Below are 72,089 nucleotides of genomic sequence, written 5' to 3'. Positions count from 1 at the left end.
TTTATTATGCTGAAGTTGAAGAATCGGCCCTTGATCCTCAACCTGCACATTCTTTCGTCGATCGGCCACCAACCGATCACGCGCCTCTGCATATCACCCATCACGATGAAAGCTGTTCCCAGCTCGCATGTGTTGCCGCAGCTCCGGTAGATGGTATGATTACCTCTAAACGTTCGCACCATGGATCCTGTCCAACACACCTCCTGCAGCGCTACGGTGCCGAACCCGCGGTCCTTCGGTTGTATTATTCTGTTGCTGATTTTCCGTTACAGTGGTTTTTTACGGCTGGCTCGTAGGGCCTGACACCAACCCCCTACTTTCCGGAGGACCATAGTGCACAGTTGAGCTTAGAGTCCTTCCCTGGCACTCGGACGTAGATCAACCGCCCCTAACATGGGGATCAGACGCTGTTGTGGGCCGCTCCTCCTGGAGAACAGACGCTCAGGTTTACCGAAGCAAACCCCCCCCTTCCCTGTCAGCCTACGACCAAAGTTCCCAACGGGGTTGGTTACCCGATCTTCCCTAAGGTTGCTCATAGTTTCCGGCCGGTACCGCGTGGAGGTAGGGATAGGAGTTGCTGGGCAGAGGCTAGCGGATCACAATGGGATCTGAATCGCGCAGCATCCCAGCCTTTACCGTGCCAACCAACTGGGATCTCTTTACCGATTTGGTTGCAGCCAAATTTCATGGAGTGAACAATCTTCGTTTGCCAAATGGCGATTTCACTTACTTTGATGAAGAAGTTTTAGAATGTTTATTCAGTACAGACTTCCCCGGGTATCATGTTGTCACAGACAAACATTCGTAAAACTTTCAAAATTTCCATCGACCACGCTTTTAACGATCATTTTAAATTTTCATAATTGTGGCTTTCACAACCAGAGGCGCACGCATCGCTTTTCTATGCGTTTGACGTTTCACACTAGTGTCTTCTGTTGACGATATTGCACAACACAGTGATTCGTGCAACTTTTCCACCAGGTGATGGTAGTTTGAACTGGGCGATGGATTTCCATGAAAATCGTTCAAGGTGTTACGTCTGTTTGTCTGTGATGTTGTCTTTTCTTGCAGTTATGACTATCTAGCTCCAACTCGGAGTGTCATAACTTTAGTATCGATTGAGTGGGCACTAAATAGCTCTGCTTCTTTTAAATCTCCTGGGGTAGAAGGGATTTATCCTACTTTGCTTCAGATGGGATTTGATTGTTTCAAACGTGTTTTGAAAAAAAAAAAACTACTTGTTAGCAGTTTTGCTGCAGGGTATCCTGGCGAGATATAACTGTAAAATTTATTCCGAAAGTGGGTCGTGCGTCATATGAAGAAACAAAGAGTTTCAGATCTATCAGTCTGAGCTCTTTTCGTCTGCAATGCTTAGAACGCATTGTCAATCATCACATCCGTGATGTTCATCTGGCCACCGTGACTTTTAATGTGAACCATCATACCTGCCAATCAGATAACTCACTGTTACTCTTTTACACAAGGTTGTTAACGATATCGCGACATCAAGAGTTTATGAGATTTTTCTTCTTCCTGTTACTACAAATTCTTATTCCTAAAGATCCAAAAATTTTATCAAAACACCTTGAAACACATTTTTTTGCATAACTCTGTCACAGCATAACGAAATCGTTCCAATTGTTATTGACGAGTAACTGACCTGATTATGTGTCGAACCCATACAGATTTGTTTAGGTCCTTAACTCGTGTGCAGAGAAAAACCCCAAGCGAACTTTTGCCCCGCATTACTCTATGGGATTCCCATATAACATGGGACAATTGTGCGTAGATCGGCAGTGTACATATTGCTGGATACCTGCGCTTTCATCAGTTGGACTAAATTAATCCTAGATACAAGTTAAAAACAATTTGTTTTCAAGTTTGTAAAATTATTGTCGTTCAGTCGATACATATTGAATAAATTAATAACATAAACCGAGCTCACCAATTAATTTGCATCCCGCCTTTGCCCCGGTACTGTCTGGACGCGGCATTCAAACAAGAATCACATTCTGTCTAACACACTGGCCCAAGCCACTTTCTAAGGCTAAGGAAGACCCAACATTTCAATAACGAAGATGGTTTAATTTGTTGGCATTTTTTCAGTTATTAATTGTCTTTTGCACATATTCCTTCACCTGCATTGCATTGTAAATAGCAGGAATAAGCACTCGGCAATTTGAAACAAAGAACAGAAACGGAAATGAAATATAAAAATGCCCCATGGGAAGTCTGTACACCACTTTCATTTTCTTTTGTCCAGGCAGTTGATATAGAGCTGAGAAGTGCACCAGAATGCATGATGTTATTTTTTCTCGTGATCTTCAAGTGTTGCACTCGACGGCCGTCTTCGTCGTGCCTCGTTGATCAGTACCTATGGCATTCCTCCGAAGCGTTATCTGTAGGTATGTAAGGAGTGTATCGGAAAGTAGTTGAAAATGTTCAGGATGCTCTATCTCGAAGCTGGGTTGGTCTTTTCGTTTCGGTTCTTCTATGAAATCTTCACAATATAGTTAAGTTAAGATCAGCATGGAAACATTTGGAAAATGTTTAGTATTATTGAAAATATAGTTTAATGAATATACCTCACAAAATAAAAATCTGCACAAAATGCAGTTTCGTTAAGATTTTTCAGCATTTCAAAAATCTGTAACGAATAAAATTTGTACGATAAAAAATCTGGAAAATAGTGATGCTTGTTAACAGTTATGTACACATAACATATCATTCAACACCGACTTTCAAAATTCATATTTTCGATAGAAAAATTTGCTATATCTACAAAATGGTCCACTCCAAAAAACGTCTATTTTTTGGTAAAACTTTGAAGTTCTGCTTCTAATATCTTGAAAGGTTATAAAATTCTATTTTTTGCTCTAACTTACTTGTACATAAATTCAAAAACATACCCTATTTAAAAAAATGCGAATTTTCCATTTTATGTATTTTTTATTTGCGTAAACATGATTTGGAGGAGCATAGAAAAAAGAGTTCCCAAAAAATGGCCTTTTTTCATTTTTAAGAATTGCACTTAAATTCAGTGGAGATTTTTCTTGAAAAAAATAATTTGCCTATATCATGGGGATTCTGGAGCTTATTATATTTGCACAAAAAAGTTGACAATTTTCGAATATTATCGAACTTTTTTCGCAATTTCATTTTTTTAGAAGGTGTGCAAAAATTAAAAAACATGCGTTCAGTAATCTAGGTTAAAAACCTAGTTAAAAGAACATTTTTAGAAAATGTTCAAAGCTATTTTTTTTTTCATGGATTTATACAGTATCTCCAAAAATAAAATTACTTAAAAGTTGTATTAAACTATATTTGATGCTATTGAAAACATTTTCAACTACTTTACTGCCGTGAATCGCAAGTCAGTCCCATCTGCATTTTGGGCAAAATTGAGTTAATGGCAGTTTTCGATCTTTCTTCGGGTGATCTTTCAGCTGCGTGAATAAAAATATATAGTTTGTTCAGTAAAATCAAAAAACAACACCAAGTCAGATTGTCCCATAATGAAAAGTAATCGCAAGTCAGTCCCATTATCAGTTTGTGTACCCTGCAGTACAAAACCGAACTCTGATTTATTTAGTTTAATATTTTTCTCAGTAACGTTTTCACATTTGAAACATTTTGTGAAAGTTTCATGATGATCACAGAAGTTTTCAAATCATGACGATTTTTTAAAGTTTTACAAGGTTCATCATAGAAGTCGAATTTGAAAACTTCAGAGTCCATTTTCTCAATGCCTACTTTTTACATATGGGACTGACTTGCGATTCACGGCAGTTTACGATACACTCCTTACTCGCTATACGCGCGTAGCTTATGCATTCCTATGGTCGAATGTCACGATCTTGATTGTGTTTAATTTAGCGGAGGTTTGCTCCTGTTGTGGACCCTCTTCATCTTCATTATTCGTTCACTAACAACCATGGGCAAGCACAGGAAAGGAAACGATTCTGAGGATACCATTTTGCCCATTGCTGCACGAGTTTCGTCAATGTTTTACCAATATCTCGGCAAAGAATTGGCAAGACTTGGGCAGCGATTATTTAAACTATGGGCTTAAACAACCGTTTATCAAGAAATACCGGGTTTTGTTTATTTTATTACTAGCCTTTCTGTGAAAAAAGATCAGGTATAGGTATCATCTTTTGCCCCGCCTTACTTGAAATCATAGCATCCAAACACGCCTATGTATTCAGCTGGCCCCAATGATGCTGCCCAACTGTTTGACTCTCTTCTAATTCGAAACAACGAGCACTAACTCAAAAGTAGTTTACTAATTTATGAGAATTTATCTTTACACGACGCCACTCTATAATTAGACCGAACCGCGTAGTTTGTCCAACTCGGTCTCGCATCGCTCGCAGATTTGCCACTGAACTTTGTGTGAATGAAAACAACCTTTTTTCTCGCCTTGCTTGGTACATTTGCCTGGCTGCAGCAATTTCCTGCAAATTAACCTCCGACAGAAAGTGAATTTTCGGGCCCCTACCGGGCCAAAAATCTTCGATTCGAAAAAAAGAAAAGAAATTATAATGGTATGGAAACGCCCCAACGGTGCTGGCTGTGGCCGCGCGTGGAGATAAGATCCGCGGGGAGCGCGCGCATCAGCCGGCCCCAGCAGTCAGCAGTCAGCAACATGTGTGTGCCCGCGTAACTTTTTACGCGTCGATGATTGGACGTGTTTAATTTTAGAAATGCGATCATATGCTCGATTGAAGGGGGCACCTCGATCGCGCGCCGTTCGTTGTTGTTTCGTCAGGAAGAAAAACAAATTGTGCTGAGCGAAAATGAAAATTCACGAAAAACAAGGCCGCGGCCAATATGGGTGCAGCAGCAGCGCATTATGGATGATGCTGGCTGTCGGTCGGGCAAGGGAGGGATGGCCTGGTGAGTGCATTTGTTCGATGGAGAAAACGTTGAATAACCACTGAAAGTTGGTTGTAATTGCGCATATTGCAACATTTTTTTTTTTCGGCTGGAATTGTGATGATTGATTAGAAACCAAATGAGTCCCAAAAGGTGAGATTGTTTGTTAGCCCGTTGTATGACATGGCATGTTTTCAAATGGATTTCTACAAACCAAACGATTTGAAATTGAATGTTTTTACTTTTTACTTCTTACTACTTTGTTAACAGTAAGGTACCCCGGGGCAAGTGAGAATCCGGGGCAAGTGAGACCTACAGCCATATCTTTTTTTTATTTGTTAGTTTTAAGGCAAACATTCTTCATAGAAAACATAGGTATCACACCAACGGATACTTGGAATTCAAACATTTTTATTGTTCTCACCATAAAGAGACCATATATGTTATTGTTGTTCATATGTAATTTTCAATTCACTAAGTGAGATTAACGTACTGTACTACATTCGTCGTTCAAAAATAGAATAACAAATAAAGTGAAACTTTTTCGGTTTCAGGATAATATTTGGAGTGCTTACAAGTTATTTTGAACGAAAAAGCTGTAATTTATTTTCATTTATTACCTTTTGTTAACTGCTCTCACTTGCCCCAGTGCATTTCAGCATCTGGGGCAAGTGAGACCTATGAGAGTAAACAAACACAATTTCATAGTTTGATCTCGCTTTCTTCAGCTCAAGTTGAAATTTACACAAAAGTGAAGCGAAAATCGGCGGTTCAAATAATCAATCGTTGAATTATAATTGATTACTTCTATTCTGATGATGAAACTATTGTTTAATACGATAAAGGTTTTGGTAGAACATATTTTTTTCGAAATCATCTTTTTTCCATATTTTCGTTCACGAAATTTCTATTATTTTTTCGTTTTTCGTTGCATAATAATGTTCTGAATGTTAGGAAGCCGGCCATAAAGTATGAAAAAATTAGAAAACGACTCATTCGAAGCTCATGATTTAAAAATCTTTATTTATTAATCGTAAAATTATGTAAGGGAAAGCATAACATCTGTAAATCTTGAAAAACCTTTTGGCGAGACTCATCAACTACGTAATATGAAAAGTAAGTTTGGAAATCTTTCGGAATTTAACCTTAGGGCGCTTTTTGTATAAATAAAATCAATTTGTTTTGCACCAGCTGCTAGAGTTGAATCATTTTTTTTTCTCAGTGATTCGTTATTATGTGTGTTACGTAATTTATGCACGATACCACAAATTTTTCCCAACATAAATCGCTAAACATAGTTATTCGCATAAGATATGTATAATTTATGCTACCTTACATGTATGCAGCAACTGTATTAAGCCATTTGTACAAAAAATCCGAATAGGTCCCACTTGCCCCGTGATACGCTGTAAATGAAGATCTGCTCCACTTTTCATTATATGCATAATATAAAGAATTTAATAATTTTGAAACAGTTTTAATGCCCGTTAATAAGAAGAAATATACCAACAATGTCTGTTAGAACCATTGGAATTATAAAATTATTTATGTTTAGAATTTTTTGGCTTGACAAAACCAAACTAGCATTTTTTTAGGTCCCACTTGCCCCGGGGTACCTTACATCAGTAGGCATATAGTTTCATATTTTCTATCAACTTCTCCTTTCTTAACTACATACGAAATCGTTCGTGTTATTATCTGAGTTAGACATCTAGATAAAGCCTGTATCCGCAATAATCGGGATTTTTTTTCCTCATCTGTAGAGCCTTTTAACCACTGCGTCCATTCTTTAGGAATATTGTGGTATGACCCATATTTAATTTGGTGCTAGTCAAGTATCCTGTCACAATTGAGCTGTGATGGACAATGGTTGATGTAACACCTGATCCCAACTAGGCACAACTCGTTTTATAAAGTTTATTACCCTGTTGGGATTACTTCTCCAAATTTCCAAGGGCTCTAGAAACCCTTTACCAAATATCGCCAATCTGTGATGGTACAGCACTCCGCAGTTGCAGAGTAAATGCTCGGCTGTTTCGTTTTCCGTTTGACAGAAACGACACTCGTAGGATTGGATTTTTCCAATCTTACTTAGATGATATTTACTCGGGCAGTCATCAGATTAGTAATTACAGTAGAATAACTAGCCACAGAAGTCCAATGTCGGGGCTGTTCGTGTGACTAACATCTAGTTTGCCACGCCCTTACAGCGTCATTAGCGGTACTAGAAGTGTCGAATAAATTTTGTTTACCAAAACAAAATATACTTTACAAGATGAATACTTAAAAACGATGATTAATTACAATTAGAGTTATCAATTTAATTAAATAGGAAAAGTGACAACAGCGCCATTGGAGTTCTAGTGTATTTCTATTGTAATTACCCTGAGATCTCTTTTGTTTAGATTCAGTATGGACCTGGCTTTTTCTGCACTGGGTTTCATGAACCTTTTTGCTTGCTTGGATGTATCCGTGGCATTCCAATTAGATTCTACCGTGGACATTTCCCAAGTTTTTAGTTTCATCCGAAGAGCACACTCAGGAACTCCCTACAAAGCTTGATGCCGCACCTTGTCTGGCTAAATTGTCGGCATTTTCATTTCCCAGAATTCCACAATGATCGGGCACCCACTCCAGTATAAAGTTACCTCGTTCCTATTGGCCAATTGCTTCAGAGAAATAATGCATTCCCATACTAGCTTTGATTGACACGTGAAAGCTTTTAGCGCATTTAGAGCCGCCTGACTGTCCGAAAAAATACAGATCTTGGCAAACCTATAATTTCTTTTCAGACAAATGTTGGCACACTCTAGAATGGCTTGAACTTCCGCTTGAAATATAGTGGGACTGCATCCCATTGGGCCATTGGTATACCTTTACTGATACCGGGGCCAAAAACACCAGCTCTAGTATTTTCCCCCAACTTGGACCCATCAGTATAAAATACAATAGAACCTGGACGTAAACTTGGCCCACCAGCATCCCACACATAGCGACATGGTTTCACCACTTTGAAGGGAACATCATAGTTGGTCTTCGTTATCATCCAATCTTCTACTGTTTTTATGTCCATGTTTAATTTGAAGTCTTTGATGATCCTCAATTGTCCAGCAAGATCCCCGTCTAGAACTTTATTGTAATGTATAAACTGCTGGGCACTTTTTGCCGCTTGTAGTTTAACAAATTGATGCAATGGCAGTAAATTGAGAAGGGCATCCAAAGCAACTGATGGAGTGCTTTTCATTGCTCCTGTCATAAATATACAAGCAAGTCTTTGTAGCTTACTTAGCTTATTTTGACAGGTTACCTCATTTGTTTTGGGCCACCAAACAAGTGAAGCATCTTAGGCCGGACTATAGCAGGATAGATCCAGTGAATCATGTTAGGTCTAAGACCCCAGGTTTTTTCTAAGGCTTTGCTGCAGACCCAAAGGGCATTGGTACCCTTGGTTAAAACATTGTTTAAATGAGAATTCCGATTCAGTCTTTTGTCCAAAGTTACCTCAAGATGTTAAACTTCTTCTGAGAACTGAATTTGAACTCCATCTAAAGAAGGTTCAGTAAGATTTATTTTTAACCTTCTAGTAAAAGGTACAATTACAGTTTTTGAAGGGTTTACGTTTAATCCCTCCTCTCGGCACCATTTGATGGTAACATTGAACGCAGATTGTAGCCGGCTAGATATCGTGTCGTCATATTTTCCACGTATCAGAATAGCTACATCATCTGCGTATCCAATAACCTCAAAGCCTTGATTGATGAGTATTTTTAAGGAGCTCGTCCACTACCAAAGACCACAATAAGGGCGATAACACTCCTCCTCGAGGACAGCCGTTCACAGATCTTACTGATAGTTGCGCACCTCCAAGAACGGAAGAGATCTCTCGATCTCTAAGCATCGATATTATCCATTCAATAATGCATTTATCCAAGCCCCTTGCTTCCATTGCAGAAAGCATTGAGCTGTAGGATGCGTTATCGAATGCTCCTTCAATATCGAGAAAAGCAACCACGGCTATTTCCTTGGCTTGAAACGATTTCTCAATTTTGCTAACTAGCGACTGTAGCGCTGTTATAGTAGATTTGCCTGTTTGATAAGCAAATTGAAATTTGCTTAGAGGCATTTCTACTAAGCTGGTAGACTTGACAAAGTCATCCACTATTTCCGCCATGGTCTTTGACAGAACACAAGAAAGGCTTATGGGTCTGAAGGCTTTTGGAGTTGTTTTGTCCCATTTTTTCCCAGCTTTTGGGATAGAAACAACACGAACCTTCCGCCACGCCTTAGGTATGTAAGCTAAAGTAATACTGGCTCCGAATATTTCGGTTAAGAGCGGACAAATCGCCTCTTTTCCATGTTGAAGTAAAGCTGGGAAAATTTCATCTTCCCCGGCAGATTTGAAAGGTTGAAAGGAGCTCAATGCCCATTCGACCCTCGACGGTGTGAAGATTTCACAAGCTTTTTGATAGGCATTGGTCGACCACGCATGTCTTGCCTTATCCGAGTCCTGTTCTTCATCCGAATAAGGAATCGATCCTGGGAAGTGAGTTCTCATCATCACTTCCAATATTTCAGAAGAATCAACAGTAAAACTGCCGTCTTTCTTTTTAAGACTTCCAAGACCATTTGAATGGTTTTTCGAAAGGACTTTATGAAGCCTTTCAGCCGTAGGAGCGTTATTGATGTCTTCACATACCCGTCTCCAGTCCTTCCGTTTGGCTAGTCTCAATTCTCTGTTGTATTCTGTAAGGGCTTGTTTATACTGAACCCAATCAGATGTAACTTTTGCCCTATTGAACAACCGTCTAAATTTCTTCCTCAGATCTGCCAGCTTATCATTCCACCAAGGGACATCCCTGTTGGATGACCTCTGTCGGATTGGGCAGCTAGCATGATATGATGAAATCATTTTATCAATAGTCTCATCAGAGGCATTTTCCAACAGTGAAACAGACAAGATCTGCTCACCCTTATATGAATTTCCATTCATTAAATAAAAGCTGTAGAGGTCCCAGTTAGTTTTCTTTGGGTTTCTATAGCTTTCAATTAAATTTAATCCGGCTTTATAATCGAACCTGATATGTTTGTGATCTGACAATGATTCCTCATCAGAAACATGCCAGTTCGCGATCTTATCTGATAGCAGATAGCTACAATGCGTAAGATCTAAAACTTCCTGTCGAATAGCATTAACAAAAGTTGGAGAATTCCCTTTATTGCATATGTCTATGTTATTAGACGAAATGTAATTCAGGAGATCCTCACCTCTTTTATTAATATCTGTACTGCTCCATATGGTATGATGGGCATTTACATCGCATCCTATTACAAATTGGGCGTTTATTTTTTTGCAATAATTAACAAAACTTACGACCAAAGATGGAGGCACATCATCAACATCTCCAGGAAAACATGCAGAAGCAATGCATACCTCAGTATTTCCCTGGATTGTTGGGACCTCCATTTTAATCGCAACAATGTCTCTTGTAATAAACTCAGTAATGGGGCACGTTCGGTGTAGTACTAGATTTGTAGTAATGAGCTGAATTTTAGTATGGTGAGAAGGTCAATTCTCCGTTTCTGCTATGAAGTGGTGCAAAAAGCGTGGGTATTATGATTCTTTGCCTAATTTGATGATGTTTGAGCAAAACTTTGAATAACTATGTTGTTTATGTTGCAAGAAATAGAGAAAACAACAACAACATTGCCCAAAGTTTTGCTCAAACAGTATCAAATTAGGCAAGGAATCATAATACCCACGCTTTTTGTACCATTTCCTTGCAGAAACGGAGAATTTACCTTCTCACCATACTAAAATTCAGCTCATTACTACAGATCTAGTACTTCACCGATCTGTCCTATTGGGACAAATTTTGTTCTCCTGCTTACTAAAATGGCTGTTCTTGGATTAGACTGACTTTCGTCGTACAAAATACTACAATTCTGCGAAGAGCAACCCATTACCCTTCCACTATTTACCCAGGGCTCTTGAATTAAGCCCACGTCTAACTGTTCTCTAATAAATCTTCTGCTGAGCAGAATAATCGGGATACAGAAATACAGCTGTAATTCTGCAACAGATACATTAAAATTGCTCAAATTTGGTCTAATAGTATCTTAAGATGGGTTTAAAAATTTCCTGTGAATCGGTGCAGTACTTTTTGTTGTAGCAATGAAAGAGTAGAATGTGCGCCATTGAATTTTGTACAGCCCCTAGTTTTTCTTGTCAACGCTGTAACTTTTGAATTTGGCAAAGTAAATGGCTGAATTTTTTAACACAAACATCTCAATCTACATTTGTTGCATTGGCAAAATTTCAATGAAATCGATTCACTATCAACAATTCTACAGTCGAAACATGTGTTGGGACTGAACGTAATTTTAGCCCCTCAGACAGCAATTAGTCAGCACCTTTTATTGTTTCGATTGTACTATTGAAGGTACTATACCAATATTCATCAAATTTTGCAGGTATAATATACACATAATCAACTAGCTTTTGTGAAAATTTCATAAAAATTGGCAGAGAAATTCAAATGTTATGAATAGGCAAACATTGCACATAAAAAACACGAGACATTTTCACTAACACTCACCCCTATCAACACCAGTAGCTTTCAAACCAATTGATCAAAGTTGATGAAATTTTGCAAAAAAGTGTCTCTATAAGTATCATAAGCGCTAACGAAATTTAATAATTATTATGACAGAACTTTGAACTGTAGCGTAAAAGAACCATCTATTATGCGAATGAAAATTGGTCATGATTGTACAAAATGCTAAAAACCACGTCTGTTTGTTTTTCATCCACAGTTTTTAAAGCAATGAAATTTAACACAAATAATAAACATACACCAAAGCGTTCTCAGTCAATTATTTGACCATTTTTACCGATCCATTACAGAGCTATAGCCGTACTTCTGTGTCCCGATTATTATGGATACAGACTTTATGGTAAACTGGGATAATGTGCCTCTCTTTTAATTCCCCTAAGATGTTAGGCTAGGCGCACCACAATGGCGCAGTGTTCGTTCAGCGAGCCTGTCTGGGTCATATTGACCCGAACATCCTACTAGGGTTTAAGAATAACATAAATATGTTTGTGCTCATCACTGCTTTTTTTCTCAAAAACTGCATTTATTGATTGAGTAAAGTGTTACTAAACTAACTAAATGTTTCTATGACAAATGCCCATGTGTAGTGACGTAGTACTAAAAAACGTACATAGTACTAAAACAACGAGGTTTTATGCCTCTACTGAGTGCATCCGACCCGGACAAACTATCCATCACCGGTCCAGTTGTTGAAACCGGAGGTCCATGATTGAACCTGAGTTAGCACCGGAAATAAGTGTTCCCAAATGCATAGTTTAGGTGATATCTACAGCTGTTCTTGGCATTGTTTTCAATAAATAGCTGATTCTTGGTAGATAATTTGAAGTAGAATCTAGATCTGGCCTTTAATTTCTTATCGAAACGTGTTTTTTTTTTTAATTAAAATCAATTGTGTAAATTGAGACAGAAACCGCTATAAACCGATAAACGCTTAAAAGTATGCAATGATCTTGTAATAATTCGTTGGCTAAAAGTTTGACCCCATGTTACAGTTCTAGGTGGATTAATCACATGAGTAATACTTTTGAAAGAAAGGCTATAGTATACCTAACAAATCCTTCATAGACACTTTCTTTCTTCTTGGCGTAACGTCCTCATTGGGACAAAGCGTGCTTCTCAGCTTAGTGTTCTATGAGCACTTCCACAGTTATTAACTGAGAGCTTCCTCTGCCAATGACCATTTTGCATGCGTCTATCGTGTGGCAGGCACGAAGATACTCTATGCCCAAGGAAGTCAAGGAAATTTCCTTTACGAAAAGATCCTGGACCGACCGGGAATCGAACCCGTCACCCTCAGCATGGTCATGCTGAATACCCGTGCGTTTACCGCCTCGGCTATATGGGCCCTCATAGACACTAAACTTCTAAAATCACCTTTTCAGGTCCAAAATGATTATGTTCACGAAATTGGGTCTTAGGGAACAGTGTGCCCCGAGTCCTACCGCATGGGGGCAACTCATGCTAGAAAACAACCTCTGCATAGTAATCTTGCTTTGGCCAGCCATTTCAAGTTATTAAAGAGTTCAGAATAATTATAAAACGCCAGATTTGAGCTTGAGCTTGAGCTTGATTGACCGCCCGCAGTAGCAACTCCAGTATCGCCAGATCAGCTACACTCACACAAGGAACCAATGAGATATCTGCTTGGGATCAACAGGCATCTTCAGTGTGTGAGCGTTGGTGGTCTTGTATTATTAGGCACCCTACACACCACTCAAACCGTTTGACCAACATTGCCACCGCCCCCTGGTTCGTCGAACCAGCTTATGTTTCTGCAACCGTATGACGAACTGCCAAATCGTGTTGCACCAACATGTCACTGAAATCGCACTATGTTTGTGCAACAACACTACACACGGTTCGATTGGTTCGTCAAACATTGGCTCCGCCCACCGTTGGTTTGAGTAAAATCAAACTGGTTTGATTTTTGCCGACCAAACCGTCAACCGTCAAATCGGTTTGACGAACTGCCAAATCGGTTCGTCAAACAGCATCACACACGGTCAAACACAGCACCAACTCAACCACCAACCTGGGGGCGGAGTCAATGTTGGTCAAACCGTTTGAGTAGTGTGTAGGGTGCCTTAGGCGACAATGGCGCCTGCTGCGTCAGGTTGCAGGTCAATGGGGGAGGGGAGGAAAGTGATGATTGCAATCGCTTTCCCACATCAGGCCGTTGAATCCTCTGCGCCTGCACAAGGTCATGCAGATGTTGGTGTGTTGGTGGTAAATGTTTTTATTTTTGGCACATGGATCATGCATTGGTGCAAGGATGCCAGGCGTAAAGCGATAGATTGTGTGAAGATTACTGTGAAGCGGCACAGTCCGCTTGGTTGCATAACTTGTAGGCGTTATATGATAGATTGACACTGTGCTGTGATGAAAGTTGGAAGGAAGAGAAACGGCTTTTTTTTTCAATCCGTTCCTGGTTCTAGCGATCATACGAATATACATGAGATGTATATGTAGGAGAGAGAGAATGAGAGAGGAAGGAGATAGAAAGATACAAAGTAGGAGGAGAGGGACGAGCCAAGGATTGAACCCAGGACCTTCTGCATATGAATCAGAAGCGGTAGTCACTAGACCACCAAGCTCATCGATAATTATAAAACGCCAGATTTATAGATTAATTGCCAAAACATTGCACCAGGGAACAATTAAATCCGTTTCAAAAACTTGGGTGTTGCGAATATAAACGGTTTTATTTTTCAAGCTAGCCAACACACACCTACACACTCCCGACACACAGCTTGTAAACACACACGAGTGTCAATTTTCTTGCAACCACCTCTCTCAGCGCGGTTGCCAAACACGCCGTCGCGACGCTGTTCGGAAATGGTAAACATGATCAATCCACCATTATTCCAATTTTGTTCTCGTGTTCAAAGTTTAATATTTTCCATTCGCGATGGAAACTTTTACGAATAGTTGTTACAAAATTAGCTAAAATAGGCTCAAAACAATGTTTATCCATCTCCTCGCTATCCAACGGCTTGACAGCGGCAAATGGAGATATCGTGACAACAGTTTTGATTATATCCACAGCACCTAGATAACAATACTCTTCAATCAATCACACAGGTTCAACAATGTTTAACATAACCTCCATCTTCAATGTTTGGCTCCCTATGTTTGGCTCCCGCTGAGAGAGCATATTGTTCGTGCAGTTGAAAATCGGAATTTTTGACACGCGAAAATCGATAATTCTCCTAAACAGTGTGTAGGACGTACGTTGGGCATAGTGCGATGGATAGAGGACCAGGTCCGCTGTCCAGCGCACTACGTCGGACGTTAGGTTTCACGTATGGATTTTGGAGAAAAATCGATTGTCGGGTAGTATGGGACAAACATCAAATTCTCGCTCCAGTCGACTTTTTCGATTCCATTTAGGTCCCATATGAACTGTACAAAATTTCAGCGCAATCGGTGAAACTATAATTTAGCGCAAGCGGTTCAAAGTTTTCATAGGATTTACTATGGGAAAAGTTACACTTTCAGATAAAAAATCTCAGAGGTCGCCCCTTGTCCCCTTAATTCAAATCGATCAATGCTTCTTGTAGAAAAATCATTTATGAAACTTTCCTTCGAAGACCGCAAAACGATTGGATGCTTGTGGAAAAAGTTATAGATTTATTACCGATTAGTGATCGAACGAACGGCTTTTTGTTTTGTTTTATTAGCAGCACTGTAGCTGCTGCCTTGGCTGCTGCTGTTTCTGGGGGTGGTGATGCCTCCCGCCACCCCATGCAACAACGGCAGCAGCAGTGCTGCTGATAAAACAAAACAAAAAGCCGTTCGTTGGATTACTAATCGGTAATAAATCAATAACTTTTTCCACAAGCATCCAATCGTTTTACGGTCTTCGAAGGAAAGTTTCGTAAATGTTGTTTCTACAAGAAGCATTGATCGATTTGAATTAAGGAGACAAAGGGCGACCTCTGGGATTTTTTATCTGAAAGTGTAACTTTTCCCATAGTAAATCCTATGCAAACTTTGAACCGCTTGCGCTAAATTATAGTTTCACCGATTGCGCTGAAATTTTGTACAGTTCATATGGGGCCTAAATGGGATCTGAAAAGTCGACTGGAGCGAGGATTTATTTTTTTCATACAAGCGTGTCCCACACTATTGTCGGGTGTGGGGAAACTTCGGGTTTCAACCGCGACGACAATATTGAGTCAGTCCGCGACACTCAGGTTTGAACTCCCGGTATGACAAGTATCCTTACATGAAGACAACTCTTCCCATCGAGCATAACTTGTTTTCATATTTTACAGTTCCTGAGTATCAGCTGATTAAAAATAAAAAGTTTGTCCTGAGGTATTGAGGGTTAATGGAGTGATTTCTTTCCTGAGTTTCCATTACATCGAGTTGAACTTTCACATTACAGTAGACGTTCGACAACTGCAACATGTTTACGTTTCACTTACCGAATGAAATTCGATAACTGCAACAACTGATAGACGTCACATAACTGTCAGTTGCTGCAGAATGCAACCAATGTGCATTCGAAAAACATCGCATTGCAACAAAAGTGCATGTGATCGATCTGCTATTTTTGTATTGATTCGTAATTTGTCTTTCTAATATCCGTAGTCTTTATTTCTAAGCGGTGCTGAATATGTCATTTTGACATTCAATCAGATATATGGAGGTAAGCCCATCTCCGGTTAACACCAATCGTGACAACTTCTCAGACTTCGACAGTTCCTCTGCGGATATTGATCTCTCTATGAAGGATCTCATCTCGAGATCATCGGTATACCAGAATCTTTTCGTTCCCTAGGTATTCCACAAATGTTTGCACGTAAGTTCGTTGTTGCAGACAGTTCTTCACAGATGGTTCAAAAACCGATGATTCGACTGGTTTCGGTGTCTACAATGAATTTCATAGTGCCACCTTCATACTTCAAAAACCCTGTTCTGTATACGTTGTGGAGCTAGTGGCTATATATTACACCTTAGAGTACATTAGCACTATTCCACCTGAGCACTACTTCATTTTTACCGGCAGTCTAAGTTCTCTGCTAGAGGCTGTTCGGTCAACGAAACTGATGAAGCACTCAGCGTACTTCCTGAATAGAATATGCCAAGTGCCTTGGCTCATACACCATCACCATAGCTTCCGTATTGGGCTCTCGGAAAGCAATCTCTGTGTCTGCGGCATGGCTTACCAGGATATCTAGCATGTCGTATGGGGATACGATGAGTATCGTGAGGTCAGATCTGAGCTGCATGGAATTTTCCGGGTCCGAGGAACACAACAGAAACCCGTTAGAGAAGTGTTGGCAGGCCTAGATTTGGAATACATGAATTTGATTTATCAGTTTTTATTATGTTTCCAGTTCAAAACCGAATTAGCGACATTTTTTCTTTTACTTCCGCTGCTTTTGCCTTGCGTTAAACACAATGTCGGAAGTGGGGCGCTGTATTGTACACCTGGTACTCTATACAGCGCACCACTTCCGACATAGTGTTTAACGCAATGCAAACGCAGCGGAAGTAAAAGAAAAAATGTCGCTAATTCGGTTTTGAACTGGAAACATAATAAAACGTGTTGATCTCAGAGTTTGATGTAGTACGTTCCTTGTTTTTGTTGTTCGCCCCTGTCTGTCGCCGCCCCCTTCCATTTGTCCTATTCTTGTCGTTGTCTACCGATAAAGTCCTTTCCTTTTGGTTCCGTTACAGATCTGGACAATTTTTCCCATATTTTTTTTTAGTATAATTTAGCAAATAATTTAGTTTTAAACCCATGAATCCCTCTTTCCCATTTATTTTCTTTAATCCTTAACCTCAAAACAGCCGCGAGTACTTCGGCTTCCCAAACTAACATAGTATTAAGGCAGTAATAAATTGTAAAATGTATAAACAATGTAAAACAAATGATTTCGGCTCAGTTATGCCCATGTGAAGCCCAAGCCTTCCAAATAAACGAAAAAGTAAAAAAAAACGTGCCCGAGCACATAAACAGTGCTTAAAAAATCCATCTTTAAAAGCAACTAGCAATAATGGGAATGATTTTAGCAGTCGATTAAAAAGTTACAAGCAAGAATTTTTTTCATGCAAAACAAACATCTATGTATGCCCAAAGTCATCCTATTTTTTATTTTGTGTCAACTTATTCTATTCTTTAGAAAACGAAATTGAAAAAGTTAATAGTAAACTTCTGTTTTTTTTTCGTGGAGGAAAATGTTTTCCATTTTTTCAACAATCATTTTCTAGTGAAATTTTGTTAAAAAATGGTTTTTGGAAAAACGCAATAACGTTTTCCACCAGGAAAAAAAAATTTAGGAGATACCTTGATCCATACTCCATACATTTGTACGAAAACCGATTTTGAAATTATTGCTTCGTTATTTCATAAAAAATCAAAAACCAAAAAATGAGGAAATGATTCAAGTTTCGCCTTAAGTCTGTCCGGCTATAAATGAATTCCACATCCCAAGAAACAGATCTTGAAGGAAATGGAGGAAAACTAGCTAAACTAATAAGTATGAGATCATTTCACATCATTCAATGTACTTTTACGAGATGGGCTGGATAAATGAATAGAAAGCTGTATAACATATCAAAAATTCACATCATATCACATTTACACATTGGACAACATGCAAACGGTTTGTTGAATTGACACGGTTTTATGAAACAGAAAAAAAAGATTTTTTTTCGAAATTTTAATACATAAATGTGAAATGTAGTTACGGGAAAAGGCTGCCACAAAAAAAAACAAGTCACTATCCTCATTTTTTTTTTCTTATTGTTGTTTGAGTGTGCAGATGCAAAAGGCAGACATTCACCTTAAAAGAAGTTTCCTTTTTTGAGGACGTTTGTCGCTCGGGGTATCTAGGATGCAGGGCGGATATGTATTTATTAACACCAGCTTGCAGAAAAAAAAAACTTAAAATAATTTTCAATACTAGGTATAAATATAATATAAATAAAATATATTTTTACATACAAAAATACAGTACAAACAATAGTACAAACAAATACAGTAAGCGTTCGATAACTGCAACATGTTGACGTTTCACTTACCGAATGAAAATCGATAACTGCAACAACTGACAGACGTCAAAGAGCTGTCAGTTTCTGGAGAATGCCACCAATGTGCATTTGAAAAACATCACAATGTAGCAAAAGTGCATGCGAAAAACATCACATCGCTGTTGACATTTCATTTCGACGGATAGCGGTGAGATAACTGCAAAATTGTTGCACTTAGTGAACTTGCAGTTAAAGTGTTTGCACCAAGCGAACGACTTCTGTGATTCTTCATGTAATAAACACTTTTGCAATGCACTCTATGCATTCAGAATTTTAAGATGATATTCAAGCTAAATATCTTTCAATTCGTTATTTTAATACACCTAGCGCCATCTGCTGGGCTAATTTAGATTCAATTTATTTATCATAAGATTGTCCTTGGTCGCCCGGTTCAACTTTGACATCGCAGATGTCATGAAGAATTGTGTTAAATAAAAACACATTCAAATATGCACCTTTCGATAACTAAACGACCAAAACTACTAAAAAGGCAACTTCTTCGAGCTTTTTTCACTAAAAAGCATGAGCTTGAGTTTGATTGACCGCCCGTAGATGCTAGTTCAGTATCGCCAGACCAGCTACACTCACACAAGGAACTAATGAGATAATGGGCGACAATGGCGCCTGCCACGTCAGATTGCAGGTCAATGTGGGGAAGTGGAAGGAAGTAATGATTGCAATCGTTTGTATCCACATCAGACCGAATATGCCTCTGCGAGTGCACAAATTCATGCGGATGTCGGAGTGTTGGAGGGGATGTGGTTGGCAGAGGGTTCACACATTGGTGCGTGGATGCAAGGCGTAAGGTGATAGAGGTGTGTTTTATTATTCTGAAGATGTGCGGCACAGTTCGCTTGGTTGCATAACTATTAGGCGTTATCTGATAGATAGATTGACACTGAGCTGTGAAAGTTTGAAAGGAAGGGAATCGCCTTTTTCAACCCGATTCTGTTCTAGCGATGGCTATGAACATGTGAATATACATGAATTGCATTTGTAGAGAGGAGGGCGAAATAATATAGAAAGATACAAAGTGGAAGGAAAGGGGCGGGCCAGGGATTGAACTCAGGACTTTCTGCATACAAATCAGAAGCGGTGGTCACTAGACCACCAAGTCCGCATTTTATTCGTTAAAAACTATGCAATGTTGGAAATCTGGTCTCGACATGTTCACAAAAGTTGTGTATTTCATGGACAGAAACATTTTGTCTAAAAAAAGCATGAAGATATTTTAATAATTTGCAAGAAATAATCGTATAACATCATTTTCATACCAAAAACCTTTCTAGAACAAAACTCCTGGTTTGGTTTGCAAGTTTTTACAGGTACTATCAGAAACCGTAGTCGAAAATGAGTGTACTTTTCATTACCTCAAAAATGTTGCAAAGTGTAATAAAAGAAGCAGATCCAATGTTTTCAATTGAAATGACTTTCATAAACGACAGAAAAAAAATCCCAAAAATGCTTCCAAACAATCATCTATAGATCCTCAACTTCTCCAGGTATGATCACTATTTGAACGCAATGCGAATATTGCCTTCGAGATCATCACTACTGAATCCATTTATCGAATCGTTGCTCAATTGGTTGCTTCTGTGTGTGCAGTGCACCCAATCCAGGAGCACTACCATGTTCATTGTTCATCCATTTGTTGCTTTGTATAGTGGTAATCACGTTCAAATGTATGCGTGTCTCTTTTGTAGGTGTAGTTGTGAAACTTGAGGGAAAATATATGCACTCTTACCCCGGTTGTTAGTTTTATCATTATTTAGCCGTTTTACCCAAATCAATTGGGTAATATTTTCATATGCAATCTGAATAGCCTTTGTATTGGCGTGCATTTTTGTGTATGGAAAAAAATCAAGCTAGTGTACGTGTGTTGAAATGTCACTTATCTCTATTAACGTTATCATTTCACGCTTCAGCAAACGTAGAAAACTTCGAATGTTTTCCGCCAACCAACCTCCCTCCACCCCATGCGCAACCCGAACAAGTAGGAACCCAATTGCACAAGCAGAAATAAGGTGAACCATTTATGGGAAATGGACTTCTGCCTGGTTGTTTATAGCGTACATTGGCTCGAGTAGAGTATGATAACCTTAGAATCGGTACTTTTACGAGCGGGGCTTCATAGTCTTGAGGGTTACATTTGTACGCTTTGTAAGCGTAGGGTCATAGGTTCAATTTCCAGCCCCACCATCTGTTCGCTACCGACAAGTACGCTCCGGTCGCAAATGTGCCCCACTTTCCCCTATCACGCAAGAGAAGATGGAAAACGTCAAACGCGGGAGCACCATCATCAGCAGCAAGTTGCTCACCCGCCGCCAGCACCACCATCATCGCCACTCATCGATGTAAACACGCGCTCGTGAGTGAACGCGCGCGTGCCGCCACCGCCACCGTCGGGAACTCAGCGTCATCATCATCATCGCCGTCATCGCGCGCGGAGAGAGCCGACCGCGTGTGTTGCAGTGACACCAGATTTCCGGATTGTTCTGGAGTTTTCGAATTCTTGTCGTGCAACATTTTTGAGCGCTATATAAGCAGACGCGTTCCAGCGTACTGCGAAACAGTTTTTTCTGACCCGGCAAACGGTCAAGTGTTAAGTGTACTTATAAGCGTTGGCGTGGCTTAGACAACGCCAAGTGAAGTTAATAAAGTGGTTTAAGTTAAAACCAGTGCGTTTTCTTTCCGAGGAAAGAAATTCCCCGTTTGAGGCACTGCGGAGCCCCAAACATTTTGGTCCGTCCGAACCGGATTCAGTGCCCGTGGAGTGGAACCGGCCTACAGTCCCCGGTTCACCATCGACTCCTGCTGGTCATCGAGGCGACCAGTCGAGGAATCCCTGCCGGTCTGTGGACGATCGGCACCAACGGTGTCTTCTTTGCCGCCGGCAAAGACACCATCCCATCGGAGGACATCTACCGATCGACGAGTCGGTCGGTATCACCGAAGCTTTCTGCTGGTCGAGGAGCGATCAGTGGAAACGAGACCCTTCCCCTGAAGGATTTTCTGCCGGTCAGCGAGGAGATCGGCACAAGTGCGTCGTTCCTCTGGTCAACAAGGAGACCAGCCGAGGATCCCCGTCGGTCAGAGGAGATCGGCACTGTCGGTGACAACCTGCGAGGACACCGAAGAGGAGAACTTCGACTAACCGTCGGTCGTAACCCCCCACCCAAACGAAGTACGTGTGACGAAGAGAAATGTCGCCTCTGAATCACACACCGAAGTTGGAGAGTAAGAAAAAGGGCAAGAAGGAGGAAGAGATGGATGACGTCAAGACCCTCATCTATCACCGTGGCCAAATCAAGAGGAAGGTCACAATGATCAACCAAACCCTGGAGGAAGCAGAGGACGATCCGACGAAGATTACGCCTTCACTTCTGAAGGTCTTCGCGAAGAGGCTGGAGCTGCACTACCAGGAGTACGAAGCAGCTCACCGAGAAGTGCTGGATGCTACACCGCCGTCCAAATTCGAGGAACAGGGCGAAATGCAGATGGCTTTCGACATGCTGCATATCGAAGCGACGGATCGACTCGAGCGGCTCTCCACGAAGCTGACTGCCGGTGGTGCCCCTGCAATGGCAACCGGCAACCCACAGGTCATCATCCAGCAACAACCGTTGCGAGCTCCGATTCCCAGCTTCGATGGGAAAGTGGAGAATTGGCCGAAGTTCCGAGCAATGTTTGAGGACATCGTCGTGCGCAGCAATGAATCTGACGCCATGAAGCTGCACCATCTGGACAAGGCCCTGATAAGCGAAGCGTCCGGATGGATTACTGCAAAGATGATCCAGGAGAATAACTTCCAGCAGACCTGGAAGCAGCTTCAAGACCAGTTCGAAAATCCTCGGGTGATCGTTGACACCCATCTGGCGGGTCTCTTGGAGCTGAAGCCGATTTCGAAGAGGAACCACAAGGACCTGCTGGAGCTGGTCAAGGCGGTCAACCGGCACATCGGAGGACTAGAGTACCAAGGCGTAAAGGTCGACGCGATGTCTGGTCTGTTGCTGACAAAGATCGTCACGGCCCGACTGGATGACCAGACACTTCAGCTGTGGGAGAGGACTCAGGAGCACGGTAAGCTGCCTGACTTCGACAAGACGATGAAATTCCTGCAGAACGAGTGTCAGGTGTTGGAGCGATTCCAGAACCGTCAACACCAAGCATCTCCAACGATGGAAGGAAGCTTCAGGCCATCCAACACGAAGTCTACAAGCCAGAAAGTACACGCTGCAACCCCGACGAGCAAGCCGCAGCGTTGTCTTCTGTGTAACGAGGATCATCGCCACTTCGAGTGCCCTTTGTTCAACAAGTGGACAACAACGCAACGTACAGAGAAGGTAAAGGAGTTGAATCTATGCTTTAACTGCCTAAGTCCAGGACATCGATCCGCCAAGTGCCCATCCAGGAAGACTTGTGCGGAGTGCCAGCGAAAGCACCACACGCTTCTGCATGAGATCCCAAGGCCATCACCAGAGAAGCTCGCTCAACCGGTACAGCAGGCAAGCACAGCTCCAGTGAACCAACCGGCGTCGCCATCGCAGTTACCTTCTCGATCATCGTCAAACACGGCTGTTCCGAACAACCAACCGTTGGAACAGAAGACGGTGATGCTCATGACAGCTCTGGTGAATTTGCGAGACCTCTGCAACAGGAAGGTACCCTGTCGTGTGCTTCTTGATTCTGGATCGCAGATGAGCTTCATTTCACGGAGTATGGCAGATCGTCTGGCGGTACACCGGGCTCCAACGCTTGTACCAATTACGGGAGTAGGTGCAGCCAGGACTTGCGCTCATGAGAAGTTGACAGTGGCAGTCGAATCCAGGTACACTGACTTCTCAACGATGGTCGAATGCTTGGTGATTCCCAAGGTGACAGGAGCCATCCCCACAACCCAACTGGATATCTCGAAGTGGCCGATTCCGACATCCGTGTTTCTGGCTGATCCCGAGTTCAATACGCCTGGCCAAATCGATATGCTGCTTGGCGTATCCCATTTCCTCCGACTGCTCAAATTGGGAAGAATCCAGCTGCGAGAGGACTTGCCCGACCTCCAGGAGACGCAATTTGGATGGGTGGTCGCTGGTGACGTCGAGGAAGAACAGAACGATCAGCAGTGCTATGTATCCTCAGCCAGCACACTCTCCGAGACCATGAAAAGGTTTTGGGAAGTCGAAGAAGTCAACGATGCTGATCAACCTACGGACCAGGAGGAATGCGAAAAGAAGTTTCTGGATACCCACTATCGAGACGTGGACGGCAGATATGTTGTGTCGCTGCCTTTCCGAGAATATCCTCCCCAGCTGAAGGACAACCGAGAGTTAGCCCTGCGTCGCTTCTTTTCCCTTGAAAGGCGGATGAAGAAGGATCCTGCTCTCAAACTCCAGTACAGCAAGTTCATCGACGACTATGAAGCCCTGGGACACTGCCGAAAGATCATCGAGGATTGCGATGCACCGAGTCAACCCCGGTACTACATGCCCCATCATGCGGTACTGCGTCCATCGAGCTCCAGTACAAAGCTTCGTGTGGTGTTCGATGCATCAGCCAAGGCTTCGCCATCTGACGTTGCTCTCAATCAAGCTCTTCTGGTGGGAGCAACAGTGCAGAACGACATCTTCGTGATCCTCGTTCGCTTCCGGAAGCACTTCGTTGTGTTCACGGCTGATATTTCGAAGATGTATCGGCAGATTAAGGTAGTTCCAGCCCATTCGTGCTTCCAAAGGATCTTCTGGCGAGATGATCCTGCGCAACCTCTTCGGGTACTGGAGTTGACAACGGTGACGTATGGAACAGCGTGCGCTCCATTCCTCGCGACAAGGTGTTTGTTGCAGCTGAGTATCGACGAGGCCGACTCCTTTCCCATCGCTGCGAACATCATCCGAGAAGATTGCTACGTCGACGACATCTTATCTGGAGCTGATACCGTAGCCGAAGCCATCGAATGCCAGACCCAGCTTATTGGAATGCTGAAATCCGCTGGGTTCCCTGTCCATAAGTGGAGCTCCAACTCTCCGAAGCTACTTGAATGCATCCCTGAATCAGATCGTGAGGAGTTGGTGAATCTGACAGACGGCTGCGAAGGAGTCATGAAAACTCTAGGTTTGACCTGGAGTCCGCAGCGGGATGAGTTTGCATTCGTCGCTAACCATCTTGCTAACGAATCCAAACCACCGACCAAGCGATCTGTCCTTTCCGAAATCAGCAAGCTGTTTGATCCGATTGGTCTTCTATCCCCGGTAATCATTATCGCCAAACTCATCATGCAGAGGATTTGGCTAGCAGGAGTTCCGTGGGATGCGAAACTGGAGGGCGACTTGTTACAAGAATGGTTGCAATTTCGAACTTCTCTTCAGCAAGTAAGTAGCATCAGAATTCCTCGGTGTGTCGTAACACCGAACTACATCGCTGTTGAGGTGCATGGCTTCTCGGATGCATCGAAACTGGCATATGGAGCAGCGGTGTATCTGCGCAGCATTTTCCCTGACGGATCCGCAAGTCTAAGCTTGCTGTGCAGCAAATCGAAGGTGGCTCCTACAAAGCAAGTCACCATTCCCCGTATGGAGCTGCTGGGAGCGTTTCTCCTGGCTCGACTGGTTTCCAAGGTCCTCGGATCGCTCGACTTGAAGGTGGACAATACCATTCTCTGGACGGACAGCCAGATAGTCCTCGCTTGGCTGAAGAAACCACTGACATCCCTTCAAGTGTTCGTTCGGAATCGTATCGGGAAAATACAGGAGCTCGCCGGCCCGCTGAGTGCGCAATGGAAGTACATCTCAACGAAAGAAAATCCGGCAGACATCGTGTCACGAGGACAACTACCAGAAGCATTGCGTACCAACGATCTGTGGTGGACGGGACCCAAGTTTCTGCAGAGTGTAGAGTACGAGGCGGAGATCCCAGCAGATCTGCCTGACGATGTCATCCCGGAGATTAGAGCAACACCGATCATCGCAGCGTTGGCCATCAACCAAGATGAACTGCCTGTGTTTTCGAAGTACAGCTCATTTCGGAAACTACAGCGCGTGACTGCTCTAGTTCAGCGATTTATTCGGAACTGCCGAATAAAGAACGCCTCACAGCGCGTTACCAGTCATCGTCCAACGATTCCAGAGTTACGAGAGTCTCTGGAACTCATCGTGAAGGTTATCCAGCATGAGACGCTAGCGGATGAAATTCATCGCATGGACGCCAACGAGCCGTGCAAGCGGATCTACGCGCTGCATCCCATCTACTGCAACGGAGTTCTACGAGTCGGAGGGAGACTTCAGCATTCGAACCTTCCATTCGCCAGCAAACATCAGTTCGTGTTACCAAAGCATCCGATCACCGATCTCATCATCAAGGCCTACCACGAGGAGCTAATGCACATCGGTCCCTCTGGTCTACTGGCGGCCCTTCGTTTGAAGTTTTGGCTGCTAGACGGACGATCATCCGTACGGAAGATTACGAGATCCTGCGTCCACTGTTTTCGTTCCAGACCAAAGGGTTCCAGCCAACTAATGGGAAGCCTGCCGTCCTGCCGAGTGACCCAAGCACATCCATTCGAAAGGACTGGCGTAGACTACGCAGGCCCGGTACTGGTCAAGGAGGGCCGGTACAAACCACGACTTGTGAAGGCCTACATTGCCGTATTTGTTTGCATGGCAACAAAGGCGGTTCATCTGGAGTTGGTCTCCGACATGACCAGCGAGGCCTTCTTAGCAGCATTCCACCGGTTTACCAGTCGGCGTGGCTTGAGCAAGGAAGTATATTCCGATAATGGGAGTAACTTCAAGGGTGCCAAATCGGAACTGCGCGAGCTGTATCAACTCTTCCGAAACCGCGAAGCTGTTAACCACATCGAGGAGTATTGTCAACCGAAGGAAATCGCCTGGCATTTCATCCCTCCCGAAGCACCGAATTTCGGCGGCCTTTGGGAGGCTGCGGTGAAAAGTGCCAAGTACCATCTGAAGCGAACTTTGAGAGATGCCAAGCTGACTTTTGAGGAATACGCTACGGTATTAACGCAGGTGGAGGCGATCCTCAATTCTCGACCTCTTTTCTCCATGTCTGCCGACCCGTCCGATCCAGAAGTGATAACTCCTGGTCACTTTCTCGTTGGACGTCCTCTCATCGCCACCCCAGAGCCTACCTACGACGATGTACCATTGAATCGATTGTCCCGATGGCAATATTTGCAGCATCTTCGCGAGCAATTTTGGAGACAGTGGAGAAAGGATTACCTACTGAGTCTGCAACCTCGAACGAAGAACCAACAAACGAGTCCGAATATTCGTCCTGGAATGATCGTTTTGGTTGAGGAGAAAGATCTGCCATCTCAAAGCTGGAGACTTGGTAGAATAACCAACGTGTACCCTGGATCGGACAATCTTGTGCGAGCTGTCGACGTGAGGATTGGCGGAACAACATACCGACGAGCCATTTCCAAACTCTCCATTCTGCCGATCGAAGACAACTGCAATCCACATTGCAGTGCTTCAGATGACTTCCAGCCCGGGGGTGCATGTTCGCTACCGACAAGTACGCTCCGGTCGCAAATGTGCCCCACTTTCCCCTATCACGCAAGAGAAGATGGAAAACGTCAAACGCGGGAGCACCATCATCAGCAGCAAGTTGCTCACCCGCCGCCAGCACCACCATCATCGCCACTCATCGATGTAAACACGCGCTCGTGAGTGAACGCGCGCGTGCCGCCACCGCCACCGTCGGGAACTCAGCGTCATCATCATCATCGCCGTCATCGCGCGCGGAGAGAGCCGACCGCGTGTGTTGCAGTGACACCAGATTTCCGGATTGTTCTGGAGTTTTCGAATTCTTGTCGTGCAACATTTTTGAGCGCTATATAAGCAGACGCGTTCCAGCGTACTGCGAAACAGTTTTTTCTGACCCGGCAAACGGTCAAGTGTTAAGTGTACTTATAAGCGTTGGCGTGGCTTAGACAACGCCAAGTGAAGTTAATAAAGTGGTTTAAGTTAAAACCAGTGCGTTTTCTTTCCGAGGAAAGAAATTCCCCGTTTGAGGCACTGCGGAGCCCCAAACACCATCAACAACTTTTCGTAATGCCAGCAACGATTCTTGGATCTTGGATAAGTGGAATGATCCGAGCAGCATCTCATATCTTTTCTGAAACTGATTTATCTCGGCATATCTGTTTGTGAGTCCAACATGCTGAATTTAGCAGTCGGTTATTCTTTCCTATTCGGGCTCTTTTCAGTATCGCGCCAGACACTCTGATTGATGCACTCGATCAACTAACCAGATTGGCAACATGTAGACTATTAGCGATTCTCGGCCAACAAAAACAACAGCAACGATGATTCCACCGCATATAGGAACACACCTGTGTGATGGAGATCATGATCAAGTCTTGGATCAGTGCATTATGAGTTTATGAAAATCACACCTGTGCGCGCGCGCAGTCAGTTGGTATAAACGGGCTATCAAGTTACCAACCTACCTACATGTTTTGTAGATCAGCTTGACGAGGGTGAGAGTGGGAAGACGAGAGAGGAAAACGCTTATCGACGTGCCTACTGGGCGATGTAAATGAAGCGATTACCTTTTGATGGATGTAAGAAAATTTATGCGTGATTGCCTTTCTGCAACATTAGGATTAGACAAGTAGGAATCTGTAAGGTATGCTTATGCTTTTGTGGTTGAAATTGTAAAGATTATTTATATGAGCCCATTACAAACTCGATAATTGAATAGTACATTATATTATATACACCTGTTTCTTATTTGTGTTCCTGTTGTTTTGTGGAATTGCTACTTCTACTGTTTTTTTTTTATATCGGGAACTATGCTATTTTGTTATCAAAATAACTCAAACTATAAACACACAGCTAATGAGTCAATTCAAAAAAATCCACTCTGATATTATTAAGGTACACCGGGGCAAGTTGAAACGGGTGGGGCAAGATGACACGCAAAGTTTTGGAATAGATTTCAATATAGGGTCTGGGACCATTTGGGCAGGAGCACTTATTTTGGGCACTTGCTGCCATAACTCAGCCAATTTCAAACCAATTGGCTTGAATTTTTGAACAAAGCTAGATACTGATCGTGTCTCAAAAATCAAGTTAATCGGTTCAGAATTGACTAAGTTATAACAGCAAGTGCCCAAAATAGGTGCTCCTGCCCAAATGGTTCCAGACCCTAATTTGGAAATGTTTCTTTCGCCAAAAGATTGTTTTAATCAAAACTATGTATTATGGTATTCAAGTTGTTTATCACCATCATTGGATAACGCCATGTTAACCCGCTGTTTCATCTTTCCCCACCCATTTCAACTTGCCCCGGTGTACCTTATATTACTGACTTGCATTTTCTTTATCACTTGTTAGAGCTTAAAACGAGTGACACAGTAGTAACATGGTAGTAATTCAACATAAAATAACTCCATTTCTGGAAATTTTAGGACAGATTTTTTGCTCAGCATATTTATATTGAAATTCCTGTCAAATTAGTGATAGTTTTTTTTTCTGGTGAATTCCTAACGAGAACATTAGTAAAGTTTTGAGTACATCCCAAAGTAACCAGGACGCACTATTATTCGCCTCGCATGCTAATACTGTGCTGTTATAGAATGGGCATGCTTCATATTGGCCGAGTAATAGCTCTATAAGTCCAATAAGAGCTAAATATACTGCTAAGCTGAGTGTCGCGGACTGACTCAATATGCTCTCTCAGCGGGAGCCAAACAATGAAGATGGAAGTTATGAGGCTTTCCACGAAGCAGCACGAAAAAAATCCATTTTTTTTTAAATTTTGAATTTTTGATTTGCATAAAATTTTGCACAGCTGTTCTAATCAATATAAATAACCATTTTTTCATATTAAAACTTTTTATTGAGTCTAGACTAACTTTCAAATAGGGCCTAGATGAAAAAATGGAACACATGCAAATGAAAAATCATATCTCTGAAACTGCTTGTTTGATCGGAAAACTGTCTTCGGCAAAGTTGTAGATTAATAAATGGTGGCTCTCAGAAAAATACACACTGAAAAATTTAATTAGTTTTTCTTCTAAAAAAACTGAATTTCGTTACTAAAAATTAAATATCTCAAAAAGCTATTTTTTTACCTTCGTGATATTTTGTGAGAATAAAGTCCATTCTGTTAGCTACCATCTATAGAAATTTCATAATGGTAAAAAAATGTACAAAAAAGTTATGGCACTTTGAACATTTTCGGTTGTGTGTTTTTTAGAGTGTATGACGAATTCACGCAAACTCGCCGTAGGGGTTTGGCAAAACTGTCTCAGAATCCGATGGAATTTCTTAGCTTTAAAGACTATGTATTTTAAAGCAAGATTGCATACGTTGTTTTTTTATTTATCTAGACTAATATTTGAAAAGGGCTAAAGTATTTGACCGTTTTTTACTCAATATAACTTAAAATGACATTACCTACAAAAAAGGTATGTATGGGTGACTTTTAGATAATCATGTGAACTTTCATAACATTGAAAAATGTCAATACGCTTCAAAAGTCAAAAAAATGCAAATAAGAAAAATTATTTCAATTTGCAAAACATGACATTTTTGTAATTATGTATTGAAAATTTTACCATATATCGCAAGATGGGCACTTTTGAAGAAAAGCATTTCTGAGGTACCGTGATTTCGGATAAAATTGATCAGTGAGGTGAAATTGATCGACGTGATGGTCATTTTCAATTATTAAAAATATTGCTTTAAACTTAAAAGAATTTGTAGAAAATGATAATCATCCGGCTAAAGGATTATTGAATGATGAGTTACATGTTTTACAGTCAATTAGTCACATATTTCTGTATTAAATTCAATATATTCCGTAATTGCGTGTTTGGCGAATCTCAAATACCCTTTTAAACTTTTGTTACCGCGGCTGTATCGCACATGTAATGAATATTCGAATGGATGCTTTTAGCTGCCAAGTATTTGCTAAACACGATTTCATAATCAAAAATTTTATAAATATTCAAATTTATACATAAAATTGCACTTTTCCGGAAGTAATCACTTTTTCAGTATGAAAAGTGCATACTTTAAGGCGTTTTCATGAAATTTATTAAATTTAAAACTTGAATAATTAAAAATTGAGAAAACTCGTTAAAGTTTTGCGCAGCATTTCGCATTCTGGGGTTGTTAATTCAGGTGGAAAACATATTTTTGGCACATGCAAAGGTATTTCATTTACTGATCAATTTCATCCCGAAATCAAAATTATTATTATTATTATTATTATTATTATTATTATTATTATTATTGTCTTTATTAATGAGGTTTTCAACCCTTGGTTGATTCGCCTCAAAGCAAAATTATTGATTTTTTTTATTTTAAATGATTTTTACCTATTGCAATAAAATGATTTGTAGTAAAAGTTTCAATCTCGTTGACTGATGAGAATCGTGGTCGTACTTGTTTATTGCTTTGAGTTTGACTTTGTTTGGGTGATCGACTGTACGTTGGATGATATCTTTAATTGGCATTTCAGTCTAATTTGGTCAATCAAAAAGAACTATATGTTTTCTTAACCCGACGTTTCGGTCCTTATCGGACCTTTTTCAAGGATTCTGTAATGTTTGAGTTTGACCATATCGCTGCATTCGAAATCACGGTAGCATTAGTAGAAAATTTTTGACAGCTCCTCCCCTCTTAAAGTATATTCTCCCATACCTAATAGAAGGCTCCTAGCAATATCATAAACTTCCCCTAAAATGCTACGTCTTTAATGGACGGTTCCTAACAACAAATACTTCATGTCATCATTTTGCGTGTTTCTCTTCGGTAGAAAAAAAAAGTTTTTATCCAGGACGTTTTTTGCAGATATTTTCATATATTAAATTAAACATAGCTCCATATGTTTAATTCACAAGTCTATCTAATGCAAAGTATTTATTTTATTCTTTTATGAATAAAGAAAACTTTTAAGTTGAAATTCGACTTCTGGTTGATGTTCTGAATTTCTGTGTAACAGATCTGGTGTTCTGATTCAAAAGAGAATCCTAAATTATATTCTTTGTATTGGATAGATTTATAATTGAAACATGTAAAGCTATGTTCAATATCAATATGTGAAAATCCACGTATAAAAATACCCAAAACTTGGTTTGACTCAAAAAAAAAAAACATTTTGTGTTGGGTTAGATTTAGATAATAGCAATTTAATTACTTTGATTCATTTTGAATTCTATTCTTAATGGTTGGTGTGGGGTTTGGTTCTCCGAAATAGGATTAATTTAATTTCGCAAATGGGCATGTATTCCAAATTGACTTCAATTTATTTTTTAACTTTTTTTAGCGTGATCGTTTTTCAATATTTTAATTTTTTACTTGAAAGTTCACACAAATTCCATAAAGTCACACATACCACACTTTTTTGTAGGTCATGTTATTTTTAAGTTATATTGGTATAAAAAATAGTCAAAAACTTAAGCCCTTTTCAAATATTAGTGTAGATAAATTAAAAAAAAACAACAAAGTATGCAACGTTGCTTTAAAGTACATAGTCTTCATACCTACACAATTCCATTGAAACCTGAGAGGGTGCTGCAAACCCCAAAATCTAGTTTGCGGGAAATTCGTCATGCACTCTAAAAATAAACACGCAACCAAAAATGTTCAAAGCGCCGTTACTTTTTTGTACATTTTTTTTACCACTTTAAAATTTTTACAGATGATAGCTTACAGAATGAACTTTATTCTCACAAAAAACACGAAGGTAAAAAAATAGCTTTTTGAGATATTTAATTTTTAGTAACAAAATTCAGTTTTTTCAGAAGAAAAACTAAATAAATTTTTCAGTGTGTATTTTTCTGAGAGCCGCCATATATTATTCTACAACTTTGCTGAAGACACCTTTCCGATCGAACAAGCCGTTTCCGTGTTATAATTTTTTATTTGCTTGTGTTCCATTTTTTCATAGGCCCTATTTGAAAGTTAGTCGAGACAAAATATGAACTTTTGATATGAAAAAAGGGTTTCTCACATGAAAAGGAATAGTATACAAAAATATCAAGTAGATTAAAAACATCGATTAAAATGGATTCGTGCTGGTCCGTGGAAAGCCTCTTGTTGAACCTGTGTGATTGATTGAAGAGTATTGTTATCTAGGTGCTGCGGATATAATCAAAACTGTTGTCACGATATCTCCATTTGCCGCTGTCAAGCCGTTGGAAAGCGAGGAAGGGCAAATATTGTTTTGAGCCTATTTTAGCGAATTTTGTAACAACTAAATTTTCATTCCGAATGGAGAATAATAAACTTTGATCACGAGAACAAAATTGGAATAATGGTGGATTGATTATGTTTACCATTTCCGAACAGCGTCGCGACGGCGTGTTTGAGAACCGCGCTGAGAGAGAGGTGGTTTCAAGAAAGTTGATCGCTCGTGCGTGTTTACAAGCTATGTGCTGGGAGTGTGTAGGTGTGTGTTGACTAGCTTGAAAAATAAAACCGTTTCTATTAATTCGCAGCACCCAGCTGCTAATGGTTACCCAAGTAACATTTTTAGTTTTTTAATTACCTATAGGCTGTTGTTACAATCAAACCATTAAAACTTGTTTTAAAGCTTAGTCATCTTAACAGCTTTAATAAACCCGTGATAAAACCCTATAAAACCCGAAAGGGCCCACCCTACAGGAAGTTGTTAAAGCCTTTCCTTAAAGCGATATATATGCTACTTGGTTTTGTGACATATTCTTGTAGTTTACTATACAGCATAGATAGGATCTGTTTCGTAGGTCTCAAAAATACCAACTAGCCGTTTTAAAGCTTCAAAAGCATCTTAATTGATCTATTAAAACCTTATTTAACTCTTTCAATCTGACTTCAAAATCAACGCATGAAGTGGCAGTAAATTGCAATTTATTGATAATGAAAAAAAAGATAATTATGTTGATCATCCATGTTAATAATATTTAGTTGCAAATTTTCATGGACAAAAACTCGTTTGCTATTACAAAGAAATTCATGCCAAAAAAAGTTTACCGATATAATGTGGTAAATTGTTTGTAAATAAGACAAAGCGCCACGTCATTTCGAAGTTTTTGGCGTATAAAAAATAACAATTTTAGTCTTACTGGCAAAATCTATCATTGAAATGCCAACCAAGCATCAACATGGCGTACACTATTTGCAAGCAGGAATCGTTCATCGCGATGAAAAATGTGGATGCCGTCAGGCTAAATCCTCCTGGTTTTGTTTGAGGTTGTTAAAGATCAGTTAGCGTAAGCACAACATGTTCTAGAGTAGCTGCTCTTTATAAATACGGTGCTAATACTAACAATCACCCACTTATTCTTAATGCGTAATTATGTGCGCTACTCAAACACTGTTAGGCTTTTATGAAATGTGGGTTAAGACTGAATGCTCTTAAGAACTCGTTGCTGGGACAATAGCCGTCAAAAAAGTAAACAAACCGAACTGTTTGTATTTTCCTTAGTTCATTAGATGCGAGATTGTTTTATCTACTGTTTGGTAAGTAATATTCATTATAAATCAGGATCTTACTTCTTCGGCTGGGGTTGTATGTGAATACAATTCATTCGCTGCGCTGTGCGTTTCTGTGATGCCGGAGCAAGAACCAGCGGATAGCCACCATCACCCACCACCAATGAAGTGCTTCGGAATCCGGGCACGGCAAAGAAAACTTATTTTGCTCGCTTAGTTAGGAAAATTATGCCCGCCGGAGTTTTTTACGTCCAATTACGTTAACTTCAAATGAAATGAAGAATAACCTGGTTGATATTTATTTTGTTAGCATATTAAATCTGTAAACCAAACGATGATGGCATTGCAGTAAGGATTTTATGCTGTTTTTAATGCATGCAGTGGTAATTCCAAAAAGGTTAATTATAACTTTATCACGACTTTATGCAATCTATCAGGTTTTAAGACCGATGAGATATGACATGTATACGGCTTTGAAAGAAATTCTAAGATCAAGATTTAATACGTACTTAACAGCTCGCTTACAATAACAATATTGCTTGACAAAAAGTCAAATAGATAAGTTTTGTTCGATGGACTTCTAGGTATCTACAAAAGGTTTTAAAGTTGCTTGCATCGTTAAAGCTGCTTTACAATATAGACTGCTTCATTATACCTAAATGGATTTACCAAATCCATGACAAAACCTTAATAAATAATGTCTAAGAGCAGAAAGCATAGAAATTGTTACTTGGGTACCCAACTCGAGTAAGAGTCCCAGCCACTACAACAGCTGCTTTTATACAGTACGTTTTGTAATGTTGCCAAAACACAAAACAACAGCGCTTCGTAGCCGTTTAAAGAACACTCTGTCAGCTAGAAGCTGTGAAGAAGAATCTGTTGGCGCAACCACACAGCTTGTTCAATGTAAACATTATTGCGTTTGACGTTTCACAAGCTTTTACAGCAAGATGAAGTTGAGTAAGGTTTCTTGTGGCACAATTATGAAGCCTTGTCTGGAGTAAAACAAAACGGGCTATTTTCTATGTTATTTATATATAGCAGTGTGGCAGCGAGGACATCATCGGGGCCAGTGGATACGGAGATCGGGAGTTCGATTCCAAGTAGCGGCAAGTACTTTAATTATTCAATTTTAAAAGTGATAATTCCAGTTCCACATGTATTGCGTCACGGTATCCATAAACTAATTATATTTATTCGTTTAGTTTGGGGATGCCGTAAAACAATTACTTAACAACTGCGAAAAGGCTGAAAAAGCGCCTTCTCAAGATGTTATTCAGTTAGTGGTTACATAGGAGCCGAGAAAAGAGCTATGACTAGGTGGCATAGAAGCTGATCGCACAGCATGTACAAGCTGATTAAGTTCGCCAGATTCATTGGTACAACACAGTAACTCAGCATCAAGCCGTATTAAGGACGCTTTGTTGACGTTTACATTCACAATAAATGTTAGTTGGGTACATGGGTCCCAAAATGGGTCCTGGATGATGTGTAGTATTATTTCTGATAGGCGTTTTCACAAGGCCATTACTGCAATGAGAGTCTAATAGAGATGGGGAAGAAGATACTTCGTGTGCGTGAGATCCGTGTCTGGTGCAAAACATGTCACTTACAAGCAAAGCGAGCTCTCATAAGAACACGTGTCAAATGGTGACGTCACTATTTGTGTTTACATTTTTCTTTCCTTACTAAAACATAGCCATCTCTTCTTCTTCCCCACCTGTAATATACTCTTATTGCCATTACTGGATTTCTGAAGATATCTATGGTCCACTGCACGAATTTATACTGGTCTGCTTACTCTCACGGAAAATTTGACGTTTAAGCGATGCCGACACCTCTCAAACGTTAAATTTCGTGTGAGAGTAAGCAGGCCAGTATAAATTCGTGCAGTGATCCATGAGATAATCCATGCAAGGTCTTTGCAAGCTTCAGTTTTTAAAGCATAGAGATTAGAGATATTACTGGAAATATTTTGGAAACAAGAGGGGAAGAATATTCCTTTGAAAAACACAAACATTCCTTCTTCTTCTTCTTATTCTTCTTCTTGGCGCAACGTATGCACTGTGACAAATCATACACCTCAGCAGTCATCCCAAGACCAAATTCCCTAAACTTGACAACCCAGTACAAAGCAACGGCGACAAACAAGTATCGGCACCTCTTCCTGAAGAAAGTCCGAACCAAGAAGGTCGAAACGTTCTTATAATATCAATTTTCAGCCAAAAACTTGTTAGTGGCATGAAACAAAATTTCGAAGCAAGCTAGCAAAACCCCAAAATTGTTTTGCAAATTTTCATAGGTACTTTCAGAAACTGAACTCGAAATTGATTATACTTTTTATGTGTTGCACGGTGCAATTTAAAGTTCTGCTATTATGTATGAAATTGCAATAGATGTTGGACATTTCGTGAGAAAATGTTTGGCCAATTAGGATTAGTTTTCCTAATCAAAATTAAGCTATGAACACAGAACAATAACTGTTAACAAGAATGCAATCAGGCATACAAAACACAAACTCCAGGATGACTGATGGACCTAGAACAAATATGAAACCTCGTCATCCTGTGATCGTAAATTGTTGCCCATTAGGGTAGCAGGCCAAATTTTATATTTAGTGTTGTATTGTATCAAATTTTTGTTTTATGTTTGTGTCATTTTGTGACGTCGTGTCTTATTGTACATTTGTAGTGTTCTGTTTTATTTTTCGCGGCTGGGCGCCAGGTGAAAAAAATATAGCAATTTTAGGGTTCCATGTCATTTCACATCGCCCAACTGAAAAACCCACTGTGCTGTCCTTATAGTAACACAGGTATTGAAGATGCGATTGCTTATTTATAGATTCTTTTAGGTTAGTTAGATAGTCTCTTGATGATTTGTCACCTTAATTGGTGTGGCTTGAGCTTCTTTATTATTTTGATGCAGCTACCGTACCGTTACCGTTAGGTAAGCATAAGTTAGTTTTTATCATTTTTATTGATATTTTTCGGTGAGCCAAATTAAATGCTTAAAGAACAATTAAGCATAAGTTAGGTTAAGTTAGGCTAAAAGTTAATCAGCCTTTCCAATACCTAATACCTACATACAGCCTTATGAAATTTTTGTGGATGCTTTGCAATCATAAACAAACATTTCGTTTTCCGTTGGTGAAAGTTGTATTACCAGTTTCATTTTTCTGTTGCATGTTCAATTTTAACTTGTGAATATTCTCAATTTTAATGTGCATTTATAGGGTTCTTCCATACCTCAGGTAAAAAACGAATCTAGTTTTGTGTTTTCATTTAAGTTATAAACATACTAAGAAAAATGAATCATTTTTACCCAGTTCAAAATTATTTTGAGCCATTCGCTACAAACCTAAAAAAATCCAAACTCACCAGAATCTTTAGCGCGCTGTATCACCGAGTCCAGGTCACGGATGTACTTTTTGTTGGTCAGATTGGCGCCAACGTCTACGACGATTAGATTCTCGTAGCAGTGTTTCATCTCATCCTCGATAATATCAGCCATTCTGTAAATCGCTAAGCCTTTTCTGTTTGCCTACGAAAAGCGAATGTAGGTGCTGTCGTGCTCAGGCTACTAGATCTAGTCGCTTCCAGCTACACCGTCAGTACGGTACAGAACCAAACCAACAGCAGCGCAAGGTCGATTATGCGGTTACGCGAAGTCAGCGAGCTACTTTGATCGCGCACACCGGGTTAAAGTGACTACCTAGACAAAGCACCAAACCGCGAGTCTCGTTGGTATCGCTGAACGCATGGAAGAGTGCAAGTCGTGTGTTTACTTTCGACTTCGTGCGCTCTTCTTCAATGTCGTATTTTACGCTTCTACTTTTTATTTATTGCAATGTAGTTGAGGCGTTTTGCGTTCTGCGGCTTTCCTATAGCTTTTTATGTGTTGTATTTTGCACCAGAGAATAAAATTATTTTCCTTTCTTTTCGATGGTTTACTTACACACAAATATACGGGGGTGGACGGAAAGGAAAATTTATTTGCAATGTACGCATGTATTGCAGATGCAATATTTCGAGATTTGAGATTTACGAAACACCGTATTCTGCTGTCTCCCCAAGGGCAGAACGTTTGCGTGGGCGTTGAACGATGATTCAAAATTTTAGCCAGACGTGGTGCACCTACACGTCCAGAGTCGCAGCGCGCTGAGCATGCACGCAGTTCGAAGTTGATTAGAGTGATGTTCGTCCCAGAGTAGACTACGTATGTTAGCTAGAAGTTCGGCGTGTTCGCGGTTGTCGTTCCGAACTACACATTCATAAATCAATTAGAATTTTTATTCCACCTTTGCCAACTACATATGACGACTACGACGGTGACCTCGGTTACCACGGTAATAAAGCGATGATATTTTTTGGAAGCTGTTAGAGCAGGCCACGAGTAATAACCACTACCACAACACTAGCGAGAACCTCAGCAGCGCATTCTTTGATCCAAATTGACACTGAGTTCAGTATATCATATCAGTCGCAGATGTTGTACAAAATTGATTTTTTCCGCACAACGCGCACCGAAAGCTTCGTTATATCGCTTTCAATCGAATTGGTTCACTTGCACTGAACGATCTTGCTACTGTGAACTTATCTCATTTGACGATCTTAGCCTCGCTGCACCTTCTAAAACTAATCACTCGACATTTGACTTAACACTCACTCACTCGGATTTTCTCAGGCAAAAAAGCCTCAACTCGTTTTGATAACAGAAATTCCGTGTAACCAATCACGCTTCTATCATCGCGCGGCGGGTTGATAACAGTGCAGTTCTACGTTCTAGATCTACAAACTATTGCACTAATGCTCTAATGGTTAGTGGTATATCAATGCACTGAGATATGTATATACTAGAGTGGGTCAACGTTGTATGGAGAAACTTTAAATTTGATCGTATCAACCCAGAACAAAGCTATTTCAATCTATATTAGCGTCCAAAACAACTGTGCAAAATTTGGGAGCGATTGATTGCGTCCCCGTATTCCGCATTGCGTTTGAAATTTGTATGGAAGTTAATATGGGAAATCGTACTTTTTTGCATTTTACTCATAAGTTGATTTTTTTTGTCCAATACCATGTAACTAATGACGTTAAAGTATAGCCTAGGATATGCCGAAAAACTTTGCCGAAGACCGCAAAGCGATCCGACGCTTGTGAAAAAAGTTATTCGCCTGGTAACTTAGGGCAAAAATTGAGATTTTATTATTGATGTTATTCCTTTACATGTTAAATGTTAAGCACCACTGGGCAATCTATACGTTATAACTTTTTTCACAAGTGTCGGATCACTTTGTGGTCTTCGGCAAAGTTGTTCGGCATATCCTAGGCTATACTTTACCGTCATTGGTTAGACTGGTTTAGACGAAAAATTTCAATTTATGAGAAAAATGCAAAAAAGCACGTTTTCCCATACTAAATTCCATACAAATTTCAATCGCAATGCGGAATACGGGGAAGCAACCAATCGCTCCCAAATTTTGCACAGTTACTTTGGACGCTAAAATAAATCGAAAAAGCTTTGTTCCGAAAAATCGACTTTGTTGACCCAGTCTAGTATATACACACACGGTCGCGTCACGTCCCAGTCGTCAGTCTTCTAGTCTTGCTCTGTGTCGAATCTCAACTGACGGACGGCCAAGTGGAAGCAAGTTTCGTTGGCTGCTCTTGCTCCGATTCGTTCGTAGATACCGTACCTATACAGTAAACGCTATCGCTCAACTACACATACCGAACTTCGCAAGCCTGTAAGCAGAGCGCGCTGCGGCAACAGACAACAACCACATGGTTGGTTGTTGAATATATGTATCAACGAACACATGTCTACCACCTCTTTCTCTCTGTATATTCATTTGACGCAAAAAAGAACGTCAAAACAACATGTTTTAGTGTGCTGGACTGTGCCGGTTGGGCAAAAGGGAAGCATAAAACATGTAACCCGCCCAAATTTATGCGCCACACGAAACATGGCGATGGAGATAGCCAGTTGGAATTCAAACTGTCGGATTTTATCTATTTGTGGGGTGTTGGATGGAATTCACAGATATAGAACATGCAGAGCGCACGATACGATATCTAGGTCATCGTGGGGCGTTCTATTTTATACTTGAAACGTCCATTCTCTGCGCTATCTCCGATATGGTTCAATATATTTATCCCACGAATAAAAATATGTACAGTTACGCCCTGCAATCCACCACGCTCACCGTGATAGATTACATTCAGTTTACATAGGTAGATTGTTCAAAATCAAATCATCAAAATGGTAAACATAGGCAGCATCAGCAAGCCATGGAGGAGACGCATAATCAAGTAGTGTTTGGCTGGATTGACAAAACCTGTAAAGTGATGAGATTTATTTGATAGTCGATACACATTTGCGATTGTTGTACCAACAGTTGTACCGCTTATCTACCTTATCTTGATACATAGGGGCTGTCCATTAATTACATAAGGGAATTTTTGCGATTTTCTGACACCCCCTCCCACTCTTGTAAAATTTTTGTATGAGAACCCAAAAATTTTTGTATGGCGCGTAAGATTTCTCAAACCCCCCCTCCCCCCATAAACCCTTACGTAATTAATGGACAGCCCCATACCATGTTGGCTACAACGTAACTTTACTCGATCTTCGTCAGTCTTAGGCGATGTTCCTCAAGTTTCCTAAAAATTTCATAGTTCCCAGATCTCAAATCGCATTCATCCAGAGCGTTTTCGGCCGTCCACGAAATCGGAGACCTCTGCCTGATTCCCTGCTGAATATTAGTTTTTGCTATTCTCTCTTGCGACATTCGCTCTACGTGTCCAGCCCACTGAAGTCTGTCGTATTTTATTCGTTTCACAATTTTCGCTTCTTTGTACACTTGACACAATTCGTAATAAATGCCACCGAGAATTATCTGTAGCACTTTGCTTAGCTTAGACTGATTGCACTATCTCTTGTCGCTACTCCGTGATTGACCCGAACCAATAACAGTTGCACAATGAAGCAACTGAATACAGTAGACGTTCGATAAGTGCAACAGTTTACGTTTCACTTACCGAATGAAATTCGATAACTGCAACAACTGACAGACGTCTAGGAACTGTCAGTTGCTGCAGAATGCAGTCAATGTGCATACGGAAAACATCGCATTGCAGCAAAAGTGCATGCGAAAAACATCGCATCGCTGTTGACATTTCATTTTGACGGATAGCAGTGCGATAACTGCAAAATTGTTGCACTTAGTGGACTTGCACTTAAAAAACATTGCAGTTAAACCGTTTGCACCGAGCGAATGTCTACTGTAATTGACTGGTCAACAGTGCTCAATATTCTCACTATGTATGCTTTAGACTCTCTTTAACGGTACAATAAAGGCGCTGGCCACGTCCTCGCATTCACGTTGTAAGAAGGAAGGGATATTAGTACAACTGGGTATCACTTCCAGTATTTCATTTGGTCCCCGGTACCCAAATTTGACGTTTGGCTGACTACCTAATTGCTACTAACTTTGTGACGCAGACGCTCACAATGATGTAGTAGCTCATAGCAGCAAACTAATTTCAATGTGTCATTATTCTCTAGCAGAAGAGTGTTTCGAACCGACCGTTGTTTACAGAGCATTATTTGTCGTTGTTCTGAGCATTATTTGGCATCTCCAAGTTATCAGTCTTCTAAGGGTCTGTGTCAATTGGCGAATTAAAATTAACTTTCACTTAAACTTGACAGTTCTATAATTATTTCCTTAGGAAAACTGTCAAGTTTAAGTGTTGAACTGTCAAATTTAAGTAAAAATTAATTTTAATTCGCCAATTGACACAGACCCTAAGCCTATGTACTTCCGTAATAATCACAGAAATAGCCTGAAATTCTCCAGTTTGTTCGGATTTCCTGGCGATCGGTTCCCCCAACGCGTGCTTTGGCGGTAGTCGGAGCTGAAAATGGTCGACCCTGAGAAGCGGACAATATCAAGACAAAATCCTTTATTATCTACACAACCATCGAAGTATATTCCCTCATACCCCAGCATAGGAACATCTTGCGGGAACAAGTTGTGTAGACAGGTATCAAAGAATTGCGGTATCAGAACTGAATACTAGGGTCGTACAACAGTTCCCTGAATACCATTACCCCGAATAGATGATTACCCCGAAAACATATTTTCCAATTGGGTTGTTTAATGAATAAATTATTGCTGTTTTCTCTAGCCCATTTGAAAGAGCTCATTTTTCTGAGTATAACGTGATTTTATCGCGTTCCAATACCTTTGATTTGATGGTTAAATAAACAAAACAGTTTTATTTTTCTTGAATATAATGACAGTTCAATCGATAGAATGACAGTTAACCCCGAAAAACAAATTTCCCCCATACAAACTTTAAATGTATTTTAAAAACAGTTTCCGGGCATCAAAATTGATGAAATTTTGGATTTCGACTAATTTTTGGGTGGAGATTACAATTATGAAATAATCTGTATACCCCTAAAGAACCCAATTGTGTTGTCAAAGGAAACAGCCGGAAATTTTTATCAGTAATTTTTCCTTCTTTTGTGCATCGGGTATTCTTTCTAGACTTAGGCGTTCATAATGAGATCAAGGATGGGAAAAAATCATTCATTTATTGCGTATCCCTCACTCACATGCACGCACAATCTGATGCGAGTGTGCTTCTCCCCTAGCCAAGCCAAATCTTTCCACTTTCATTGCCCATTCTTTCAAATCTCCGAGCACCGGGCGACGCAAGCAACGACGGCCGAATGAATCGCTACCGATTCTGAGTGCCGAAGGCGAACGAACCAAGATTGAACAAATGTTTGCGTTCTGATTCGGGTGCGAGAGCATTCATGTTGGAACGTTCATTTAGCGTTCAGTGGAAGCATTCAGTACTGGGAATTGAATCAGTGAGTGTGTTTTGATTCAATCAGTTGAATGCCACTCGGTAGTTGAGAGAGCGAACGTTCTTTCCGTTGTACACCGATGCAAGCTGATTCGTTTCGCACTCTATTTGTTTCTCTCCTGATTCGCTTCGGTGGCGTCGGTTGCGAGCCGTTCGTGTTGCGTTCGTTCTTATAGCGCTGTGCTCTCACTCAGTATTGGGTTGTTGGCGTTCTTTCTGCTATTTTGCATCGCCGGCATTCGGGTGAGCGAATGAGTTTTCCCATGCTTGAATAAGATTATGATGTGGAGCAAATGCATTTAATGAAGATTGTTTCCTTATTTTATCGTAGGTTGTTCTTTTGTCTTATATCCGATTATCACGGTGCGGACAATGGTTGGTTCTCTCAGCAGCTGATACAGCTCGTGGTTCATTCGCCTTCTCCAAGTCTCCAAGTTCGCTGTAGATGGTAGCACATTCCGTTGAAAAACTCTAAGGGCGCGTTGATCCTATGCACACAGTCGTGCCCATAGAGGACTACCGGTCTAATCAGCGTTTTGTGATAGTTAACTTCGTTTGACTGCGAACTTCGATCATAAAATTCTGCGGAGTCCAAAGTAAGCTGGATTTCCTGCCACAATGCGTCTCTGAATTTCGCTGCTGGTGTCGTGGTCGGCGGTCACCAGTGAGCCCAAATACACGAATTCTTCAATCGCCTCGATTTCATCACCATCGATATCAATTCGAGGTGGCCGGTGCGGTGATTCCTCTCTGGAGCCCTGTGCCATCATGTATTTTGTCTTCGACACAATAATGACTAATCCGATTCGCCTGGCTTCACTCTTTAGTCGGATGTACGTTTCCGCCATTGTCTCAAATTTACGAGCAATAATATCAATATCATCAGAGAAACCAAGCAGCTGAACGGACTTCGTGAAAATCTTCCCACTCGTATTTATCCCCGCTCTCCTTATTACACCTTCAAACGCAACGTTGAACAGCAAGCACGAAAGACCATCACCTTGCCGTAACCCTCTGCGAGATTCGAAGGGACTCGAGATTGTCCCTGATACTCGAACTAAGCACATCACTCGATCCATCGTCGCCTTGATCAATCGTATCAGTTTATCCGGGAATCCGTATTCGTGCATAATCTGCCATTGCTGTTCTCGATCGATTGTATCATACGCCGATTTGAAATCGATGAACAAGTGATGTGTGGGCACGTTGTATTCGCGGCATTTCTGCAACACCTGGCGGATGGCGAACATCTGGTCCGTTGTAGCGCGTTCACCCCGGAATCCAGTCTGATATTGCTCCACGAACTCTTGCAATCGGTGATAGACGGCGACATGAAATTTGAGAGAGTATCTTGTAGGCAGCGCTCAGTTGTGTGATGGTGCGATAGTTCCCGCAATCCAGCTTGTCGCCCTTTTTGTAGGTGGGACACAAGATACCTTCCATTCATTCCTTCGGTAATACTTCCTCCTCCCAAATCTTGGTAATGACCCAGTGTAGTGCTCTCACTAGTGCTTCTCCACCGTGTTTTAGTAACTCGTTTGGTAGTTGATCTGCTCCAGCTGCTCTGATGTTTTTCAACCAGCTAACCTCCTCCTCAATCTCTTGGTGGTCAGGGGCCGGAAGTCTTTCGTCCTGCACACGTACTGCTAGATCTGTTACCGCGCCACCTTCGGTGCTTGCAACGTCGCCATTGAGGTACTCATCGTAATGCTGCCGCCACCTCTCGACCACCTCAAGCTCGCTCGTCAGAATATTGCCGGGAAGACAGAGGGTTAAAATTGCGGCTACCTACCCAAGTGTAAGGCGTCAACAGATATTTATCTTCAGGAGTCAACATCCATGCCATTTTACAAATCTTACGTGGATCGCGAGGATGCCACAATTACAATTCCTGCTGATCTTCAAAGGCCGCTGAAACAACAGTTACGAACTGTTCCTCAACTTGTTCTGCAAAACCCATCCGCTGGAGGAATTCTGGCATTAAATGTGTAAAATTTTTACGTCGAAGGAATCGAAGCTCCGAAATTAAAGAGGAACAATCCGGGATTAAACTGGAGAAGGATTTGGCGAAACATTAAGGTGAATATATAACGAAGCCACACCTCGAATTTTCAAGAGCACAAATCTGAGGAACCAAAAGACGGATTGCGCTGAAAAGTTGATCGATTGGTGACCCGCTGCACAGTGGCGGGCCTCCATACAAAAGTCGGACAAAACCTCAAATGTTAACCGAAATTGCTAAAATTCACAGGTTATGATGAATTCAGTTCCCTAAATCTATTTCTGATATGGAACTTTTCATATATTTTGATTTTTCTTTATTAGGGTGGTTCAAAATTTTGAAATCTGCTGATTATGGAAAGCATGTAAAAATAATCGATAATAAGCTATCACCATGTGCTTTCTGAACGTAGATTTTGATTAACCTTTTAATTTGGGGATTCTTAAATCGTGTATTGGTATTGAAATAAACTGTAATTGTGTATTTGTTGCTGTTAGGGTGGTCCAAAATCTTCAAAACTACATAAATCATTAGAAAAAATCGTTTACCTACGTTTTCTTTCAATGGATCACTTCAGATACACAACAATGTTGGCTGACAAGACGTGGTCTATTCTCAGGGACTGCCCATAGACCACGTGACATTTTACGGTGGGTACACGGAGGTGTGTTAATTCAATCTTTTTGGACACAGGTAGTCTAATATAGCGAACTGCCTAAAATTTGAACTGATTTTTATCAATATCGTTTCAACAACTTCATATATGCTCTTCCGAGTTTGGGTTGTAAGGTACATCGATCTCTGCTATCACTTGTCGAAGCAACCGAAACAACCCTATCTATTAAGAATTGGCAATTTATATTCGCAATATTGAAGGGAGTTTTTGATAAACGATCATCAGAGATCGGTAATCATATTGATGAACAGTAGAGTTCCAGCAAATATTTTCAAAATCTTTATCACTCTGTGTGTCGTTTAGTAGAAATGTGTCTAACGAAACCGCATGAATAACATACAATAAAACATCAAGTTTACAAAACCAATATAAGGGGTTTCACTAAAGAGCGTAAAATGTTCGTTTCATAAAATTGCGATTAAAATATTCAAAGATTGCTTTGGTGATCGCAACGTTTACGCAGAAAAATATTAAACATAGCGTTTTACGCCGCTTAGTGAATTCCTTTTATATTTTATAGATGATTGTTGCTTTGAACTGTAGCGATATGCATGTAGAAAAGAAACGCGTAAATGTCGACGAATTTGTATCACTATATATTGAAACTTCGATAGAAGTTCGTGAAGAGATTGCTTCCAATGTTGTTGAGCAATTCTTGAGCTTGAGCTTGAGCTTGATTGACCGCCCGCAGTTGCAACTCCTTCCAATGTTGTTGAGCAATTCTAACGATTAAGATAAATCGAAAGAACGACCAGTTTAAGAAAATCAATGAGCAATGATTTGTAGTTATTCTTACATGTTTTTCAGAGTTGGTTTTGTCTTTCTTTTATTTTGAAGGTTAAAAGAGTTAGTTGTATCTGGTGAAGCAACATGTAGGTAGAGTCTAAGTAAATAAAGGCTTATTCATACTTAGTCATCACTCCTTTCCTCTCCAGCTTACTGTTTTTAACTGGAGCATCCATCTTCTTGCGTTAATACAATATGTAAAAAAAAATAATAAAAATTGTTAAAGCTGTGGCCATTACATTATCAGACAACCCCCCACCCCCCCTCCTCCCATCCTCCTATGACCATCTGACTTGGTGAAAGTCTCTTACAGAATGATAATTACACTAAAATGTTAGTATTCTGAAGTCAATTTGAACTATGTTAAGATAAAATTTAAACTTCAAACCAGTGACGGCAATTGTCAAATTACGGTCGTCTGCACCGACGCCCAGCGGCGCCAGCGTCGTTGATTTGTTTTTGTTTTGATAGTCGTCTTGACAACCCGAGCGGAATTCTCAGAAATGTATGCTTTCGAAATTCTATTGACCGCTGTCTGCTGAACTTCAACCACCTACTGATACTCAAAATCAGTATTTTCAATTTCAACTGATTCGATTTAATTAAACACGATGCAGAAGCAAAAAATGCAGTTGTTTTGCATCACTCACCAAAAGTAACTATAATGCATTGAATTATGGTAACATATCGGTATTTGCATGCCTAAAACTATAATAAATCAATTCCAAATTGAAATATTCATATTCGAATTCGTCGAGCTGAAGTTCAGCTGAACTGAACTTCAACTGCTGTGCATGACACCACAAGACGCCGCTTTCATTGTCTCGTCTCTTCATTGTCATGTTCATTCTCGGCCTCGTGTCTATGGGTAACTGTGTTTGTTTATTTGTGTTCGTTTTCGCACAAATTGAACATCTTTGTGCTGATTTTTTTCGACACTGCTTCAAACAATATCACTTCCTCCACAACCATGCGGCTCCATTGTGACCTGATAGAAGAAAAAAAAAACAGTGACCTATACAGCCAAAAACTAGACAAAATTGCACGTCAGATCCGGGATACGACGTAGTTTTCTGATGTTTCCTAAACAAGCACTGGATCTCTTTAAAACGAAGTTTTTCTTCAATATTTCATAAAAGACAATATGTTTGCATATTGTAAAAACATAATAATTGTGTGATTGAATTCCAAACAATCCCTGAAATGTAATGGTTATTCATACCCAAAAACACAAAAAATATTGTCACATTATTCAAGTCTTCCTAACTTTTACAACGAACTCATGACGGAAGCTCATAAAATAAAGACAATAAATACTAGTATTGTAGCACATAAAACTTCAACTTTGAAAAAATCTACAAGACTCAATTTTCGACCAAATGACTTGAAAATTTGGGGTTTTCTTAGTTGAAGTATCTATAATGGAAGAAAAATATTAGAAAAATAAAATATTGAAGTCGATTTTTGAGGTTTTGTTCGGCTTCCGGCCACTGTGCGCTGGTGGTGACCAATCGATCGACTTTTCAGCGCAAACCAACCGTCGGTTCTTCAGATTTGTGCTTTTGAAAATTCGAAGTGTGGCTTCGTTATATATTCACCTTAATGACACAAAGATTCCTACACTGAAAAAAGGGACATGGTAATCCTGACTGTATCGAGGGTCAAATTAAAAACTTTTACCACTTGATTTTGGTAGACCATCACACTCAGATTTGATTACCGAAGTCGGTAAAATTTTACTGGGTTTTTGAACAGCAGAGTTAAGTCGGTAAACGGTTGTGAGTACCGAAAAGTCGGTTACACACAACATTTCGATCTGTCAAACAAATACTGATTTAGTCAGAAATAGCTGATATGCATGTTACTGTCTTTTTCGGTAATCTAAAATTTGATTGGAATTGGTCTTGCTGAGTTTTTCAGTTCCGGAAAATATTGTGTTCCCTCCCGGCGGCCTGTCTTATTTTCGACGCATTTTGAATCCGTTCATGTAGGTGCTTCCGATTCATGTGCACCTGCCGGATGCTGACCGCTTTTGGAAGTATTGAAAATCTACGACAACTCAGGCAGAACCGGAATGACCTCAGGACAAAGCTCGATGCGCGGGAATATCCAGTCGATGATCGAGTGTTGCTCTATCTGGAGATGTGGTCAAATGTATCCAATCTGATGTAGCACTTGCACAAACGCAGTCACTGAAGAATTGTCCGCACATGAGGTCATTCTGGTTCTCTGGTGCCGAGGATTTTCGAATACTTACCAAACAAGCGGCAACGGCACAGGAATCGGTGTTAAAAATATAACATCATGATGAGAGCAGTTTCAGGGCGACAGCTCTGATGATCAAAGCCTTTTTCTAAATATTTTTGACAGCAAGAAGCACGTGCGGGTTAATGTTTACATTTTACTTTAACGAAAGCTCAGTAAAAACGAAATCAATTCTTCATTACACCAACAAAGCTAGCCATGAAAATGTTTGACAATTCTCAGGTCATTTTGGCAGACCACACATATGCACGAAGAAGACAGATCATATATTCTACTTTATCGATTTTGTTGCCGTCCTTTTCATGCTAATGTTACATCTGTCAAAATGACCTGTGAATTGTCAGTCATTTAGAGGTTAGGTTCGTTGGTGTAATAAAGAATGCTGAAAAGTCAGTACAGTTTTCTACTGACATTTGACTGAACTCAGTAAATCTTCAACTTTGCTAAACACTCAGCATAAACTATAACCGTGTTCAGTAAAATGTCAAAAAATATTACTGAACGTCAGTTCCGTTGTACGAAAATGCTGAAAACTCAGTAACTTTTGTATTTTACGGTTCAAACCCCGTAAAATAAATTACCGAACAGAGAAATAGAAATTGAGTGTGATGATTCGTAATTGAAACAACCATTGAAGGGGCTACATTTACCATGCCTCTTTTTGTTTATGTTTTGTGGTTATTTTTAAGCATATATTTTAGTGCTTTTTACCATGCCGAATGAATAACGGCATAGTAAGGGCAACCATCGAAATGCTGTTTTTCACTATCCATATGGTGAAATGCTGGTAGCGGTAGTTTTGGTTTGTTTTCTCAAACGAAAAAAAAAACAATGAAATTTAATGTCATATTTTATTAATATACTTAAATATACATGAATAAATAATATAACTTAAAATTAAGCGGGAATTTAAAATTGCATAATTTGCTCGAACACAGAATGGTGCGGAATACTTTTTTATGCGCTGGCAAACCACTTGGGGAACACCACGCAGAATGAGCAATTCGGAGGCCCAGTGCTGGTTCTGAAGAACCGGATGTCCAGGCGGATTTTGCAAACGGCCGTCGTGTGTGTTGGCCAAGGTGTTGGCGCTGCGGTCCGGGAAGGGGTGTAGGAAATAAGACCTGAAAAGATAGTTCTTGCGGTTCAGAACTAGGTTCAGAATGAAGCCGGGTAATGTGAGCAAAATATCTCCCTTTTTCAACTCAAGCATAATTTTTCAAATCGACGTATCTAACTTTTTCACTGATCTGAGTAAATTCATGGTCAATGTTGACGACCATTTCACCACAGACAAACAGACGTAACACTTGCGAAATTTCCATCGACCACGCTTTTAACGATCATTTTAAATTTTCATAGTTATAGCTTTCACAACCAGAGGCGCGCGCGTCGTTTTTCTATGCGTTTGACGTTTCACACTAGCGCCTTCTGTTGACGATATGGCACAACACAGTGATTCGTGCAACTTTTCCACCAGGCGATGGTAGTGTGAGCTGGGCGATGGATTTCCATGAAATTCGTTCAAGGTGTTACGTCTGTTTGTCTGTGATTTCACTAAAATAGTTTTTTATAAAAAGACTTTTCATAAGTTTTTTTCGTGCTTAACATCACCAGGGATATAGCACGCACTAGGTAAGAAACAAAACCTACTCATTCCATATCTTTTTCACAATGAATTTTGACAAAAATACACATACACCGGGTTGGTTAGAGATACGTCATGCCAGATACGTCGCTTTTGTATGGTGCCAGTTTGGTGTACAGTAGACGTTCGATAACTGCAACATGTTTACGTTTCACTTACCGAATGAAATTCGATAACTGCAACAACTAACAGACGTCACATAACTGTCAGTTGCTGCAGAATGCAACCAATGTGCATTCGAAAAACATCGCATTGCAACAAAAGTGCATGCAAAAAACATCACATCGTTGATGACATTTCATTTTGACGGATAGCGGTGCGATAACTGCAAAATTGTTGCACTTAGCGGACTTGCAGTTAAAAAGCATTGCAGTTAAAGCGTTTGCACCGAGCGAACGTCTACTGTATCTGTTACTTTTGATTTTGGCTAGATACGTCGTTTGGTTTTCTCATATATCAAAACGGTGTATCTATCAGTAAAGTTGTAAACATCAAAATACAGTAGACGTTCGCTCGGTGCAAACGGTTTAACTGCAATGCTTTTTAACTGCAAGTCCGCTAAGTGCAACAATTTTGCAGTTATCGCACCGCTATCCGTCAAAAACAAAACGTCAACAGAGTTGCGATGTTTTTCGGATGCACTTCAGCTGCATTGCGATGTTTTTGAGTGCATTTTGGCTGCGTCCAACAGCATTTGACATCAGTTTGACGGCTGTCAGTCGTTGCAGTTAGCGAATTTCATTCGGTAACTGAAACGTAAACATGTTGCACTTATCGAACGTCTACTGTAGTTAGATAAGTCGTTTAGAAAAATATGCTTATGCCGTTTTTCTTTTTGATCCAGTTCCAACCTGGGTTGGAACTGGATGAGATCACAGTTTCAACCCCAACCCGATTTCGGTTTCGCTTGTACTAAAGTTTGTTTGACGTTGTTTGTTTACACATTTTCCGCCAATCCAGTTCCAACCCAGGTTAATAAAGAAAAACGGCATTAGTTAAACAAATTAAGCAATAAATCATCAAACAGTGATGTGGATTCTTCAATTAGCTTTATGAATCATGCATGCAGCAGTTAATCCGGTTTGTTTACATTCTCGAGTTACGTCGGATTGAAAAGTTATGCTTGAACTGTTCCAATTTACCTCTTGCTGTTTGAATGCGGATAACGGAGAGTGTTGACCGACAGACCGGTAACTCCGGATCACGAGAGGAGATTTCACATTTTCCCCGCACAAGTGACCTCTGCTATTTTTCCGGCACTTAGACAAGTCTGCACTAGTTCAACTAAAAATTATTCCGGTCTGGAATCCGGCAAACACTTTCAAGATGGCGAACAGAGACTTAGATGACAAACAGCAAACTGGAAAATTGTTATAACATCTAAATATTTACAGTAACCATGATGCATTGTGAGCTCGAATATGTTGAAAGTTTGAGCAAACATGTTTGTAGTCAATATTACTATGTTTGCTCAACGAATGGTAAAAGTCGAATAGTACTGCTGAATATGTATATTGTTCACATCACTATGTTACAATTACCATAAAGCATGGTAATTTTTATTGATTTGTGGTAGTTAGTTAGTTAGTTTTTATTTTTAACCAAAATTTAGAAAGAGGGAAAAGCCCCTTTGAGTGATTGCTTTTACTCTCAATGAAATCGTTCTCAAAAAGGCACAAAACCTCTTTTTCTTTTCAAAAACATTTACAAAGGTAATATAACTTAAAATAAAGGCTCAAACGGCAATTGATTTGTGGTACGTGGGAATGAATTTTTAGTTATTTTTACGATATTTGGGAATGGTAAACTTAAACATAGTGCCGTGGTTCGCAGTACTAGGATACTTTTTTTCTCAGTGTATGTATGAACATCATCTCTGGAGCAACATTTGAAAAGGGCCCAAGAGGTCTTGTGTCTTTTTTCGAAAACGCTCCGTAGGGCCTAACAGCAGCCCGCCCACGCAAATGAACACCGTTATTCGAAAGATCGATGTTTGCTCTATCTGATAACGGTCTTAGTTTTTGTGAATAAGCTGACGGGGGCTCAGGAGCGACGTGTGAAGTCATTGTTTACCAATGCTTGTATGCCCTTTTCAAATGTTGCTCCTGATCTTACATCTGATTGGAAGAACCGGATGACTGCATTGTCTGTCTGCATTGTGGCGCTGTACAGGAAACGATAGTGCATAAACGCCTTGATAAACTCAGCGAGTGCGAGAGAAAAAAAGCAAACTTTTATGCGATCCGCGACTTGGCTTAGGCAAAAAATCTCAATTCATTTCAGGGTATGTTTCAGCCTGACCACTACTGTAGTAGAAAAAATCTTATTGGAATTGATACAATGTTATTTGTTTGGTTTGTTTTATGTGATATCTAACCGGCGTTTTCACGATTCTGTGCTTATTTACCTACAAAGTTAATTTAAATTATACGTTCGTACTAATAACATATACTTTTCTCATGCATTGCTTTTTTTAAATAATGTATGTCATTCTTCTTATCTTTGTACTCATAATTCCATACTAATATTTGTTTTTTATCTTCTAATTATTTCAGTATCAAAGGATCATCTTCTAGAGCTAGAGTCACTGTTCGGCCGTGCCTTGCTGGGCCGAGCTCTCAGCCTGCTCCACGGAAAGAAACCAATCAAGCTCCTTCGAACCCCAAACGGTGCCGGTCGACTGTACGAAGTGCCCGGTTCCAAGTTCGGCGTAGTGTACAAAATCTTCCCCGGAATTAACTTTTGCACGTGTGAGTCGTTCCGCTACTGGGTCCTCCAGCAACGGCATCAAGCGACCTGCAAGCACGTACTGGCCACTAGGTTGGCCCAGGCACTCGGCCAGGCGGAAGAAGAGACCTTACCGGAAAAAGTCTACCTGGAGCTGTCCGCTGAACTGATCAAGGAGCGTATCAACCTTACGGCCACCGGTCCCGGGGAGGGACCATCCAAGTAACCGTGGACCGGACGGCCACCGACCGCACAGTTGCAGTCAATGCTCCACACGAAACCCCTGCTCGCGAAAGGAGTTTTGCACAACCGGAAAATGCTGACCCAGTCGCAGTTTTCGCAGATTCAGTTCTCCGCGGTGCTGAACAGCTACACCATGTTCTACAATGTGGCCAAGGCCATCAACTTTGTCGATGTAAGTGTGTTGGGCGAACAATATGCAATGTTATAACAGTCTTAAATGAAATTGAAATTCTGTGATAACTACAAAACTATTTTATTCAAAATACCTATCTTTCTCTGTTTCCAGAACGCCACTGTTCAACTGAGCGCCGATGGTGTGAAGGTGGTCGTCGAAGACTGCAAAACCGTCCAAGCCACCGCATACATAACAAAAGCCTGCTTCTCGGAGTACCAGATAGCCCAGCCCAGGAAACGCAAATCGATCGCGATGGACGGTGAAGACCACGAGACGGCGGACGACAACGAACCGTTGACATCGTTCGGGCTCAATCTGAAGGTGTTCACCGATTGTCTGAGTATGTTCATGGATGGGGATTACGATTCCACCATGAAGATGCTGTACAAGGGCGATGGGGCCCCGTTGGTGGTCATCCTGGAGCGGCGCTGTGAAGATGAACTTATCACCGAGTGTTCGGTCAAAACGATGGAAGCGCTGGAGATTTTGGATTACGACTTCGAAGAGGATCAGGTTTGCAGTAAGGTTAGCATCAAGGGTCAGGATTTTTTCGCCCTGCTGTCGGAGATGGATCGGAACTGCCGGGAGGTTGAGCTGTTCATCTCCCCGGACGCCCCACATTTCAAGTTCTCCACCTTCGATGAGCTGGGGTCGGAGTCGAGTTTCGAGATCACCAACAGTAGCGATATGCTGATTTCGTTTCACAGTACCGAAACGACCACTAATCGGTACCAGTTTGCCCATTTCAAGCTGGTCATGAAGACTTTGGCACTGGCGTCGAAGATTGCGCTGCGAACCAACAAGGATGGATTGCTCGGACTGCAGGTGATGATCGAAAACTCCGAAAGCTCCAACATATTCGTGGAGTACTTTGTGATGCCTCTGTGCGACGGGGACGCGAATGATACGGTCATTTCGTGTGATTGATTTTGTTTTAATTTGGGGAATAAATATTCACGAAACTAGACAATACTTAAAATACGGTGTGCCGACTATTGGTTCTACATAAACTGAAAAAAAAATATAAGGCACCGTAATCCGCTGTGATTCCTCCAGGGATTTTTACAAGAATTCTTCCAGAAATACTTCACTAAATTTTCCTAGTAATTATTGCGAGAAAGTCACTGAAGATTCCTTCAGGAATTCTTGCTGGAATTTATTCAGAAATTTCTGGTGGAGTCTTGCTTGGATTTCTCAGGCAATTATTGGAGAGTTCTCAGCTGGCAATGCTTCAAAAATCCCAACAAGAATTCCTGAAGAAATTTGTGAAGGAATCCTATCAGGAATTTCTAGTGAGATTTCAAGAGAAATTCCTAAAGGAATCGCTGAAGATATCTTTGAAGGATTCCTTGGAACAATCATTGGAAGGATTTGGATATAAAAACCTCTGGAGCAATCGCAGCAAGGATTTCTGGAGGAATCCCATCAGGCATTGCTGGAGGAAATCCAAGAAGAATTCTTCTTGGGAGTACAGAGGAGGTGGTGCGGATCTGGTGGGATGGTTAGAACACTTGACTATCACGCCGAGGACCTGGGATCGAATCCCACTCCCGACAAACTCGCAAAATGTGAGTTTCTTCCTTCGGAAGGGAAATAAAGCGTGGGTCCCGAGATGAACTAGCCTAGGGCTAAAAATCTCGTTAATACAGATAAAAAAAAAGTACAGAGGATTTCTCCTAGGATCGCTCCAGAAATTACTTTTCAAATTCCGTCAGTAATGCCGGCTAAGAATCCTCCAGAAATTCTTCTTGTCACACGTCAAAGAATTTCTAAATGGATTCACTCAAATATTCCTCTTGGCATTCCTCCGTGGATTTCTCTGAGAGGCCCTGCAGGAAATCCTTCAGAAATTACCACTGGGCTTTCTGTAGAAGTTACTTTTGTGATTTCTTCAGTGATTTTTAAAGGACTCTTCCAGAAATTTATCTTGAAATTTCCTCAAGAATGCCTGCTAGGATTTCGTCAGGAATTCTGCATGTGATTGCTTCAAAGATGTTTCCAAGGATTCTTCCAAGAACCCCTGCTGAGATTCATCCAAAGATTTCTCTCGAATTACTTTTTGAAATTCTTGTTAACCTTTCAGAACGCGCGCCTGTGTGCCCCTGAAACGGCACCGCGCTCTCGCTGTATACGACGAGCGAGGTTTTTTTTTGATAATGTTGTACTTTTTACAACAGCGCGCGTTCTGAAAGGTTAATTGGAAATTCTGAAGTCCTCTTAATAATAATACTGGCATTCCCCTTGAGATTTCTTTGGGAATTTCTGTTGGGATTGCGCCCAGAATGCTGCTGGAGTTTCTCCAGAAATTCGTATTGGGAATCCTTAATTTTAAAGTGCAATGTTCATGGCAATTATTGTAAAAAATACTGTCTGGAGATGCTTGAGAAACCCCTGAAGTAGAAATCCTGGTAGTCCTGAATTCTTGGAGGAATTTCTCCAGCAATCCGAGCACATATTTCTAAAGAACCCGATCTAACCTTCCTCTAGAAATTCTTGTTGGGATTGCTCCAGTAGTTTGTTGGGATTCCAAGATATAGCTATATGTATGTAGTTTGTTCAGTATAACCGAACTGTTACTGTACAACTGTAATTTTACGGCTCATGGCTTGTGAAGACATACAACTGGTTGAATTTCGAAGGTCATACATACCAACAGGGGCTACAAAACAGTGCGTCGATAAGAAGAGCGTTCAACATAGCTCTAGTCGCCACAAGTTCCTACCGCATGCTTCCACGGGTCAAGCGATGACAAAGACCGCCAGCTAAGAGTTGTGTGCTTAGCTGGTAGTGCAGCCTGGGCACTGTTGTCCTTCTGACTTCAGCTAGATTGAGGAGGTACGACCCGAGCGTCTGTTCACCAAGGAGGAGCGGCTCAAACAGCGTCTGTTCTGGCATCCAGCGGCCGAGTAAGAAATGCTGCATCACGCCCAGCTAGATCCGAGGTGGTAGCCCCATCAGCGTGGTCGTCCCAGTTTTGGTTGGGATGTTAAACACAGAACTGGTACAATGGCGCTCCGACGAGACAGGAGTGTTGGAGTAGGCCCAATAAGCCACCTGTAAAAATCCCCATTTCGAATAACATAGGAGAAAATACGACTCGATTCAATCGGCGAAGACCCACAAGACGGAAAAAGGATTACGATTTGAAACTTAGACCATGGAGTTGCAAGTCACTTGGTTTCGCAGAATGTGACAGGATTATCTATGACGAACTACATCCCCGCAACATCGACATCGTGGCGTTGCAGGAACTTTGTTGGACTGGACAGAAAGTGTGGAAAAGCGGGCATCGAGCGGCTACCTTCTACCAAAGCTGCGGCACCACCAATGAACTGGGAACATGATTTATAGTGTTGGGCAAGATGCGGCAACGTGTGATCGGGTGGCAGCCGATCAACGCAAGGATGTGCATGTTGAGAGTTAAGGGCCGTTTCTTTAACTACATCATCATCAACGTGCACTGTCGACACGAAGGGAGACCTAATGACGAGAAAGAAACGTTCTACGCGCAGTTAGAGCGAAAATACGATGGTTGCTCGCCGCGTGACTTGAAAAATCGTTTTCGGCGACTAGAACGCGCAAGTTGAAAGGGAGGAAATGTACAGACCGGTAATCGGGCGAAACAGCCTGCACGCCGTATTGAATGATAACGGCCAGCGTACCAGGATACGTAAGCTTTGCAGCCTCCCGTGGTATGGTCCGAGGTAGTCCGAAGCACCTTCTTCCCCTGCAAAGATATCCACAAAGCGACCTGGAGATCACCCGACCATCAAACAGAAATACCAAATCGACCACGCTCTAATCGACGGTAAATTCTTCTCGGATATAACCAATCCGATCCGCCATAGGTAGTACCTCGGCTACAGCACTAGGCTTCGCGACTCCGAATCACAGAAACGACTGGTACGACGGCGAATGTGAACAGTTGAAAAACGAGAAGAATGCAGCATGGGCGATAATGTAGCAACACCGTACGGGAGCGAATGAGGCACGTTACAGACAGGCGCGGAACAGGCAGAACTCAGTCTTCCGAAGGAAGAAGCGCCAGCAGGGAGAATGAGATCGTGTAACGATGGAAGAGCTGTACCGCCCTAAGGATACACAGAAGTTCTAAGAGAAATTGAACCGGTCGCGCAGAGTCTTGTGCCACAAGTCGACATGTGCCGAGACAACCACGGGAATCCTCGGGCAGCATTACGATAAGCACCTCAATGGCGACGTTGCAAGCACCGAAGGTGGCGTGCTAACTGATCTAGGAGTACGTGCACACGACGAAAGATTTCCAGTCCCTAACCTACAAGAGATTGAGGAGGTTGGCCGATTGAAAACAATAAAGCCGCTGGAGCAGATCAACTGCCAAGCGAGCTTCTAAAATACGGTGGAGAAGCACTGTTGAGAGCACTACACTGGATCATAACCAAGATTTGGGAGGAGGAAGTATTACCGGAGGAATGGATGGAAGATATCGTGTGTCCCATCTACAAAAAGGGCGACAAGTTGGATTGCGGGAACTACCGCGCGATCACACTACTGAGCGCTGCCTACAAGGTACTCTCTCAAATTTTATGCCACCGTCTATCATCGATTGCAAGAGAGTTCGTGGGCCAATATCATGGGTAAACGCACTACGACAGATCAGATGTTCTCCATCCGCCAGGTGTTGCAGAAATGCCGCGAATACAACGTGCCCACTGCCCACACATCACTTGTTCATCGATTTCAAATCGGCGTATGATACAATCGATCGAGAACAGCTTTGGCAGATTATGCACGAATACGGATTCTCGGATAAACTGATATGATTAATCAAGACGACGATGGATCGAGTGATGTGCGTAGTTTGAGTATCAGGGACACTCTCGAGTCCTTTCGAATCTCGCAGAGGGTTACGGCAAGGTGATGTAATAAGGAGATCGGGGATAAAAACGAGTGGAACGATTTTCAAGAAGTCTGTTCACTTGCTTGGTTTCACTGATGATGTCTGGCAAATTTGAGACGGTGGCGGAAACGTACATCCTTCTAAAGAATGAAGCCAGGCGAATCGGATTACATAGTCGTTAATGTGTCGAAGATAAAGTACATGATGGCAAAGAGCTCCAGGGAAGAATCATCGCGCCCGCCACCCCGAATTTCTACCGACGGTGATGAAATCGAAGCGGTTGAAGAATTCTGTACTTTTTTTTTGTCTGTATTAACGAGATTTTTAACCCTAGGCTAGTTCATCTCGGGACCCACGTTTTACTTCCCTTCCGAAGGAAGAACCTACATTTTGTGAGTATGTCGGGAGTGGGATTCGATCCCAGGTCCTCGGAGTGATAGTCAAGTGTTCTAACCACCACACACGGTCCGCTCCACTAGAATTCTGTACTTCGTGTACTTGGACTCACTGGTGACCGCCGACAACGACACCAGCAGTGAAATTCAGAGACGCATTGTGGCAGGAGATCCAGCTTACTTTGAATTTTGCGAACAAAGTTCGCCGTTACACGAAGTTAACTATTGCCGTTTGAGATCACAGTTTCAACCCCAACCCGATTTCGGTTTCGCTTGTACTAAAGTTTGGTTGACGTCGTTTGTTTACACATTTTCCGCCAATCCAGTTCCAACCCAGGTTAAAAAAGAAAAACGGCATATGTATTTACAAAACGCTGATTAGACCGGTAATCCTCTATGGGCACGAAGCATGGACTCTACGTGCAGAGGACCAACGCGTCCTTGGGATCCTCGAACGGAAGGTGCTGCGTACCATCTACGACGGACTGCAGATGGAAGACGGGAATCGGAGAGGGCGAATGAACCAGGCGAATGCATAAGCTGCTGAGAGATTCGGCCGGTATTGAAAACGTGGTGCGCAGCGAGCTAGGTGGGTCGATCAAGTGGAGGACGACTTGCGGATCCTTCACAGAGTGCGGAACTGTTGACACACAGCCATGGAATGTTATATTAGAGTTATTTTATTCCCATCTCCAGATTTAGCAAAAGCAGTTATAAGATAGGTAAAGACGAAAACGTTGCAGGTAGTAAATCTAGTCTGGCTATCTTCTGTTACGGTACTCATTCCTCCTTTTGTTTCCACCACCACCGCCGCCGCCGCCTCTGTCCCGAGAGAACAGATCGCCATCGTTGCGATCCCGGCCGGAATAATTATCCCGGTCCCTATCGCTTCCTCCCCGGTTGTCTCTGTTGTCCCTCGAGTAAGGCTTCTGTTGCTGGTGCTGCTGCTGCCGGTCGTTACGGTTCATCTTGTTCTGCTGCATATGCTGCGGCATATGGCCCATGTTGAGCAGAGCCTGTTGACTCAGCTGGTTAATCATCCCCTGCATCATCTGGGTCATGGCCCCCGGGCTCATGTTGGCGAATTGAAGCTGAGCCAAGTTTGGCATGTTTCCTAGATTCATCTGTTGCTGCTGCTGCTGCTGCTGCGGTTGTTGTTGCTGATGGTGGCCTCGGTTCTGCTGCGGATTATTTACCTTCGGGGAACCTGCATTCTGTCCGTTCTTGCTCTTCTTGTGTATCGTTAGCTGCCGGTTGAACAATCTGGTTCCGTCGAATATGTTGATGGCGTATTCCACCGATGAACCGTGGGCATAAGTTATAAATGCGAACGACCGGGGCCGCTTGTCTTTGTCCTGGGGAATCTTCACCATCTCCACTGGGCCGGCCTGTAAAATGTTTCCAAACTGATGCAAATCTTCTCAATCACCAATCCTGATGGAAAAACATACCTGCAGGAACAACTCGTACAGAAGCTCCTCCGTCACTTTCTCCGCGAGATTACCGCACCACAATGTGCGCTCGTCCTCTTCGCTCATTTTGGCGGCGTGGTTTAAAAGTTTTACACCAATTCAGAAGCAGAAAAATACTTACAAGTCGCAATCCGAAAACAGTTCGTAAAACAACGCGAAGGAATCCACGATCTCCGTAAAAATCCGTACAATTTTGCGTTCCGCTCGCCCCGATCCGGGTCGGCTGTTGTTTTGGTACACAAAATTATGACAGTTCGATGTTTTCTATGTTTTTTTTTGCGCTGCCTGCTGTGCTCACTTTTCGACATGGCACTAAAAAACCACAATTTTCTTGAAATTTTTATTCAGCAGATAATTTTCCGCGTTTCAAAATTTTTCTTCGAGTTTTATTTTCACAGTCGCATCTCAACAAGCAAGCAAAGGCTAATCGAAGAAAATCCGTGAAAATTCCGCCGGAAAATGGATCAAATCGATGACGAACTTCTGAATTCGATAGTGGTAAGCTGGCGCAATTGAATGTGTAAAGAAAAGAGAAACAGTTGGTGCAATATTTGGGCTTATTTTGCAGGAGGAGGTAGAGAAGGAAATTTCGTACGATGTCCTGTTGGAACGCCAGAAGATACTGTTGCTGACCCGACGAGAGATCGAAGATTGGAAACGGATTGTTTATGGTGAGTATTTAGGTTGAGGATTTTGAAACAAATGCATCTAAAACTTAAAAAAAATCCTAAAATCGTCTTTACAGTAGACATTTCATGATTGCAACATGCTTACCTTTCACTTACAGAAGACATTTGCTAGGTGCAAGCGTTTTAGTTGCAATGCTTTTTATTAAGTAGATGTTCGCTCGGTGCAAACGGTTTAACTCGTGGTTTAACTGCATTGCTTTTTAACTGAAAATCCGCTAACTGCAACAATTTTGCAGTTTTCGCACCGCTTTCCGTCCAAATGAAATGTCAACAGCGATACAGTAGACATTCGGTCGGTGCAAATGCTTTAACTGCAAGTCCGCTAAGTGCAACAATTTTGCAGTTATCGCACCGCTGTAGTAGACTTCGATAACTGCAACATGTTTACGTCTCACTTATGCCTGGTTTAGACAGTGCAAGTGACTTGATTCAAGTGAATGGAAAATGCCCAATTGAATGCGAATTGAACGTGTAAACACCACCATTCATCTCACATGAGCAACTCACTTGACTTGAACGAAAGTTGAACATGTTGAACTTTTTCATTCAAGTCAAACGAAATCGTCTCACTTGCCCCGTCTAAACCGGCGATTCATGTGAGCTGAATTCAAGTCATCTGTCAGTGAGATGAATTCAATTCAGTTTGCTTACACTCCGCACGAGTTGAACAATGTAAACACTTGCTTCAACTGAGATGCATTCAAGAGCATTCAAGTGAACACTCAAGTCATTTGCTCAGTCTAAACACATCATTCCATTGGATTGAACATCTTTGAGAAGTTAGCAAGTGGAATGTTCGTTTCAGTTGAACAATGTAAACCAGGCATTACCGAATAAAATTCGATAACTGCAACAATTGACAGACGTAAAAGAACTGTCAGTTGCTGCAGAATGCAGTCAATGTGCATACGGAAAACATCGCATTGCAGCAAAAGTGCATGCGAAAACATCGCATCGCTGTTGACATTTCATTTTGACGGATAGCGGTGCGATAACTGCAAAATTGTTGCACTTAGCGGACTTGCACTTAAAAAGCATTGCAGTTAAAGCGTTTGCACCGAGCGAACGTCTACTGTATCGAATTTCATCAGGTAAGTGGAACGTAAACATATTGAACTTATCGAACGTCTACTGTACAGTAGACGTTCGCTCGGTGCAAACGCTATACAGTAAACGTTCGCTCGGTGCAAACGCTTTAACTGCAATGCTTTTTAAGTGCAAGTCCGCTAAGTGCAACAATTTTGCAGTTATCGCACCGCTATCCGTCAAAATGAAATGTCAACAGCGATGGATGTTTTTCGCATGCACTTTCGCTGTAATGCGATGTTTTCCGTATGCACATTGACTGCATTCTGCAGCAACCGATAGTTCTTTGACGTCTGTCAGTTGTTGCAGTTATCGAATTTCATTCCGTAAGTGAAACGTAAAGTTTTGCAGTTATCAAACGTCTACTGTAATTGCAATGCTTTTTAAGTGCAAGTCCGATAAGTGCAACAATTTTGCAGTTATCGCATCGCTATCCGTCAAAATGAAATGCCAACAGAGATGCGATGTTTTTCGCATGCACTTTCGCTGCAATGCGATGTTTTCCGTGCACATTGACTGCATTCTGCAGCAACTAACAATTCTTTGACGTCTGTCAGTTGCTGCAATTGGCTTTTTTAACGGTGTTGAGATAATTCGATATTCTGAATCTGCATGTCAAACTGAGCCGAAATCCAAATTTTCATGAATTTTGGAGCCCGGGAACCTATTTAATAATCATTATGAAGTTTGTATGGGAGCGATTTGTCGGATCACCCCTCGTCACAGTTTGTACTGAGCGGAGCTGTCAAACGGTTGCACAGCTGTCAAAAGGTGATTTCAAAAAAATTCTTTGAAATTGATTTTAGGTACCAAAATAAGGTTCTGAAAATCTGGAAAAAATCATAGTGGCTCAGAAAAAGGTGCTCTTTCGTATAAAATCGAAAAACCAATATATTTTTCAAAATTTAAAAACCCAATTATCGAATTTCACTCGGTAAGTGAAAACGTGAACATGTTGCACTTATCGAACGTCTACCGTATTTCAATTCCCGGACGAACTCCTGAACGCGATTTTCTGAGGAACTCGTGGAGAAATTCCCAGAGTAACTCTTGGAGTAATTCCCGGAGGAACTCCTGAAGCAATTTTCGGAAGAACATCTGGAAAAATGCGTTGCGTTGCGTTGTAACGGAGTAATTCGTAGATTGCATACTGAAAGTTGTCATGTTAAAACTTTAATACACCTATTCTAATTGCTTATGGAATGCTGTTTAGGAAGAAACAGCTATCCAATCAGAGGTTTAAGTAAAAAAGACATGAAAACTTCCATTGCCGGCCACGCCCATCTTCTCCGTTTCGAGGAAAGGAAAGGATGTGATGATATGACACCTACAATGAAAGGCCAGCGACTCACCGGCGCCCCCATAGGTGTCAAGGAATTGGATATTTGGAATGGGTTGATTGGGGATTCACTATAAGCGAGTGATGCGGCAAGATTCAGATTGTGTAAGGGCCGATTTCTTCACCCTGACTTAGGCATTAAGCCAGGTTTAACTATATGGGTAAGCCTAGCTTACGAGTTAAGCCGAGGTGAAGAAATCGGCCCTAAGTGTATTGAGTTGATCATGTTAGATGTGTTGATGTGAGTGTAAGTGATTTTTTAACATCAACGTTGGGAGTGACGGAAGAACATCTGGAAAAATGCTCGGAGAAACTCCAGGAACCATTTTCAGAATAACTTCTGAAACAATTCTTGGAGGAGTTCTCGGAGGAACTGCTCGAGGAAGTCTCTAAAGTGGAGAAGTTTCCGGAGAAACTCATGGAGAATTTCCTTGAGCAATTCCCGGCGGAACTCCTGGGGAAAATCACGGTTGCATCTCTTGAAGCAATTCTGGATGGAACTCCTGTAATAATTTCCGGAGGATCAATTCCCGGTAGTACTCCTGGAGTAATGCTCAGAGGAACTCCTGGAGGAGTTTGCGAGGAAACTCCTGGAGTAATTTCTGAAGGAATTCCCGAAAGAGCTCGTGGAGGAATGCCCAAAGGAATTCTTGTTGGAACTCATACAAGAATTCCAGAAAAACTTAGAGAATTTCCCGGAGGAACTTCTGGAAGATCTCCCGGAAAATTCCCGGAGGACTTCCCAGAGGAACTCGTAGAATATTTCCTCGCTTACTGCAATGTTATTTTTAACGCACGAAAAAGACACCATTACCAACAACTAGGGTTTTTTTTTATTTGTTTAATTTCAGAAACTAACCGATGCCGCGAACAGTATCTCCGAGAATACCGTCTCGCTCGGAAGCAGATACGGGAGTTGTACAATCCGATCAACCGGATTAATGATCCATCTCTGGAAGCAATCATTGACCAGCATCTCGGCCAATGGATGGAAAACGATGGCAAACCAGTCGATCACCAACCGGAGATCGCGAGAATGCGAGCGAAGATCGAACGTATGAAGCAGCGTATTCAGACCTACGAGGACTCTTACGAGCAAATTCAGAAATCAAAAAGCCATCAGCTGGCCAAGGAAATCTCACGGAAGGTAGGTGAAGAAGAGCGAAAAATTGAAGAGCGTCAGATAGAAATCGAACATTTGTGGAAAGCGAGGCGCGTTGAAGCTAAAAAGGAATGGGAAAATGAGATGAAAATTTATGTGGAACTCTGTCGACTATACACCGAATTCGCCCAAATGGAAATGGAACAAGAAGCTATGGCGCAGAACAATGAGATTAAAAGGGCCAAGATTGTTCACCTTGGCGAGGAAATCAAGCAGGCCAAGATCGAGCAGGAGGAAGAGGCCAAGCGCCGGGAAATTGAGCTGAACGAGCGTCTGTTGATTCCGGTCAAACTTCAGCACATCACTCTCGAGGATCCCGTCTTCAAGGATCCCAATGATTTCCCGGTTCTTATCGACAAGATCGAACGCACTCGCAAAACGTACGAACATATCTTCAAGCGACCCGAGTATATGGATCTGCGTAAGCTGCGAAAGAAGAACAGGAAGATTTTGAGCAAGAGTTCTAGCCAGCTGGCACTGCTGTTCAGCGCTCCCAAGCGAAAGGATAAGTCCCGGAAAGCGTCAACTCAGCCAGCTGCTGCCAAAGTTAGTGTGGCGCCAGCTACAAAGGAGATTGCATCTAAACCGCGAAAGGAGCTTCGGCCACCGGTTAAGGAAGTGAAGGACATTTCAGTTCCGAAGCCGATGAAAATTGATCAACCGGAGGTTCAGGTCGAAAGTTCTCCGGAACCATCCCAGAAAGAACCCCCATGTCAACCATCACCGCAGTCTCCTGAAGTTTTATCGCAGAGTGTCCCACCAGCAGGCAACAGACGCAAATCGCTGGAACATAAAGAAACAAAAGCGGTTGAAGAGCAACATAAACCGGTTTGCAACATACAAGGCCAACAGATCAAACAACCGCCTGCTCCATTGATGTCCCCGCCCTGCGAACCCCAGGATAAACCGATTCAGAAGGAGCAGCCCAGAAAACGCTTATCTCGTGAAACCCCGATGTCACAGCCCTGCGCACAACCTGTTGAGCTCCAAGAGAAACCTACTCAGAAGGAACCACCCAGAAAGCGACTATCCCGTGAAACACCTATTCCTTCTTCGGCTCCTGCGCGTACCGAATCGAAAAAACCTCGTAAGGTGCAGCAGCTTTCACCGGAACCTATTCCCAAGAAAGCTATTCCCAATGAACCGCAAAAGCAATCGTTTGAATTTGATAGCGAATCGTTCAGCTTTTCGCCGGAAAAGCCTAAACGTAAAAACAAATCTAAACAGGAAGCACAACAGTATACGTCGCCTCCTTCAAATACCCAAAAATCTCAACCTCCAGCGGAACCGATGGACTTCGAAGCTGCCCCCCAACCGCAACCGCCGGAGGAAGGTGATAACTTTTCACTGGGAAGTGGTTCCCCTCCTGCTGAGGACCGTCATCGTCAATCCGGGGGTAAGGGCGACACCGGTGATTTCCTGGATTCGGTCAGTCTCAGCGGGAGCATTTCGTCGTTCGATATGGAAGATCGCGAAAGTGGCAGCGATCTGGGATTCGATTTGTCACCCGTTGGTCTGCGGACGGGCGGCAATCGTAAAGGGGGAAGCGACGCCAGCAACGAAGGGGATTCCGACTTTGATTTCCTGGCTAGTCCACCGAAGTCGGGTGGTCCAGCGGGGAAAAAGGGACAGGATAGCTTCGATTTTATGGACGGCGACGACAGCGGTACCGGATTCGATTTCTTCTAAAGGAGAGGAATTAGCCGTGGCGAATCTCTGGAAATTATACGATGTATAATTTAATTTGAGTTTTGCATGCCATTGAATGTGGCATTCACGAAAAGGACAAAACCTATTATTTCATCTTAATGTTCAATTAAATTAAGGCTATGAATTTATGAATTCTAACAAATGAAGTATGATGTATGTACTACGAAAAAAAAAACTTTACTTTCATTCCTGAGAACCCATAATGGTGCAAAGGGCCAAAGTGAAAGATCTCTAACTTGGGGCCTGTAGCATAATGAAAATTTTACTAATCATATTAGTCTTGTAGCTTGTAACTTATAATTTTCTGTTGCATAAAAATACTACAAGTACAAGTTACAAGTCCAATACTACAAGTCGTTTGGACTAATATTATTAGTAGAATTTACAAGTACCGTAATTTCGGGTGAAATTGATCACTTTTCGCAGTTTTGTTGAATAATTTTTGAATGCTTATCGATATGGTTAAATTTAATGCTTTAAAACAAGTACGACCATGGTTTTCATCAGTCAAAGAGGTTGAAAGTTCTACTGCAAATCGTGTTATTACAAAAAATATCATTTGAAATAAAAAATCAAAAATTTTACTTTCGGGGTGAAATTGATCAGTCAGTGAAATGTTGTTGTAAGTGCTGAAAATATTGTTTCCACCTAAACTAATTACTCCGGAATGCGAAAAGCTATGCAAAACTTTTACAAGTTTACTAAATATTTAATTATTTAAGTTTGAAGTTTATTAAATCTTAGAAAAACGCCTGAAAGTATGATATTTTTATACTAAATATTTTACAAATTCCAGAAAAGCACAAATTTATGCATAAACTTCAATATTTATAGAACTTTTGATGACGAAATCGGGTTTAGCGAATACTTGGCAGCTAGAAACTAGAATTGGAATATTCATTACATGTGCGATACAGCTACGGTAAAAAAAGTTTAAAAATGTCTTTGAAGTTCGCCTAACACGCAATTTCAGAAATTATTGAATTTTATACAGAAATATGTGCTGTAAAACATGTAAATTCATCATTCAATAAGTCTTGACCCAGATGATGGTCATTTTTTACAAATTATTTAAAGTTTATAGCGTTGTTTTTAACAAATAAAAATGGCCCTCTCGTTGATCAATTTCACCCCACTGATCAATTTCACCCGAAATCACGATATATGTTGTATAAACAAACTAGGGTAAGAAATCAAACTTTGAACTAGTCAAATTGTAATCTTAATTTGAACCATTTCGAAATTCATTAAAACGACGTACTTTTTAGGCAAATATTGTCCCGAAATAGATGTTAAACAGCTTTCCGTAATATAACCTGATAACATGGACTTTAAAAGCATTGAAAAAAGCGTTTTTGTCATGGAAAACAGGCATTTGAAAAATCACTGTGATTTCACCTATTTCCCCCCCAGAGAAAGCCCATTTTCGGTGCACCCGTACAGCTCATGCATTGCATCACACGCAATAAGTGAATACGTCAAATGGAAGCTTATTTATCGTAGAATCGACCAACCGAATAATATTCCGCATTATTTGTCATAAAATTATCAAATTTAAGTGATTTTTACTTCGAGAATGTTATCTTAAGTTGAACCATTTGTAATCTAAATTTGAACTAGTAAACGGGGGTGAGCTTCTAGTGTTGGCCTGTAGATTGCGCTAGTGGTTGCTTTGTTTACTCTTGGGGGATGAAAAATTCCAAATTTAGTTTCCAAATTCCTAAAGAATTTCGAACATTCTGAGGTGAGATTCCACTGCCTAATGAAAAATAGGTATGCGAATTAACAGATTCATGTGATTTTTAATTGTTTAGCATGGAATTGGCTGTTTTGTGAGTTGCTCGAGCTGCTGCCGCCACTAGTTCAAATTAAGATTAAAATTGGTTCAAATTATGATTACGATGGTTCAAATTAAGATTAAAATCATTGTTGATGAAAAATCGAATATTTCAATGAAATTCGGTGCAAATACAAACTTTTTACCATTTAACAGAAAGCTTATACCCGTGGCTTTCATGTACATACGATTTATCCATAGTAAATTATTTCCATGTGGGAGAAAAAATCACTTAAAATTTGCACTGCTTCAGAAAGCCGCAATATGGTTCAAAGTTTGATTACCTACCCTACAAGTATAAAATATTAGCTATGACTTGTACTTTTGATTACAAGTCTCAAAGGTCTTGTAAAATAATTTACAAGTTGGATTTAAAGTATTGCAGAAGTCATATTTAGTTTTGAATACATCGATTTACCATTTTGATGAATTCAAAAGATATTATTTATCTAACATGTCAACCTTAATTTGAGTTTTCGACGATTTATTTGACAGTATGTTATCGAAACTCATTGAAGAGAAAATTGCGTTGATGTACACTTTGTATCCAAGATATAATTTCTGCTGAGTCCCTCAAGTTCTCCAAAGTTTCTACAATACCCATCTTTGATTGGAGGTTCTTGGTAAAGTTATATATTATGGCCACTGCATAAGCACAGGTAAAGTTGCAGATGTGAAATAAATTTGAATCAATTGCTTGTATTGCGCATCATTAAGCTAATCAAGAGCTACATTATACATACACTAACTCGAATCGAGTTGCGACATATAAAAGTAGGTAAAAGCTCAATTTTTGCATCCCAGATCACTTCAGATTTCAACAAGAAGCATAATACATGTTTCTAAATCTTTATACATTGTTTTTCAACCAGTACTATTAAATCTTTGGGACATTTACTTACTAAAAATCTTGGTACTTGCAGAGGAAGGTTGCAGCGGGTCAAAAAGGGGGTTCAGCAGGATACCAGGATGTTGCAGGGGTGTTTCAAGGAGGTGCCTAGTAGTAGACAAGGATGGGATCATTCATTTGCAATCATTTACATTCACATCGAAGCAAAAATCTTTTTCATTTTTGTTTTACCTAAAACATTGTAGAAGAATATATTAGCGTAGAATCAATAGTTAAGTCAACAGAAGGCAGCAAACGCAACTTTCCACGGCGTGAATGTAATTTACATTCACCGCGTGGAGAGTTGCCTTCACAGCTCGCTCACGACTTTGGTATGCGTGTGCGACCCCAATGTTATTCGGCAAACTCTCAGATAAAACTACAAGGTTAAATTCATCCATACATTATTTTTCGATAGCATGCTTCTGAACTGAGATAATAACAAGTGAATGTAATTTTTTGCATATGAATGGTCCCATCCCTAGTAGTAGATCTCAAAAGCATTTATGTACGGTGAAAAATCTGCACTGTGATATGAACAGATTGGCACTACTGTTCAATCAATTTATTATCAATTACATATCATTTGACAAAGAATATCCAATGCCCCTTCAATTAAAATGGAACTTCACATCAATTCGTTGTTGACAATGTTTTGATTTCAAAACAAGAATTAAAAAAAAAAATGGTCAGCCGCAGCCAGGTTCGATACCAGGACCTTCTGAGTCACGATCAACTGTTTTACCACTACACGAACACTACTTCACATCTGTTGGAGAGGTATGAATCGAAGCGAAGCACTTTCTACCACCTGTCATCTACTTTCATGCCTAAAACAGTCATTACCAAATCAACAGCTTTTCACTTCGGATCGTATTGCTTTTTACAGTAGTGGAAATCGAAGGGATTTTCAGTTGATTTCTCCGGTGAGTTTGTTTTGGTCCTCAAATCAACACTGACAGCATTCATTGTGATCTCAAAGGAAAAGCATTTCTGATCATGTTGATTAGGACATTGAATAGTTAAGAGATTTTTCCCTTACATCGAGCGTGCAGAATTTTTACCGTGTGGGGCTTTCAGGGTCCTCTCAAGGGGCATCAGGAATTCTTGGAGATTTAAGGAGTGCTTTAGGAGGTCTCAGGGGCGTTTCAGGGAGTTTCAAGGGAATTCCAGGGGGACTCAGAGAATTCAAGGGAATTATAGCGGATCTTAGGGGTATTTCAGGGATGTACCAAGAGGTTCAGGGGCGTTCAAGGGGATTCTAGGGGCTGTCATGGGTGATTTTGGAGGTATCTGGGGCGATTCAGGAGGTCTCAGGGGCATTTTAGAAGTAACGCCTCTATTTCAGGGAATTCGAAGAAGTTTCAGGGGGTACCCGGATAAAAACTAACCATAGGATGTATGGTGAAAACCATTTCTGCACCATACAGTGTACCAGCTACAATAAAGTGTATTGTGATGAAATGGTTCGCTATACTATACATTTACATTGGATTTTTATGTAACAATATATTATACTGTTTTTCTTACGTTTGAACCATTCACTTTTCCGAAACATTATTTTTCCGTGAATTTTTAATTATTTCTGGTGTTCGATTTGAATAGGTCGTATGTTTGCTGTGATTCATATGAAGATTCGACCTATTCAAATCGAACACCAGATTTATTCAGTTTAACATTTTTTTCGTGCTTTGTTTTGTTGATGTTTGTGACTTTTTTGATGCAAAGGAAAGCTTTCATAGGAAAGAGAAAAAAGTGAATAAGTTGAAACATCAATTGAAAATCAATAACATGTTTAAATCAGTGGTAAACCAAATGTCCTATTCTAAGAACTGCAGGTCCAAGCAGGGGTCCAAGAGATATGGCGGGCTAGGTGTGTAGAGTGCGATGAGAGAAATACGAATGTAGGCAAACCCGGAATGATGCAGGTCAGATTACCGTAAATCAGTGGATGAGTTCAACACTATTATTTCTGTATTTGCATTTAGGGGAATTTTCTCCTCTTCTCTCATGTGAACTTGCCTTCGACTACAATCGAATCAAATGCGATTGACAAACTTTATCTTTGACGTAGAGCCATCTTTAACACATGGACTGGACTGAACACTGAAATGACTTTTAATATAGGTTCGTCTGCGGGTTCGCTTTTTAACCTAACTTATACTTGAATCGAACTTGACAGTTTTCTCATAAGTTGTTATGTATTTCCGTGTATTTCAAACTTTAGTCAAACTGGAGCCTCAATATTGCAATAACGGTTAAGCACGCTGTAATGATACTTATGTACCTCGTCACCCACTTGCAACTACATTAGTGGTCTAATAATACTTAGCGCGCTCGGCATGGTTCCATCATGCCGCTCAAAGTATTGTCACAAATAATGCTAAGTTTGCGAAACCCGGTTATCTGGCTGGTGGGGCATGGGAGCCTAAGCTTCAACTGTTAATGCAATCAGAGACTACTCACACCTTGACTCAGACTTGGACGTGGGCGATCCAATATATGAAGGGTTATCCAAAACGCTCTGGAGAATTCCCGTAGCGTATCTCATAATGCTAGTAAGCCTGAGATGCCATTAACAGGAGGAAAATGACAAGATAATATAACATTATATGGTTTATGTAATGTAAACCAATACAACATAACAAAAGAGAACCATTCCAAAACCATTTAATTAAATGTATAGCCAGTACTGAAACTACAATAGGGTCCTAAAATTAAAGACGAAATCTCGCTTATATTGAATAATACGATCAAGCATGGTGTTCTAATCGGAATTGTACTTTACTCGAACTTGAAAAACAAAGGAATAATGAGAAATTTCGAAATAAGTAAAATGGTAAATAGTTCTACTTTGACATTTGAGTTCAACCTTGTGTGACTGAGCTCGACATTTTTCGCACTGGGATTTCAAAAATGTTCCTATCTGACATACACGGTGAAAAAAATCACTCAAAGTATGTGTTATAAGCTAGGGACGAGACAAAAGGCTAAAAAAATAAAAATTATATATTTTCAACTACGGTTAATAAAAACGTCAAAAAATGAGTAAATATGTACTCTTAAACCATATATTGTGGTTTAAAACAAGAATCCTGATAGGACTTTAGGAGCCTATTAAAAACAATATATTTACGGTACATTTTATTGTTTGAAACCATATGTGTACCATACAATGTACGGTTTATTAAAACCCACGTATCAGTATTTATAACAATTCATTTACAATCTTGGGGCAAGACACTGTTCTG

General features: G+C 41.0%; 5 protein-coding genes across 5 annotated transcripts; 4 read left to right on the top strand and 1 right to left on the bottom strand.

The window, feature by feature from the left end:
* Positions 1–21,739: 21,739 nt before the first annotated feature.
* On the top strand, positions 21,740–28,088 carry LOC134290440 (uncharacterized). Its single transcript, XM_062857586.1, has 2 exons — positions 21,740–27,062; positions 28,015–28,088. The coding sequence occupies exons 1-2, from the start codon at positions 21,740–21,742 to the stop codon at positions 28,086–28,088; spliced, it is 5,397 nt and encodes a 1,798-aa protein (XP_062713570.1).
* A 24,433-nt stretch (positions 28,089–52,521) lies between these two features.
* Positions 52,522–53,188, top strand: LOC109422518 (zinc finger SWIM domain-containing protein 7). Its single transcript, XM_029856322.1, has 2 exons — positions 52,522–52,543; positions 52,791–53,188. The coding sequence occupies exons 1-2, from the start codon at positions 52,522–52,524 to the stop codon at positions 53,186–53,188; spliced, it is 420 nt and encodes a 139-aa protein (XP_029712182.1).
* On the top strand, positions 53,078–54,438 carry LOC109422607 (cell cycle checkpoint protein RAD1). The gene is made up of 2 exons (XM_019697411.3): positions 53,078–53,377; positions 53,492–54,438. The coding sequence occupies exons 1-2, from the start codon at positions 53,228–53,230 to the stop codon at positions 54,305–54,307; spliced, it is 966 nt and encodes a 321-aa protein (XP_019552956.2). The 5' UTR covers positions 53,078–53,227; the 3' UTR covers positions 54,308–54,438.
* Positions 54,439–59,313: 4,875 nt separating this feature from the next.
* Positions 59,314–60,356, bottom strand: LOC109422611 (RNA-binding protein 7). The gene is made up of 2 exons (XM_019697418.3): positions 60,106–60,356; positions 59,314–60,042 (listed from the first exon to the last, which is right to left on the bottom strand). Exons 1-2 carry the CDS (start codon positions 60,190–60,192, stop codon positions 59,416–59,418), a joined length of 714 nt encoding a protein of 237 aa, XP_019552963.2. The 5' UTR covers positions 60,193–60,356; the 3' UTR covers positions 59,314–59,415.
* A 132-nt stretch (positions 60,357–60,488) lies between these two features.
* On the top strand, positions 60,489–66,194 carry LOC134291939 (serine/arginine repetitive matrix protein 1-like). The gene is made up of 3 exons (XM_062860410.1): positions 60,489–60,624; positions 60,695–60,797; positions 64,092–66,194. Exons 1-3 carry the CDS (start codon positions 60,586–60,588, stop codon positions 66,089–66,091), a joined length of 2,142 nt encoding a protein of 713 aa, XP_062716394.1. The 5' UTR covers positions 60,489–60,585; the 3' UTR covers positions 66,092–66,194.
* Positions 66,195–72,089: the final 5,895 nt, after the last annotated feature.

This window comes from Aedes albopictus, chromosome 3, assembly GCF_035046485.1.
Source record: "Aedes albopictus strain Foshan chromosome 3, AalbF5, whole genome shotgun sequence".
In the NCBI taxonomy this organism is placed as follows: domain Eukaryota; kingdom Metazoa; phylum Arthropoda; class Insecta; order Diptera; family Culicidae; genus Aedes; species Aedes albopictus.
Note: the sequence above shows the minus strand (reverse complement) of the source record. Positions and strands in the feature narration are given on the sequence as shown.

What these genes read in the sequence shown, in the direction of transcription:
- LOC109422611 (XM_019697418.3), bottom strand. Translation starts at nt 60,192, where the DNA reads ATGAGCGAAGAGGACGAGCGCACATTGTGGTGCGGTAATCTCGCGGAG. An exon ending in TGTACGAGTTGTTCCTGCAG is followed by an intron (nt 60,043 to 60,105) that starts GTATGTTTTTCC and finishes AACATTTTACAG; the next exon opens with GCCGGCCCAGTGGAGATGGT.
- LOC109422607 (XM_019697411.3), top strand. Translation starts at nt 53,228, where the DNA reads ATGCTCCACACGAAACCCCTGCTCGCGAAAGGAGTTTTGCACAACCGG. An exon ending in AGGCCATCAACTTTGTCGAT is followed by an intron (nt 53,378 to 53,491) that starts GTAAGTGTGTTG and finishes CTCTGTTTCCAG; the next exon opens with AACGCCACTGTTCAACTGAG.
- LOC134291939 (XM_062860410.1), top strand. Translation starts at nt 60,586, where the DNA reads ATGGATCAAATCGATGACGAACTTCTGAATTCGATAGTG. An exon ending in AACTTCTGAATTCGATAGTG is followed by an intron (nt 60,625 to 60,694) that starts GTAAGCTGGCGC and finishes CTTATTTTGCAG; the next exon opens with GAGGAGGTAGAGAAGGAAAT. An exon ending in TTGGAAACGGATTGTTTATG is followed by an intron (nt 60,798 to 64,091) that starts GTGAGTATTTAG and finishes GTTTAATTTCAG; the next exon opens with AAACTAACCGATGCCGCGAA.
- LOC134290440 (XM_062857586.1), top strand. Translation starts at nt 21,740, where the DNA reads ATGTCGCCTCTGAATCACACACCGAAGTTGGAGAGTAAGAAAAAGGGC. An exon ending in TGCATGTTCGCTACCGACAA is followed by an intron (nt 27,063 to 28,014) that starts GTACGCTCCGGT and finishes CATGTTTTGTAG; the next exon opens with ATCAGCTTGACGAGGGTGAG.
- LOC109422518 (XM_029856322.1), top strand. Translation starts at nt 52,522, where the DNA reads ATGTTTCAGCCTGACCACTACT. An exon ending in GTTTCAGCCTGACCACTACT is followed by an intron (nt 52,544 to 52,790) that starts GTAGTAGAAAAA and finishes TAATTATTTCAG; the next exon opens with TATCAAAGGATCATCTTCTA.